Source organism: Nesoenas mayeri (genome assembly GCF_963082525.1).
Source record: "Nesoenas mayeri genome assembly, chromosome: 3".
Classification (NCBI taxonomy): domain Eukaryota; kingdom Metazoa; phylum Chordata; class Aves; order Columbiformes; family Columbidae; genus Nesoenas; species Nesoenas mayeri.
Genome location: NC_137544.1, coordinates 35,601,158 through 35,673,246, shown reverse-complemented (window position 1 = coordinate 35,673,246; position 72,089 = coordinate 35,601,158).

Below are 72,089 nucleotides of genomic sequence, written 5' to 3'. Positions count from 1 at the left end.
TGGTCAGGCCATGCAAACGGTCTGAAACCTGAAAACCAAAACCAAAACAGCAGCTGTGCTGCACTCCTGCTGCCTTCCCAGTTTAGATCCTGGTACCAGGACTGAAACCTTTTCATGATGCCAGGTACTTGTGCATCACAAACCACCACGCTGGCAGCAACGCCAGGGTCCTGATGCCCTTGAGATGTATTCGATAGGGGCCGATGCCTCCACTTTACTGTTTGGGTAGGTCTGGGAGGCAGAGGGTGCTGCTCCCTGGGTGTAAGTCAGGTCTGCCTGTAGCAGATGGGTGCTGCAGGTCCTGCAGCGCGGGGAGCTGCTGGGGAGCGGGATGCACATGTCCGTTGGATTCAGCTGCTGAATTAGTCCAGTTCTTCCCACAGATTAAATGTTCACTCCACTGCCCTACAATGCTGTCCTTGTCAGCAGAGGTATTTTCTGTTTGCTCTGTTTACAGGGGAGGTGCCTCTGTAATGAAGGCTAATTTCCTCAAAAGGCACTTCAAGGGAGTATAAAATATTAATTTACAATGCTCATGGCAATACTTTTTCACCAGGGTGCCTCAGGCTGACCCAAATTTGAAAAACATTGACTAAGACGCTGCAGTATGTAGCTCTTACTAGGCTCATTCATACACAGGTACTGGGCTTGGAAAGCTCACTCACAAGCGTGAATGTGCTTATTGTAATGATGAGTGAACGTGTATTCCCCTGTAAAAACAAACAAACAAACAAGCTGCTGGGACTGCTCATTTTTCCAGGCGCAGGAGCAGCCTCCTGCACAGTGCCTCTTTTGAAACCTGCTGGGCACGGGATGGGACTGCTGGCCAGCCTGGCCTGGAGAGGGGGATGTACTTGGCATCCCTGCCTGTGGAGCATCGCTTTCCTCCCATGTTACTGCCAAGAAAGGGAGGGGGACATGGCCTAAAGCTTCCTCCTGTTAACTTGCTCAGTTATAAAATACTTTAGGCAGTCTGACAAAGGCGGCTGCACCGCCCAAAGACAGAGATGGAAATCAGGGGATTGGAAACCATCGCAATTCAAATGCCTTTGCTTGTCCCTCAAAATCCAAGCCTGAACGGATGCTCTTATACTTCAAAGTGAGTGAATTCCAGTTTCTCTACTTAAATGTTGGGGGATTTTTTTGAGAAATGAATGCCACTTGAGTATCTGGAACATTACAAGTCCTCCTTCCCAAGCCGAGGAGGCGTATGATGGGGACAAAGCCAGCTGAGTGCTGTGCTTTAGTAGGTTGTTTTTAAGGAGAGAGAAATGTTTAGAACTGTGGAAGATGGAGGGCGAAAGCAAGATGTGAGAATGTGAATCACCTGAGCCACAGCACCGCATGGTGGAAAGCTGGAGGGCATGCTGATAGATTAAAGCAGGAGGGGAGAAATGGCTCAAGCCTTTAAGTTGTGTTCACCCTGCTAAAATGAGTCTGATCAGGGAAGGTGTAACTTCTAAAGATAAGTAACAATCTGTGGTTTGTCTCGGCTGCGGCAGCACATTTTTATTTTATTGTGTTAAAAAAAGAAAAACCCTTTTGCCCAGGAATGAAGTTAAATGTAGTTAAAATTAATCCTACAACCTCTAATAAATGTATCTGCAGTCCCTGGAAGGCAATAAATTAATAATGCTAAGTTGAGTTTTGTAAACCTGCTCTTGAGAAAACCCCATGAAACTTCTGCAGAGATTTTTGTAGCATGTTTGTGTGCACCTTGATCCCAAGTGTTTGTGTGGATCTGGTCATGCTTTCCTGAAACTGCCACCAAGCAGCTATATGTTTTTACTAGATTTCAGTGTATGTGGCCATATGCACTTAGGTAAAGTACAGGCTATAGCTGTGTACTGTGGTGTTTGAGCTGGTGTAGTTTTCCTGAAACCTCCTAAATGCCAATAGGATTGTGTCAGAAGCAGCTCTGCATGTGGGACTCTAGTCCACATGTAAGGTGCAGGAGCACAAAATCAAAATATGCACTTTGGAGGAGAAATACTATGACTTCAAAGGCCTGATAAAACATGACAAACAGACTCATCACCTACACTTACATAGCCTTTGGCTACTCAGAATGATTGTTTTTTTGCACGCGCAATTCCGCCATTTCATGTGGCTGCTATTTCATTAGGATGTGCAATGCCAGTACATGCCAGAAAATTTTCCTTTTGCATTGTTATGGGCAAAAAAACCCATGACCCCAATACACACCTAAATATTGTGTGCAAAACATGGGTATTCGCCAGGGTAAAAACATCTCTTAGCTTATCATAATGGCTTGGAGGGCACACAGTCCTGATTCTCAAGAGGATAGTATGCCTAAACATGCTTTGCCTTCTGCTGGACTTACGAGTGAACAACTATTCTGGATGGGCAACTCTCCTGATAATTGTGTCTTCCTGAAAATGGAGAAATCCATAACAGCCAATGCTTTTAAAAAATGAAATTATCACTATCTAACCTACACAGGCTTTCTTCTCTTTGGGTTCTGTCTTGCAGGGTGTAGAACAGAGTTGCTTCTAAAATCATGGCTAATGACCATGAATACGTTTTGGAGACATCTAGCTCATCTCTGTCAACATGCCTATCTGGTTACCTCTCTGCCATTTGAACAAAGGTAACAAGCAGTGCCTGGAATAGGGCAGGTGTTCCTGAGGGAGACAAACATGTCTCTACAATGATTTTCTCCCAGGGAGTGTGTTCCTTAGAGAAGTCAGGCGTGTGTTCTTCTGTCCATGGTGGCTGCATGGCTCTCATTTTAACTGTGACTCCTTTGCTCAGGTCATTCCCTCAATCCAAGACATCCATGGAGCTCCTACAGCACATTATGATGTGGAAAAGTAATTGCAAGAAAATAATTCTGTAATTGCAATAATTCTTAATTTAACTTTTTTTTTTTTTTGATCTTTTGTTATTGAGTAATATCTTTTGCTCTCACTTCTGCATTGCTGTTCTGTGCTTGCTTCCCTGGTGCCTTCTCATCCTGATTCTTGCAGCAGAAGTGGAGGAACCAGCACCACATGCTCTTCAGTCTATCAATGATCCGGCTGGTCCCTGGTGTTTGAGAGCCCCTGACGTAAGTTGGCTTGTTAGATGAGGTTCAGCAGGAGGTATGGAACGTCTCTGTGTAAACAAGAGTCCTGGGTGTCCTGTGAAATGCTCTTCAGAAATATTTCAAACCAAGTTCTCCACTAACAGTTCTTCCTGACAGGGGGAATTTGTCTTGTACAGACAGTTACTTGGACACCTCAAGAAGTGCAGGGTAAGAGTTAAATGAATTAAAAATTTAGCAGAATAACAAATGCTATTAAATCAGTGAAAAAATGCTCTGCAAGGTACATATTAAAAATGTCAGCATCAAAACTAGTAGAGGAGCTCTTCCCCAGCTTGAAGGATTCTCTTTGGTTTGTACCAGGTTGTTCACACTCTTTGCAAATCGGACTCTTGGCTTTGGTCTAAATGATGTGTTGGAGAACCATACACATCTCATGTTCCTCACCTCAGGCTTTCTTATTTAGGAAACAACAGATACATGATAGTTGTCTGCTTTGTAATCATGGTGTGAACTGTGACTTGACTGATTTATGTAAGTGGTGTTTATAAGTAACTCTATAAATGTCAGGCAGTGGCAGAAGTGAAACCAAGAGCTTGGACCTTCCTTCTTGCCAGCTGTGAAATACTCTCTTGCCGGTTTTATGGAACTGTAAAATTGAATTGCACTTTTCTTTTTTTTTAGATTGAGCTTTCTGACATGCTTCTCATTTCTTCCCAACCCTCTCTCACCATTAATGTCAAATATTTAAGGCAGGATTTTCTTGTCTGCCAAACTCGTTCAGTGCCAGTGCACACTGAAGTCACAGTCCCCTGCGGGGCCACACAGAGACATTCGTGATGTGCGCCAGATGCTTGGGGAGCAGCATCTGCTTTCTTGCAGCCACTGTGGGTCTTCACATATGCCACATTCCATAAAATTACTAAAAAATCACAGAAGTGACAAGAATGTGAAACAAACCAAATTTTGCCCAAAATCTAGACAGCTCCAGGTTTGTCTCCAGGGTCTTACAGATGCCACTTGTCACCTGCTGTTCTCTGACCCCAGGAAGAACATCTGTATTTTATATAAACTGAGAAAAGTGGTGTCTGTCTCGGATCAGACTGCTGCTATCACTTGTATGAAGACAGACCTTTAGGCAGCAGAGCCCCTGCAGGGCTGGACTGGTGGCCATCCTGAAGGTTATCTACCATGAAGAAAGAAAAAAGGGCTTCAGGTGCTGGTGAGGAACTCCTGGCAATCATTCTGTGAAAAGCATATATAGTATTGAATCAACACTGAGAATGATGCATTTGTTTTCTGGAGTTTTGTGGACAGTTGTCATATTTACTGCAGATCACTTGGTACATTACTTGCAGTTTAGTTTTCATGAGTGCACATTACTGACACACATGGAGTACTCTTTTAAACTGTGCTTTTTGACTGATCAAAGGGTAGTCTATATAAGCAGCACAAAGGTGTCCTACAGATATTCTCCACTGCCAAGAGCTCGCTCTTTGGACTCTGAAGACAACTGCATGGGAGTTTTCCTATGGGATGATGATCTTCCATCATCTCAGAAATGCCCTCTCACAGCAGTGGGAACAACCGTGAATGATGGGAAGCATCTAATGAAATTCTGTCCAACGCACCAGACATCTGAGCAAAAGCTGTTGGGGCTAATTGGAGACTTATCCTCTGGCTTTAGCTGGTCTTTGATGCAGTCATAGCAGCTACCTCTGTGCTTGAGGAGGCATGCAGGGAACACACAATGCAGATTTGGTAGCTGATCTTGACCCTAGCATTACTTGCTAGTGCTTTGTTGTGGAATGTTTGCTCTGCAATAGCAAGCAAAGGGCATGACCAGGTTAGGACCCATTGTACCAGGCACTGTGCAAACAGCCCTGTGTGAGTCCCTGCCCTGAGAGCTTCTCCGCATGGGGATTTCAATGAGCTTATTCTTTTCCTTTAGTTGTCTCTCAGTAAGTCAACTAGTTTACTTAAGGCAGGCTCTTGCTTTTCTAAGAAATGAGATACGCACTTCAAAAAGTTTGTTCCCAATGAGACAATTTTTGTGAAATGTTACTGAATTCTGTAAATTTGTTCACTTGCTAAGGCAGTCATGTCAAAATCTCAGCTTGCCTTCATGAATAACTGAACCCACTTGCTCTCTTAAAAATCTGTGTGCTTGATGTGGTACCTTTTTGTCACCGAGAACTGAAATCAGTCTCCTTTTTCTATAGCCCATGCAGAAACAGGTGCATTTCTCTCTCCTCCCATCTTGACTTGCAATCACTTCAGGACGTGAAATGAAACAACTGTGGAGTAACATGCAGCAACGTTAAATAATGACTTCAGAGCCAGAAGTTGCCAACGTGCTGAAGAAGCTTAGCCTGTACTTTGTACCTTTTGAAACTTAATTTCTCCAAAATGAGTGGGTGTCCTGACTGGGACTTTTGACTTCTATGTAGGTAATACCCCGTGGTGTCTTTTTTGTTTGTTTGTTTGGACTTTTGTTTTGTTTGTTTGTTGGTTTGGTTTGGTTTTTGTGTGTGTGTGTGTGTTTTTGTATGTTTGTTTTGGTTTTGTTTTGTTTTCTTGTAAAATAAGCTGCCTACCAGACAAATGCATCAGACTTAGGAATTTTCTTAACAAACAAAGATTATCTCCACCATGCAGGGCTACCACCACCAGTTGGCCATTGAATTCACCTCCCCAAATATGTGCTGTCATAAATCCACAATGTCTCAGCTCTAAACTGACAGCAGTAAATCATTAACCTAGGACACACTCTCAGTAAATGTGTATTACCTCCTGAACATATCAAATTGGAGTGTTTTGAAAAATCTCAATATACTAAACAGTTTACAGACAAAGTTGCTAGAAAAAAGGTGTAATGATGGCAAAATACTGTATATAATGAGGTCGAGGGAAGGGGAGCCTAATAACAGCCCTTTCTGTAATTCAATAGAATAGTTTGAAACTCAGCTGTAAGCCTATGACTATGGTGGTACCGCAAGAGTCATGTACTGTGGTTTTGGGGTAATCTATGTTTCCATTGTCACTCCCCTTTTTCAGAGTTTGTAGTTTGGCTGTAATTTACCCATCAAAAACTGGGGGAGTCCACATGTGGCTTAAACCTACAAAGGCGAAAATTTCAGAATTAGGGCTGGAAGTCCCCATTCTGCCTCCCTGCCAGGCTATTGCACTGTGCTAAGCTGCCCATGAGCAGGGCCGATGACCTGTGGGTGATCTCCTCCATGCAGCTCTTCATAGTACAATTGCTGGCTCATAAGCTATTTCTTTAATACATAATTCCATCCTTGTCCCCAAAGTATAATGTAGTGCACTGGCAAAAGTTTGGCTCACATCTCTAATGTTGTGACAAAAATTAGCGGACATTTTCCCTGAGAGCTTGGCAACAAATATAGGAACTTATTAAATAAGAACTTTATTTACTCTCTGAAAAGCATATAGATTTCTAAATGGATGCATTTGTTACGTATAGTTTAAACAACATGTCAAGAGAGACTAGAATGATAAATTTTTTTGAAAAGTATTTCAAATAATGCTCTTTTTGGTTGTGCAATAGACAGAAACATTCTTATTTGGAAAGGCTGGGATCAAACTTACTTTGCACCAATAATTTTAGATCCAGTTTTAACTAGTAGTAAAAGCAAAAATTTTCAAATCTGAAAAAAAAACCAACAAACCAACCACTGATTTCTTGGGAAGCAACTACACTAATCAGGGGTCTGACCAGTCCACTACAGAGAATGTTCTTCTGATACTGGTCTGAGCTGACTTTCCCAAAGACCAGTGATGGCTCATGGCTCAGACTCCTTCCTGCATAGTGTGGAACTGATATAATTTCTACTTTCTTCCTTGGCCAGATGAGAGTGGAAAGTGTGTAGGATGGGGAAGCCACCTGCTCTATCCTCTTGGGTCCAAAGAAGGTTTGCAATGCGGACTACAGCTTAATGTGTTTTTGTTTTGTTTTGTTTTGTTTTTTGCTATTTACTTCTACTTACCCTAAAACTTTCTGGACAGAATCCATCCTCAGCATCTATGGCCCTTGCAGACTCTGGCAAGAAGAGCCTGGAATAAGCCAACCTTAAGCTTATGCTATAAGCTCTTCTAGTTATGAAGGAGAGGTGGATTTCAGTGGAGTTATAGGAAGAAACCGGGTGTCACTTGATAGGAATATGGGACATGGGATTTCATACACTGCTTACAATGGGACCTAAGGCAGCCAGGGTTTTCAGGTAGGCCTGCCTAGGCTCTTACAGTGAACATATCAGAAAGTCCACTCTTTCCTCATGCCTGGACCACACTGCATCCCAGCAGCTGCCCCTGTTGACAACTGTGGTCTCATGATGCCCAGGACACTCCACCTGATTTTAGATACGGTGACCAGAACAATTCAAACACATCTCTGCTACCTCTTGGCACCCAGCTAGGGACTTCAAATAAATCAGAACATCCCCTGGTATGCAGGGAAAGAGGACAACCAAAGGAAACAGGGGCAGCCTGCTGTGCTGCACAGTTGAGGGTTTTAGGCAGCCTTGGGGACACTTCTGGTTATGGCTGGTCCTGGTCAGAAGCAGGAATGCTACAGGTAAGTAGCTCGGTCAATAGAGCGTTTGTGTGGTTTTGCAACAAAACCCGAGAAAGCAGATGGGGAAAGAAAGTGCCTTAGGTTAGCACATTTGAAAATGAATAGAGAAGGATCAACGATGGGAAAAAATGGTGCGGAAATGGGGGATTTAATAATAATTACATAATTCATTTTGTCTAAGCTTCATTTGAGGCATTTTATTCCATCTGAAACAGAACAAATTATTTTAAATGTACTTCAGCTTTTCTAAAAAATGAGGTCACTGTGGAAATTAAAAAAATGTGATTTCCAGAATAATATTATAATTATATTAAATCTTCTGACATTTCATAGTCTAAATATTTATCTGGAACTGTGTGGTAAATTTGTTTTGAAATAACAAATTTTTCTCATAGCGTGTGTGTCTGTGTGTGTGCATGCACATAAAGACCAGATAATCCCTTTTAATTTTTTCTTTGCTGCTTTGAATTATGTGATTGAAAAGGCAACTTAGCTAAGGTCTATCCAGTCACAGTTCAGTGACTTCTGTGCAAAACCAAGTCTTCTTCACTGGTTGTCTCATGCTCATAAGGAAGGAAGCATGCGCCAATGAAGCCATCTCTAGGCACTTCCTCTGCTCATCACCAAAAAGTGCAGAGTTAGCATATTGTCTGCAGAGTTAGCATTTATAGCCTTTTGCACCTCTGAGGGAAAGAGTCCTGGGAGGGTTACAAGTGAAAACTCTTTGGGAAGTTTCTTTGCAGTTCTGTCACTTTCTATTTACCTTGAAAGCCATAAAGTACAATTTGGTTTATACATCTGGGGGTAAAGCAAGAGCAAGTGTATGTTCCTCATTAATATCTTACAGCCTAAATTTCCTCCTTGTTTACTCCTCATATATTAATCCTATTTATTTTCTCATTAATCTTCAGTGGCCTTCCTTTTTGCTGTAGGATGCCTGCATGAAATAACCCTTTTCCTTCTGTGCTAAATCCAAGCTCTTTGATGCTGAAATTTAATTTTGTGTGTCAAATTGATTTTTTTCCCAGTGTGCCTTTCATTCATAAATCCTTGATTATCTGTTTTTAAGGAGGAAGAAAAAACAAAACCAAGCAACCAACCAAAAAACCAAAACCAAATCAACCAAACAAAAAAAAAACCCCACAACAACAGAAAAGCACATATAGGAAAAATGTATCTCTAATAGATAATCTGGCACTGCTGCTATAACAGAGTTAATCCTCACAGCCATTATTATGTCTTCAGATTTTTTCTCTGACATTTATTAACTTTTCATGAGAGGCATGGGGATTTCTTTCCCCAGAAGACACTTCCCGTCTTGCTTTACAGGCATCTGATTTTTGGCAATAATCTGCAAAAGGATGTCTGCTGTCAGAGCCCCACTGTCACAAAGACCACCTGAAGATTTTAGCTTCCTAGCAAGAAATCCTCGTGTCTGTGGAAGCATTTCCAGGGGACTACTGAAGGCTTTGACCCCCTCCTGTGTGGTGCTGTGGACCTGCTGTGGACTGTGCAGAAATCGTAGCAAACCCTGCGAGCACCTGGCACAGCCATTGGATCGCTCAGCTCCTCCTGGGGGCCCCAGCCTATTGTTGGGAATATCCAAACCTGCTGGAGCATGGTGGGAGGGTGAGGAGCTGAAGTGACAAAAGACCTTCATATAGGCTGTTCCTAGAGCTGGGGGTCTGCTCGGTGCTATTAGTGTGTAACTTTAAATCTATCAATCTGCATAATCCCTTTATTGGAGAAAATGGCGTGGGAAGGATTGGCAAGACTATTCTGCATTGTCCCCTTGCCCAAAGGCAGGATCAGCTGTCCTTAAACTCTTCCCTATTGTGCACTCACAGCCAGAGCAAACAAATATCTAACATATTTTCTTATAGCAATCCCTTCAAGTGGGGTGGGAGAAAGTTGGTTTGTGTTAACTCCTCCATCCCAAGCCCTCTGCCCTCCTTGGCTTGCTGGGCAGCTGCAAACAAATAATTGCCTACTGTCTCCTCACCAGGACCAGGCAAACAGACACCCATCATATTCCAAAGATGACAGATGGTTAGTGTTTTATGTCCCAAACTAATAGTAACCATTGTGTGCTGAGTATGGGTACAGGCATAGGATCAGTACACCTCATCAGGATCTGGCCAGGAGGTGAAGAGAAGGTCTTCTGTTTAAAAAGTTTGCACAGCAGACACAGAGAGAAGGGATCTGCAGAGTGAAGACTTCTTCAAGGCAGCAGATCAGTTTGCTCCATGAAATTTCAGTGCTTCTGAGCCTTTGAGATGGCTTGACACAGAAACCGGACAAGGCTGTTTTAAGGTACAAGCATTTTGCTTAAGGTACCTAGAAGGAAGTAATGGGAGAAGTGACATCAAACGTTGTTACCATGTTATTTTGTTTCCTGACGGCTCTGTCTCGTGTGTAGCTATCTGCTTGGCATGGCTGCAGCAACTGGCTACGAGGAGCGTGTGTGCAGCATTGCAGCACCTACCGCCTCGAGCTCGTTCTTGCCCAGGAGAAGAGGAGAAGATGATGTAAAATCCAGAAGCAGGGAATTGAGCAAGGGAGGTCAGGTCTGGGGAAGGCTGCAGGGATGAGACTTGGACTAACAACATCAAGGGGCTCGTTCCTTGTCTGGGTTTTTGTTCTTCCTTTCAGGCTCTGTTGGTGTGAAAATTGCCCTATCAGAGCTCAATTCTGCAGGCTCGCTTCATGTGTGCAGTTACTGGTGATGGATATGGAAAGTTTTCTTCCTGCACTGTATCCTGCTTTTGAAACTGCTTTCCTACCTCCCCTGTATGGCTTCCCGTATATTGTACTGTGTACCCCTTATTAAAACATTAGAGCCTCAGCTACATTCCCAGTTTAGTCCTGATCATCAGTACCCAAAAAACAGTGTGCTAAGTTCCCACATCTTCTTTTTTCTCCCACTCCTTTCACTCCTTTTTGTTTGAAATAATTTTTAGCCTCTTCTCGTCATCCCCATGCTGCCTGGCATAGCTCAATAACAAACCTTTGTCCTCCAGCTCTATTGCCATATCCCTCATAGTGTCTCCTGATGGTTTTGCTGTGCTAAGTATTCCACTCCTATTTATTTTTGGGGGCCACAGCTGTCCCGAAAAAAAAAATATTTTCTTTTTCCTTTTTTTTTTTTTTTTCTTTCCACTTTTGCACTGTTATTCTGTGTTTCAGGTTTTCTGTTGCTGAAAAAGGCTGTGGAGAAAGAAGAATTATTAGGAGCCTGTGAACTACAAATTCAGGCTGCTATGCTGAGGAGTGGGTGCAGTTTGTGGAGTGCTACTGAGACTTATCTGGGACATGCATTTCATGTTGCATTTAAACTCTCAGCTATGCCAGCAGCCCCAATCACCCAATGGGTTTTGTTTGCTTCCCCCTTATATGCTTGAGTAGCATTTGAAACCTTTCTTTTTTTGTTGTTTTTATTTTTCTTCTTTTTTTTGGTGTGTGTGTGTGTGTGTGTGCAGAATTAGTTCTGATATGCACAATGCACTTTTGATCTGTCATTCCCCTCACTGTCTTTGACTCTCAGAGATAATAACCAATCACCTATTAAAAAAAAAAAAATTAGAGCTACAGAGTCCTGTGACCTGACAGAGCAGGACTAAGGGGCGAAAACTGCTGGGAGGACATATCACTCCCACAAAAGCTCTTTTCAAGATCTGAGCACTCTTTGCAGATGATCCTGGCTTTACTAGAGGGAGCAGAAGACAGAGTCAAGGAATGGCCGTTGATATGAGTATAATTTTGAGAGCCTGAGCTGAGCAGTTGGGACCTGTGGTCTTGACCTGTTTCTAAGAGGCTTGATAGAGACTGTTGTCCAGTGTCCACTTTCCTTTGGCGTGGTTAATGGGTGGCAGCTCAGATTTTACCTGAACCGGCCCTGTTCCCAGTCCCTTTCCTCCTGTTAGCTTCTGGGGTTGGATTACACTTTCTCCACTTTTAACTCTGTGGAGACTTGTTCTCATCTTTGAGCTTTGGCTGCAAACAGTGCAGGTTATACATAAATTGTAATGAGAATCACAGAAGTTTGCTCAGGGCAATAAAAATACAAAATTCAATAGGTCATGAGACACTGAGAACCCTAACAAAAATCCTCTGGGAGTGGTACACTTGTCTGGAGTTTCTACCAATAAGGGATGGCTTAAATTCCCTATTCCTTTTCAAGCCAATTACTTGTCAAAATCTATTAACACTTTGCTGTACTTTGTGTCAGGTAGTCTGAGCACCAGGCTTTGTCACATCTGGAATTGCATGTGCTATCCAGAAAGCTCTTTTCTTTACAGTTAAAACCAAGCTGAAAATTTTGTTTAACCAGCTGAGTATACTGGAGAGTATGGTACAATCGTGGGGTTATACTGGTAAACTGATAATGGCAGTGGGTGGTATTATGTAGGAAAATGCGAAAATCAAATGGAGCATCACTGAGACCCGTAAGTATAAGCTGTGAGAAATCTGAAAGATAATAAGCACAAAACTGAAAGTTGCACTAGGGCAAATATTTGATTCTGTAAATCAAATTATACATGGTGGTAGAACTTTATGGAAACAAGAAGTTACAACAGCATGTTGATGAGAAATTAGAGTATCACTAAAAGCAATCTCCATTTTCTGAAAAACAAAGGAGAAGTAAATCTGTAGGGCCAAGCCAAATGGTTTACCATTGGCTTCAACGGGACATGAACTTGTTTATTGCTCTGTAATTGGTGCAATTAAAACCAGTCCTGGCAACAGTGCAGTGCCCTCGGCTTCCTCTCCACCAGTGCTGGGTGTCCAGCATTCCAGGGCACGATTACTTGCAGACTCCTGGTAATTTCAGTCCCTTCAAGATGCGCACAGTTTCTATTGTGAGAAAAAAAAAGTCTTCAAGCCGTCCCGCATTCCAGATCTCAGTGTCTTTGGTTCACAATTGAATTCTTTCTATTTAGCTGCCACAACAGTTTTCTAGCCCCTGGAGTACTATGCATTTAATTTTACCACTCTTGCTAACCAGGAGCTGGCAGAATCCACGGGATCCAAATACACGATCCAAAAACCTACTAAAAACAGTTGGTTTTGACTGTTGGTTACTAAGTAGGATCACTGATTGGACTGCAGCTCTTACTCGCAATGCTTGCACCATATAGAGTGCATAATCCCTTACATGGGATCAGAACATCTGGCATTTCTTCTGTGATGGTTGAGAAATAAAATTGAAGCAGGATGTGAATCTGTGGACTTTCTTCTGGCAATTTATTGGATCAGATACTGACCATCGTCCACTTCATGGATGGATATAAGAATGTTTGAATTTGGCTTATCATCTCAAAATCTGGATCTTTATCTAGGGGTTATGCAAATGTCTGAATCTTAACCATGCCCAAAAGGTCCTGTGTTATCCCTTTCCTTGTGATTTCAATGACTCTGAAATCCTGCTAAGAAGAGTGGCAGAAAAAAAAATTCAAGCAGATTTTATGTTTCCTCAGGATAGTCTCTTTAAACAGTAGCATTTCTAGGCTGAATTTTCCAGTGATGTGCTCCACTGCAGTACCTAAAGTTCCACATTCTGAGAAGCTGAAATAAAAAGCTGAAGACTGCTAGTATAGACATTATTTTTACCCGTTAAGTCATTATTTTTCCACATTAATCACAGGGCAAAGATATCGGGCTTCAATTCAGATTATGACAATATCTAATGTCTTTTCCACATACAACTTCAAACTAGGAGAATACTTCCTCTCTCGTTTTCACGGGAATTTTGTGAATTCCAGTATGTATATTTTTCCAGCTGTAGTATTTTATTTGCAATTGGAAATTGCCAATTGAAATATCACCTTTCCTATGGAAAAGTTGCTAATACTAAATCTTAGAAACATAAGTTTATTTCAAGTACTCAGGTTAGATAGTCTCTACGCATAAAGCAGTGTCCTGTAACACTCTGAAATCATTCTCCATAGGCATCAACACCTGGATCTTGGCTTGTTTACTCATATAAAAATCTGCTGCTACAAAGCTGAAGGATAGAGTGGGTTATATCTTTTAGTCTAAGGTCGTTTGAGGTAAACCCTTTGCTTATAAATCTGTTTTCTGACAAAAAATAGCATGGTTGTAGCAGCCACCTAGTTTCCTCGGGAATGACTGAATAAAAGCTACTGCTACATTATGGGATTGACCTTTTTTCCTCGGACCCAAAACTGCATCTGGGGGAGCGAGGGACAAGGGAAAATTATGAACTATATGCTATAATATAGACTACATACACTGTATGAGCTGTGCCTATTATAGCAAAAGTTTGTTACAAACTCACAGAGAGTAACCTTACAAAAATAAATATCCTATTTCATATTAAGCACCTTCCTTCTCCAGTGAATCTAAAAGCATGAGATTCTTGACATTTAGATTCTTCTGTGCTCCCATCATGGGTTTTTGTCCTTTTCCAGCTCCTCTTGTCCCACAACAGTGACTGAGCCTTGCCTTCTGTTCTTGCCTGAAGCCTCTGGCTAGGCTGACAGAGAAGTGATGTTTCCTTTCACTTACCAGGCTGCTTAGCTGGTCAGGCCTTGGCTCTCCTCTGCTTTGAAATCTAGCAAGTTTCAGAGGTTGGTTGGTGCAGCCCACCATAAGGAGGGGTATTACCCCCAGAAGCAGGAGTCTCAGGCCAAAAGCAGTTCAGTGCCTAAGCTGCTTGATGCAGAGATCCAGTCTGTCATGAAGGCAAAACAACCGTGTGTGCAATGCCACCAAGGAACTGCACCTCTGCCAAAGTGGTGGCAGCCCAGGCTGAGCTGAAACACGTGTCACCTCCTAAGCTAAACAATGATGAGGTGCTGCTGAATAAGACACACTGTGTGGTGATGACTGATAGTTTTAAGTATTGACAGGATCCTGGTAAGCATTAAAAAGTGACGGCCACAGTGAAGTTGAAGGACAGGCTTGGTTCAACCGGAGGAACTAGTCTGAGGGCTTGGTGGCTGCTTAGGAGGAGTGCGGTTTTCCTCTGGGTTCAAGTTGGGCTATTTGGTTGTATTCAGGAGAGCAGATGCTCTCACGTCTGCTCTGCCTTCATCTGAGAAGCAATAACTTTGAGAAGTTGAGGATTTTGGAGGTTGGGTGTCTTCTAGACGCTCAAATGCATTCCCAACAAAAGACACATTGACAAGCTCCACTGCCAAAGGTAGGAAAAATAATGTCAGATTTCCTATTTTATGGCTGTTTCAGCACACAAACACTTTCCATCTATGAGTTCTCCAGATGGCAAATATTTTTTGCTCATTCAGTGCAGCATGTATGTGCAGCATGTATATATATACAGCAGCTTTTATTCTTATTAGCCACATCTCTAAGTGTTCAAGCTTCAAATTTGCCAAGCATGAACAGCACAGACTCTCCAAATGCTCTTTTGTTTTTTTCTGAGGTTTTGCTGAGTGTGAATATACAGCAGAGAAAGCTCCCAACAGAATTTGCCCTCACCATCTATAGCTGCTATACTCAGCATCAAATTTAGTAAGTAATCATATCTACCAGTTTTCATTCCAAGTGACACACACACACACACACACACGGAATCCTGAACAGAGATGTTTTGGTAAACCTTTGAAGATTTTACATCACTTATTTTTCTCCCTCTCAGTTTCATCGTTGAAAAGCCATTTACCACAAAGGCCGCAATTTCACCAGTTGCCCTCTGCAAGGATAATCAACTTTTTTCCCCCCTCCTTTTACCTACGTAAGAAAAAGAAATACCCAAATGGGCCCTTTGCTTTGCCCATAAAGCTGGCCAGTCATATTTTGTTTATTAATCCTTGTGCTGTTACTGGCCTCTTTTAAAATATTTTGGAATTTTACAGGATCAGCAACTTGGATAAGATCTAATGAATTATATTGAATGCTAAGAATAAGATAATGTCTCATTTAAACAAACAAAGAAAACACTTTTTTAGGAACACTTTGTTGTAATATAAAGCATCTTTGCCTATTTTGGAATGAAAAGTAATCCTTAAATATAAGACATTAAAAACTAAAACTCCAAAATAAACTCACCCCTCCTATTGGAAAGAGTTTCTGTCTTTACTCAAGTTAGAAAATTTCGTAAGTTGTCTTCATTTTTTTGAAAAAGACATCCTAGAATGGCTGGCAAATCCGGTGATCAGGTGGAAAGAATTTCTGGATGTTCAGCCAGTCTGATCCAGTTTTTGACATTTTATACAAGAGAATAAAAGCTGTTTTCCCCCCATTACTTCAAGCTGTTATTACCAATCATTTCATGCAGATCTAGTTACATGCTCACAGAAAAGTCATCAATGTATTGGAAGAAGGCAAAGAGAGAAAACTGTTTCTGTTGATGCAAAACTTCTGGAGACGCAGTGTAGTCGATTTGCTATTTCATCGTACGTCTTGCCACGGGCTGCGCGGATTTGGTGGCCTGGCACATCAGCCCCATGAGAGTATAAAGCGCTAGTGAACACCAGTGCACTGTATACTCTAATACCTCCAGGTTACAAAGGGACAGAATCCCTCTGTATTTCTGGAGTGATGGGAGGATCCCAAGAACTGTCTGTGTTGGAGGCTGAGGAAAGCCTACATGGGAAGGAAAGGCAAAAGCATTCTATTTGAGCAGGGATGAAGGTGACATGCTCCTTGTTTTGCTGAAGGACTCTTGCCAGCTATGAGTCTGCAAAGGGAGTTTCTAGCTGACTTCAGTGGGAAGTGCATGGACCACTTAGGCCATGACCACAGCATGTATTTGAGACCAAAAGCCATGGCAGAAACACTGAATGATGTGCTGCCAAAGCCTTGCCATTACCTGCAGTACATCATGGTACTGCTCATTGCCACCACAGTGATATGGGGCCCAAGCCCCTCAAACATTAGCAGGCACTGCAGCACACTACTTCATGGCATTTTCAGTTATCTCCTTGAAGTCTGCAAAGTATCTTCCAATTAAGTGCAACATAACAACTATGAGAATTTAGGTTTAATTCTGACCTTGAGCTTCCTGACTGGTGTGACTCCAAAAATGTACACTGAGTATAGCAACCAAGTAATGACGTGTAGGATGTGATGTGCCAGTGGCACAATTTCTTTGCAAACACCTACATTAAAGCCTTAGAAAGCCAGAAACAGCAGTTTTCCAGTCCCCTTTCTCCCTGAGAGGGATTTAAGAAGAGAGCCCAGGACCTCTGGTTGCCTGTGTGGGAGCAGCCAGGAAGGGCTGGATAAACAGAAGTAATTACAGGGAATGAAAGTGACTGTGTGATTTTGTCTGACAAAGGGATACATTTGATTTCCTTTCTTTATACACACTTGTTGGTTTCTGTTTTGGCTGCAGCCTTGGTTTTCTGTTCCTTTAATTCATGCATTTTGCATTTGCTTCTTTGCTAATTTGATACTGTGTAACTAACTTTACCTCTGATTTTTGTTTTAGGAGGTTTGGGCTTGATTTTGAAAGGATGTTTATAGGGTTCAACATATTTGATGGTGTTTCCAAAACCATTAAGTGGTTTTGAAAGTCTGCTGAGGGCCTGATAGTCTTCAGTCACTCATATCCTAATGGAAATTTGGCCCTTCTATGACAAATGATGGCTATGTAATAAAAAGCAGCATGTCAGTCTTGATTAAATTATAAGATAAATTACATGGTCTGGAAAAAGGAGAACTTTAATTTTTCATCATTGACCTCTATTCTGGATTAAAATGTGCAAAGTCAGAGAGCCTTCATGCAAGGCTACCCTCATTATTCAGTTCAGTGACAAAGCAGTAGACTATTTAACAATAATCTGGCATCTCTCATACTAAAGCTTATCTGGTTTAGGGCAGAGAGCAAAGCAGAGGAGAATTTGTATCTGATTGCCTGCAAATGCAGAGGTAGACTGAAGTTAGTTTGGATGTTATACATGGAAGGAATTGTGGCTGCTTAACTTTTATGGGGATAAGGTGATCAAACTGCACTGCAGGGAAAAATATTCTGAACCTGTGCAGTCATCACGTGAGTGTGTCATAACTGCAAATGTGCTCCTGCTATAACACTGGTGGCCACAGGTAAAAATCCTCATTTCCATTCGGTTGTACTTTTGGAGTTGCTGTGGCTCGGCTGCTCAGTGGTGCTTGAAGTCGTTCCCTGCTCCCTCAAAATCTGCTAACACATTGGTTCAGGGCGTGTCCCCTTGCTCTGGGCTGGCTGGAAGGAGCTGGGCTGATCCCCCAGGTTTGGTCCCGGCAGCACAGCGCTTTGCACCCCTACCTAATTCACCTCACTGAACCGGATTGACCTGAAAGTTTGGCACCCAGGTGCCCCTGTGCCTTCTCTAACCGACGACGGGAAATAGGTGTCTACAAAGGCAATCTGATCCTTTCCAGGTGGGCAAGTGAGAGCAAGGAGAGGACACAGAAATGGAGGTTTCTGTGTGTCTCCCCTTTGGCTACAGAGAGCCTTGTTGTGCGTCTGGGACTAGAAATTTAACTTTTAAGTAGCTAAAATGATGTGAGATGAATTTAGACCCCTGATGTTTTTCATAAGTTTATAGTGGGACTGCATGGTCCCTAAAAAAGTTGTATTTGCTTACATGAGCAACGATTTGTGCTAATCAATACCTTAATTTCTGCTTCACAGCTGGTTCCTCTTTTGCTAACCTGCCATAAAGTATTTGGGTTTTTTTAGAGAAAAGTTGGACTTTTTTATTTGCTGTCCTCAAAGACCATTTTCAATTCTTAGCATACTTTGCCCATCCTCCCTGTCCCTTAATATTGAATTTAAGTACCCAGCTCTTGTGTGTCTCATGACATCTCCCTGCAGCTACTTGTATATCTATATATCCACCTCCAACCTTACTTAGACACTCAAATGACACTGGAGTTTTCATACTAACATCATGCTAAATAGAGATGTTTTCCTGAACTAGGATAGAGTGAAAAAGGAGAGTGTAATGGATGAACTGAGCATTCAATCCTATTAGGTAATAATTGGAAGAACAGTGCACATCTGGACTTGGGCTACCAGATTGCAACAACTGCATGGGTATGTTATCTTTCTTCCCCCTATGCTGCTTGGATTAGCCCTTGTCAGGCTCCTCGGGGAGCATCAAGGTGTATTTATGCTGGAGGAGAGAAGTTGTCTCTGCCTGTAAGGGCTCTGGGAGAAGAGGAACAGAGGAGATGGGCAGGTTGAGGTGGGAGTGTGGTTGTACTGCAGGCTGCAGCTGAGCAGCACTGGAAGCTGTGATCTGTGCTCCAGTCTGCAACATGTGTGTACGCACACTGATCTGCAATTTATTATGTTCATCTGTAACTAGTACGTGCCTATCTTTTCTTTCCAAGTACTCTACTCTGAAAGCACGGTACATGACAAATAAACCAGAAATCTTCATATATAGAAATAAAATCAGCTAAACAGTACCTCATTTGTGAGGAATAAATAACAGCTTGTCTTTTGCATTTTTTATTCCTGTAAAGGAATTTTGTCTTGAAAGTGGACAGATACAAGATATTGCAGTTCAGACAAGTGAAATAAATTGTAAAGTCAAGGGGCAATCTCAAGATCATGACAGCAAGTCACTTTATTTTGAATTGTGGGGACTTAACTCCTGTGGCCACATCAACCAGTGCACTGGTGGTGGCTTAGTGGAAGATGTAACCACAGTCCAAGTCATCCAGGATTTACAGATCAAAATTGCAGTTTATGTTGTCTCTGAACAATCAAAGCAGATGCTAAACACTATCATCTCCAGTGACTTCCACTGTAAGTTGAACTGAGCTGTCACCTACTGACCACAGTCTGGCCTATGGGGTGATTTAAGGTACGGAGCACATTGCAAGAGCGTAATCCAGTCAGCTGCAGCAGCCAGACCTGTAGCCCTACCTGTAGAGCTCCAAATCCAGCAGAAATCAAAGATGTTTTCCCAGACTGATGTCAGTTTGCAGAGGAAAAGCAAGGGACCCAGTAATTCCAGTTTTAAGAGACCATAATACTTTTTGAAGGACAGTGGCTATAACATCTATTGCATTGAATATCTTTTGATCACTTACTGTAATTTGATAGCTATTCCAGCAATAATCAGTGCGAGCAGGAGGACACATATAGTTTGACTGTCTTCAAGCTTGTTAATATTTTGTATTTGCTGCTGTCATAGTCCTTTAACTTTCGTTTAGCACATGTGTAGATGGTTCCTAGCATGAGGGTTACAGGCCAATCCTTGACTGTTATATTGAATTGAGACCCTGGCCAGGAGTTTGGGGCATTCCCGTGAAGTTTGTCATTCCCTTTCATATTTGTCACAATAGGTTTGTGTCAGGCCTTTGATTCACAAAATGGTATTGTGGAGCAGAGCTGAAACATGCAAGGGGTGCAGTTCCCAAGTGTGTAATAGGCACAGTGAGTATGGTGAGAAATACCACCCTGTGAGTTTTGCCAGAGCAGCCAGTGCTTGGCAGCTATTGCTGTTCACTGTGGTGGCATGCACAAAAATAGAAATGACAGTCATGTGGATAACCTGCATGGACTGACCTGGGATTTCCTCCACCAGCCTACAGATTCAGGAAGTTCTTGGATTATGTTAATATGATTATTCTAATATTGATTTTATTTGGCATAGGCATACTAGTAACACAAGTAGCTCAAATTTCTTCACTAGTTAGGAGTCCATTCAACGTCTGGTCAACAAGCATAGTGGAAAAATTATGCTTTGATACAGACTTCAGTTAAAATTCAGGGAGAATAAGGATCCAGGTGGAAATGCAAATTGGGTGAGGACCCTGGAGGCAGGACTGGTGTATAAAGCTAAGCTCAAACGGAAGCAGTTTTATCCTTCAGACAGAAAACTAGAGCACCATATTGTGTTTGCACAAATACCACTTTATACACTATCTAAAGAAAGAGAATACTATAGAAATAATTCTTCTGTATTCATTATGAAAACCATTCAAAAAGCAGTAACAGCACAGTGAGAAACAAGTACCACAGTTTCAGAGTCAGAATAACATAATTTGTAATTTGATAAACTCTGATCCAGAGCTTGAGCAGAAACAAGTCTCAGCAGATAAGTCAGCAAAAGGAGATGTTTTAAAATACTTTCATCATATATTAACAGTATAGGATGGGAAACACCGGAAGCAAAAAGGCCACAATAAATGAGATAAATATGTATGTCTGTAGGTGTGTCAACTAGGAAAAACATCATTGATCTTTTAAGTATAGTAAATAGTTTTTTGTTACAGTGTAAGGGTTGTATGAGACTGAAAAGACAGGACAGAACAGAACAGATTTTCATTATTTGTCCCATCCTGTCAATGTTGACTCAGATTCAGGCATGCTCCTCTAGCTTTTGTTAAAGGTTCCAGTTTTCCATACAGAAAAATATGAGATGGTCTCCTCCAGAAGTAGCTCCTTCCTTGAAGATTGAGATGCTTAGTCAGAGCACAACTGTTTTTGTTTCTCTTGGCATCCATTGACACTGATGGGATGGTGCCATCGGTGAGTCAGAAAGCTCACAAACATGTAGTTTAGAGTTAATGTGTATGTTGTTTAATGTATGTAATACTATAATTCGTTACACATTTTTTAAAAAAAGTTCTCACACTTTCTGTTGTCATCATGGGTGCAACAAAGATAATTAAATAACTTGGATGGGAGTTTGTATGTTTATGGTATGATGTCTTACAACACCCTGAAAAAGTCCCCATCTTCTGCAGGGCACAGGCTGCTTCTTCTACCCCACAGCAGAGCACTGTCGGGAAGAGATGGTTGCCCAAGGGCAGGACACTGCCTGTGCCAAAGAGACAGAAGGTGACCTAGAGAGCTCTTGCATGGTGCACTGGGGCTGGGGCCAGGCCCACAGCAGTAGACAGCAGTGGGAATGAAAGCTGGAGCACAAGATCCTGAGAATGTACCCCATAGATCCCACCCAGGGGACCAACAGCAGACCCTCCACAGCCAAACCAAACAGACCTTGGGACTGCAGATCGTCTTGACAACAGATGGATATACATGTTTGCCCTCAGTCTGAAGTCTGGTCACAGTCCTTGTCAAATCCCCAAAAATGCTGCCTGCTGCCAGCAAGGCGTTACTACTGTTTTATCTGGATCGAACCAAGAGTATCAGACTTTCATCCAGACACTGGGGGCCACTCTGGAGTTACACTGGAATTACACCAAAGTTACTGAGATCAGAGTCTGGCAGTGGGTGAACAGAAACAGAAATAGCTGCATATCATGAAAATGAGACAAAGGAATTTGTCATGAACTGTGAGGTGACAGGAAAAATAAGAAGGTTTATGAGAATAGATGGACTTAAAAATGTATTTTGGTCTTTTATGACTAGTATAATTTAATGAATAAAATATATGTTTATTTGTAGATACTATTTGAGTTGTCATATGTAATGAGAAAAGGGAGCCCATGCTTTCCAGATCAAAACATGTTATGAAGCAAGGATAAACACTAGATATTTTATGGAAGACTGTTATGACACCATTGTCTTTTCTTTCTTGAACATTTACAGAGTAAAAGAATGGCATGGTCCAGATGATAAAAAAAATCTATGTATCAGAGTAGAACCCATGGACTGCGTACGTTAGAGCCTTTGTACAGAGCCAGGACAAGGAATATACCATTTATATTTCTCCCAGGTAAATGCAAATGAAACTGCACATTGGCAAGGATTTCTCAGTTTAGATCTAGGCCTTTTACAGTAAGAAATCTCCCACCAAGCAGAAATAGAAAGGAAAGTAAAAATAGGGTTTACAGTTTATTTAAAAAAAAGAAGAAAAATTGCACAGAGAAGGATTAGAGAAAGCTCTCAAGAGCAGAGACAATTTTTGAAATTAGTCCAAAAATAAGAACAGATTAGATTGTATTACTCTGCCAAAGGGACAAGTTCATTTGTTGTTGGACAAAGGAGTCAATTCATTAAAAATGACTTAGGTGGATACTGATATTTTTGATATTTCACCCTTTACACTGGAGTCAAGATGGTGATTTTCTACTTGATTTAAAAATGAGAAAGCCACTTTTATGGCTGTATCAAAGATATATGAGAAGGTTAAATTAAAACATCAAACCAATACTCTTTTTCATTGCATTAGACTGCTTCAGCCAGATATCCAGAGGATGTTCAGTGACAGAGTTTGAGTAGGAATGGGTCCTGCCCAGATGTGGCTTTTCCTTCTGTGCTTTTGTGATTGCAAACCATTGTCCTTGCATTCAAAAGCAAAAGCGAGAGTATCATGAGAATGAGAGTCCTATGCTTTCTTTGAAAATCCTCTCTCTTCCAGAAAAACCCTCATGATAGATCAGAACAGCATGGATAAGCTAGGAAGTTATTGCAGTAGGAACTGAAGGCAATACAAAGTATATCCTGACTACCACCGCTGCAGGCTTCATCTTCACTTGCTTTTGGATGGCTATGCTGGCTCAGCCAGGAAAGCTGTTGGCTGGGGAGAGATGGCCTGTGGCATGCAGCTGGGAGGAGAACTGAGATCGGTGAGCACCAGGAATTGATAGATGTCTTTCTAGGGACCCTGCTGCTGGTCAAAGTCACTTCTGGGGCCTGTAAAGCTCTTTGTAAATGTCCAGCTGTGACATCTCCTGTCTTTTCGTATGGCCAGTGATTCTGTCAGGTGTGCCAAACCATGGCTTCTTTCCCCATTGTTATTAATGGCAAAAATGAGAAGGAATATCAGGTATTCTTTCTACATGTGAATGATGTCCTGTATGACACCTCTATGAATGACCTGGAGGAGTCTGCCACTTGATAAACCATATGATTCACAGGGGTAGGTTAGACTAAGCTGGATTTAACTGCAAACTCCCTGTATAGCAGCCACCTCTCTGCCTTGGACTTTGACTTTCTTGGGCACGACACAGAATATTTTTTAAGCCAGATCCCAAACAGGAACACCACCATGAGTCTGAATTGTAGGTACGCAAAACTAGCACTCGGTCACGACCTTGCTGTTAGGACACAGACATTTCAAAGGTCTGTGGTTTCACCATGTTGTCTTCATGTTGGAATTTGTTTGGGATATGAAGTCCAAGGAGCTAGAATCCCTGCCCAACTACAGATGATCAGCTGCCTCTTCTGATAAAAATTCTCAGAATGTGTCTACAGAAAAAAGCTTTCCATAAAAAGCAGGAGGCAGAAGTAGTGGCATTGATTTTGCCACAGGTCTTTCTCAGAAGTGTAAGTCATATTCAAGTGTATAAACATAAAAATAATGGACAAAATAAGATAATAGTAGAGTTAATAATAACCAAAGCAACCTACAGAATTTACTGGCATGTTTCCTGTTCACCTTCGTAAAACCTGAGAATCAGTACTACCACTTTTTTAGGATGTGTAGTGACATTCAGACATAGTTCTGTACTCTCATCTGACAAACATTTTGCCTTTATTTTTAGTTCATAGTAACTTATTAATATAAAATTACTCTCTTACAGAAGCAGTCCTTTGGCATGGCTTTTGCTAGTGCTAGCCCTTTATGTGAAGGCACCACCTAAATGGCTAATTTTAATTTTTTTTCCTTCACCTCTTACAGCTCGCTGCCCTCTTTGCTCTTAATGTCCTCTCCATTTGCTTCCTGAGTCTCTAGGGAGGAAGCCCATTCTTGTCTTTCTGCAATAGCATTCTATAATATGTTTTTGTCTGCAATTCTGTGTCCATTTAGAGGGCTTAATATCTATATAACTATGGATGCAAAAGCATGGGTATTTTTTTATAGCCTTTCCTCAGTTTGTAGTGCTGCCAGGCAGATAACTACTGAGCTCTATAAACTGACCACGTCATGCACCTGTAGGCAAAGAAGTATGAATAGTCTATGAAATGTGACGAAGTTAGTTGAAGTGGAATTGTTAAAAAAAGTTTGTGTAGCCATAGAGGGAAGGTCCAGTTTTCCTTCAGATTGGTGGGGGACAGAGGTTAAAGGTGAATGCAGAGTCTGTAAGGTTCTTCCAGGTTATGGGAAAATATAACGTGTTATTGCAGTTGAGCAATTTGAGGAGGGTAGTGAAAGGTGAGAAATAATTATATGAAGAAAATAATTTTGCAAGCAATCAGAATTGTCATAGCGAAATTCAGTCAAAGTGACAATTTCAAGAAGAAAAAAGAAAACAACAAATATCCTTTTCCAAATGTAAGGAGCAGATCAGCCATTGGAAAACTACCAATATGGTGAAAAAAAACACCTCTGATGGGCAAGAAGCTAAGGAATGAGAAAAAAATCTGTCTTATTTTCCAGTCAGCATTCTTAAATTTCTCTAATGAGCAGTATATATTTGCTGATCCAGATTGTCTGAATAAGGATAGCTTTTGGTTGCTAGAAAAAATGCCTTATGACACTTTGGCAGCAGGATCTGGGGCCAAAAGAATATCCCCTCTCAGTGATGCTAGAAAGGTTTATGTAGTTCAGTCATCAAAATGGACAGTCTACCTGGTGAAAGACCTGCAAGATCACAACTGAAACTCCAAGTTCTAACATGCCAAGTGGAGCTACTTCTCAGTTCCTTTGGGATTAGTCTCTCACATTGCAGAGATCATTCATCACTTCACAGGATCAGGCCCTAAGTGGTTCTGTGGTAGGCAAAACTATAACTGAAAATGTTTCTCCTGCTTGATGAAAAATAAATGCCACCCTGCTGAGAGCAGCTACAGCCTTGGAGTCAGCAGCAGTCAGAAAGAATTAATTACCTTTATAGCCCTCTCGGTGCATCAAGCATCCTAGGAAGTCCTAGGGATTAGTTTAGAGCAGAAGCTGCTCTAAGAGGTACTGGCATTTTCTCTTTCTCAGCTCTACCCATTACACCAAAACCCAAGAAGAGCCATTAATTTTACATCTGGAAAATATTATTCTGGCTGTTCATGCGATCTGCAATGATGTTTTGTGCCTAAGTAGATGAAGGAGCTGGACTGAAGTATTCAGAAGAAAAAATGGATTGTATTAGGTAAACTGTGCCCAAAAGTTTTGTGTTCTATCCATTAATTGCTAAGTAATAATAACATCTGTGGTAAGGATGTATTATTTTTCCCAGTTTCCAGTGGCAGAACTCAGATTTTTTCCTCATTCTCAGTGCTAACTTCTGCAATTCAGAATCTTAGATACTGCACAGAAAAATGAATTCTCAGGTCTTATGGATCTACGTTTCCCAGTATGACAGTTGCAGTCTAGAGTGGCTTTGTCATATGTGCTAACAGGAAGATGGCAAATGTCTAAATGAAAACTTTGTCCTCTTCACAGTCTACCAGGTTGAAGAGTACTCACTCATTCCAGTGAGAGCCTCTAGCACATCAGATCAATGGCTTTTTATTTATTTATTTATTTATTTTTAGATATAGTCTTTCTTCTGTTGAACCAGACTGTTGCTTTGGGACAACAGGGTTTCCATCTCTTGTATGATAAGCCATGCTTCTTCAAACAGTTTTGATAATTCAGGGGTACTGGAAGAATAAAGATCAGAATAAAGATCAAACTTTCTGTGTCATTTCTTAAGAGACTTTAGTAGCACTATTTCATGAATTCTGTGGAGTACAGGTTGCAGAACAAGAGCGTGTGGTCCAGAGATGTTTTAGTTAATGGGGGAATATTAGGCTTTTGGATTATTTGTCCCAGTGAAGAATTCAGGGCATGCAGTACAGCTCCCAGACGAGCTGGTGTGATGGGCTTGTGTTATCCAGAACATCATAAGAAATTATGAGAATCATTTCTCTTGTCTTAGGAATACGTCAATAAGTAGTTAAATGGGATGGCTGAAGAGCTGGAAGAAAGTGAGCCTGTTGGGACATCTGAGTCTAAAATAACCATCAGCTATTAAATTGCTGCTTCATGCATATTTTGAGGCAGGGATAAGTTTAATATACCTGGTAGCTGTACGGTGATCCAACTGGCTGTCACTTGAAGCCTTTTATGTAGCTGGCATCAGGTGAAGCTGGTATTATTCCAGGTAAAGTGAGATTGTAAACACTCAATAGTGAGCACTGCTCCATATTTTCTTCTTTGACATCTTTTGTCCCTCATGTATATTCTCAATCTGTAATTTTGGCTTGTGTGGGTGTCTTTCAGCTCACTGGGTTTCTCTAAATTAATCATGTTGCTAGTTGGTCTAAAGTCAAAGACCTTCATTATTCCGCACTCTGTGTATGATCTAATGCTGCTTAGCTCTTTAAATTGTGTGTTGTGGTTTAAAGTGATCAAGCTGCATAATTACTTTCTCTGGCTTCCTTCAGTCTTTAAAAAATAACATTATTTATTTATATTTGCCAAGCAAGTGAGGTGTGGTGAGGACTTAGTGAGACAGAGAAGGCTGAGTCAGTCTTAGACACTTAAAAGTAACATAAACAATTGTTATGTAAAGTGGGTTTTTTCAAATCAGGCCTTTGCCTCTGTGCTCAGAGACAGTAGGTGCTGAAAGAACTTTTCATTTCCATTTTACATCAAAATAATCTCACTGAAGCAACTACAGAGTGCTATTAATACTTTTCCTTTAATTCCTTTTCTACCCCACGTTAAATCCATAACGGTTACATAATTCTCCGCGTGAAGTATGTTCCCACCTCTCACCAGATTGGTATGATACGTGTGAATTGGTGAGAAGACTGGTAAATTCTCATTTGCTTTGTGCATGGAGATACTGTTTTACCTATAATATTTTTCCTCTGAATACTTAGACCTTTGGGAAGAGCCTTCTTTATATCTCTGTGCATTGCAATTGCTTGTTATTTCTTAAACTGATGTTATTGGAAATCAAAGGTGGGGAAAAAAGAAAAAACATTTAGAGATGTGAGTAAAGATTTAGTTCAATGGGACTGACTTTCCCTGGCTTCCTTATTGAATCCTCATGGAAGGTATTGCTAGGAAGCTAAGGGAAGGAAGGTCTGACTTAAAATGAATTGTTATTTTATGTAGAAGTTGGAGCTGCACAATACAATTTTGAGATCCTCTGGTGCTCCTGCCCTTTATTTCTGAAATGTTTAAGTAGAAATTATCGTAGTAACTGAAAATGAATGATTACTAAAGTGGGACTAGCTAAGAGGTAGCAGACCAAGTACAGATAGAGGCTATATTATTTTTCACATATGCCAAGTGAACTTCATTCCTGAGTTTGACATATCTATTATTCCAGACCTGAGATACTCTTTATAGAAAAAGCTGTAATTCCATAAGCAGTACTATTTAAATCAAGATTATTTTTGCTTTTTTGTATTTGATCCAAGATCTGAGAAGAAGAGAGGGGGAAAGACTTCCAGAAACTCAAATGCCAAGTTGCGATTATTTTATTTCTCCTTAAAAAGGATGCCAGGTTCTTCCATCACACAACCTTTCTGTACTGCATTTTCTACACTATTGCTTGCAACCTCTATAAGTTATGGCAGAGATCCAAATGACTTCAGTAAGAGCAGGCCCAAGAGGGAGAGGGTGGAGTGGAAGATTAAAAGTTCAACAAGAAGCAATTAAAATAAGATTGAATCATAGTAATTTAAAATAGTTCTTTAACATAACCGTGTTGTCTTAAATGAATCACTGTGAGTAATAATCCATTGATTTCTAGGCTCACTTCTTATTCCCTGCCTTTTATGTCTTAAAATCTGATATATAAAGCACACAAGAAGTTTCGGCGGAATAGTGCCACTGAGAGAATTTGATGATAAATGAGGGGAAAGACTATGTCCACGCCGTAGAAAGAGGACCCTGCAATAGATTCTGAAACAGACAACAAAATATATTGTTTATCTTGCCTCGAGTATTAACTGCACCATTCCCCTTCTAACACCTCCAGAGGCCAGTTCAGTGGCTGTCCATGTTTTTCACAAAAGGCAAGGTTCATGTGAGACTCTTGCATCTACCATCTGCTGCCTTCCTTCATCCTCCATGGATAGATTAAGTGCCTTTGCAAAAATAACCTAAACTGTCTGTTAAACATAAGGGAGATTAAAAGCTGTATCACAGAAGAAATATAGGAGGAAAATTTGGACTTGTAAGTCTCATACATGTGTTTAATAGCATTAAGCATTACATCTGTTACATACATATACTATATTCTGCAAGTATATAAAGAAGTCTCTTTAAAAAAAAAAAAAAAAAAAAGATATTATGACTTTTCTGTTTTGTCCCTTGTAAAAGGACAAACAACTCTGTTTTGGAAGAAAGCACTTTCAATGACCGAGCTGGCTCTGCCAAGCTCTTGTTGTTCAGTGCATTGGTTGTGGGTCAGTGGACTGCACTGTGGCAGCACCTCTTGCCGTGGGCTGTGTGTGCTGCTCACTGGGATGGAGTGCTTTCCTTCAGGGGTAAATTGCTTGAGATGCCTTTTGTTCATTTATGTAACAACTTTTTTTCCAGGGAAGATGCAGGGAAAACTTGAAAGAATATCTTAACGTGTTTGGTAATGCTTTCTTATTTTAGTGACTGGCACCATATTCAGGTGACATGTAATATGAATCTAAAATAAGACCTTCTGATACTTCAGTGAGACCCCAACATCTTTATGATTGTCTAGAAAGTAAAATATTGGCATGTATTCAACCAGAGATCTGATCATTTCTCTCTTGAACTTTGATGCTATGGCGGGCAAGTTGAATGTGCCTTATGAACCCACAGTTGTGTTCCTACAGGGATTGCTGGTTGCCATGCTTGGCTCTCATGCATTGACTGCCTAAAGGAAAGCTGCTTTTTCCTGACACATCTTGGGTTTTGACCAGCTAAATTAGTAAAGTTGGATTCATCCTTATTCCTGGAAGCGATATATCAAATGAAAGGTGGACAAGCTTTGGGTTTAGACTGATTTGGGGATGGAATAAGGCTATACATCCCTATAGCTCCTAGTGCTGTGATGTTGTGGCCTGCCCAAGCATTGCCAGTGTGACTGCAGAGCTGACGTTCATATACAATGACGCGGGAGATGGTGATGGTTGTGGCCATATCCCATTGATGTGATCTAGGGCAGATTTTAGTAGGGGATAGAGAGCTCCCCGAAATCTTTCAGTATCAATTACTTTGAGAATCAGTTACAGGATTGGTTACAGCTGGGTTGAAGGGAGGAGAAGAGAGGAAAATGAGAGCATTGATGAGCCTCATGTGTATTTCTTTCAGATCAGCAGATGTAAAATATGTTATTAAGCTGTGAAAGGTCTGATACTAGCACTGGGTCAGAGAGAGGCAGAAAGAAAAATTAATTGCAGAACACAAAGAAGCTGAGAACCTGCCCAATCTGACTTGCTATAGGCTGAGAGTAGGGGTTCTCTTCCAAGTCTCATCCTTCCCAACCTCATTTGAAGTGCTATGCAAGAATTAGAGACATGAAATCTACCTCTGATGGTGCCAGGTGTGAGCAGATGTTAGTATCTGCTGCTTGTGTGATCAGAGGCTGAAGTTTATCATAGTAACATTCACTAAAGATTATCATGGTAAAAGGTTGTGGTAAAACGTTTGCTCAATTTAGACTGTGCTGGGCCTGCTTCTAAGAAGGAATTAAAATTAGAAACCTGTGAAAGTAGTCAGTACTCAGTCAGCCTTTTCTTCTTTTAAATATTCCTGCCCAAAGTTTATTTTAGTCTCTTTGCATTTTTGCACACATGAATCTAAATAACATTTAGAGAGTGTTTTTCTTATCAAATGTTTTGGCTAGTGTCTTGAACTGCATTGTCAATCTGAGTTCTGCTTGAAACTCTTGGTATAAAGAGGGTCTTTGAATTGGGGTAGACAAGTAATACATACCATGTTGTCTGATCTTGTAAGTGACCTTTCATCAAAATGTAATTAAGAGCCTACTAATAGTAAGTCAGTAAAGCTGTTTCTACTTAGAGGCAAAAGAAGACATAGTGGGACAGTCAACCTTTCCCATTATAGGACATCAAACCTTCTCCCAAAGTTAATTTGAAGGCCTATGGGATCTGACAGATGGGGATCCCTATTATCAATTTGCTTATTATTACTCAAGTGTATTTCAAATTTTAAACATTAAATATTAAAAAAGGTGGTAACAATCAACAGAAATTTGTAAAGACAATAGAATTTAGCATTAATCTTCCAAATATATGCCTTAATCATAAATAATAGAGAAAATTAAAGCCATTTTAAAAAAATTTCTGCATCAGAAGACTATTTTTTGCATGATCTGGACTCATCTATGATTTCATTTTATTAATAATCTTAACTTTTTCTTAGAATCTGGACATGCAGTTAGTTGTTATTTCCTAGACTTACTCCATCATTCTACTGAGTACTTTTTTTTTTTTTATGTCAAGAAACCTGCTCTGAGATGATTTATATTATGCAATTTAAATATCAATTTGATTAGTACGCTAGAATTGTCACTGCTAATGCTAACTCCAAACACATCTTTTTTTTACATCTTTTCCATCTATTTTTTAGAGTTTCCAGTGTTATTCTTCCTGTTGTTTTGGCTCTTGGTGAGGAAAAATAAATTAATCTCTTTTTCTAAAGCAAGTTTTAGGGAATCCCATAGTATATTTGGCAAGATTTTAGGGGATTTGATTTTATCCATGGATTTCTTGATCTCTTCACTTATAAACTCACCAAATTTGAAGTCTTAAATCCTTGGAAATGAGATTTTCCAGAAAATGTCAATACTAATAGAGAGTGAAACTGGTGCTAGAACAAATTTGAAATTCTGTTAGTACCAGCAACTATTATCTATGCTGCTAGGAGTGAGAAAATTAAGAACATATCAGTCCTAGAGAATTATTCTTGAAGCAATTTGAAAAGTATATACTTGTTCTCTGCCAGATACCAGTGATGCCAAATCTGATCTGGTAAAACCAATATTTTCAGATTTTGATACCTAGAATTGGGTTTGATTTTTCGGAGGTTAAGAGTCCTGTGGTTTCTAGTGGCTTTACACTGTAAACAGAAGTATTTATAAGTCTCTACAAGATTATCGCGCCATTAAGGGTGAGATATAATAGTAAATGCTATCATTTGATTATATTCCTTTGAACTGTCATTCATGCTGGCTGAACATCTATAAACTCATTTTGGTAGATTCTTGCAAAGGGCTGGAGTTTGGTGCAGTTTTGCTAGTCAGAGCTTGCATCTAGGGCAACATCTGTTCATTTTCAAACCTCACAACATTCCTCCTCATATCATTTGATGTAGCAATGGAGAAAAGGGTTTTTTTTGTTTATTTCAGCAATTGCTGCATCTGTAACCTTAACAGTACAGGCTAAACAAAAAAAAAATCAGAGTAAAACCCACAGTGGCTGTGCTCAGCAGAGGTCTTTGGAGAAGATTGAGGCCACCTACTTGAGGTGATGGAAGCAAATGAATGGGGAATGTAGTACTTGGATCTGGAGGACCACTCAGACTGCTGCAAAGTTTCTTGAACCCCACTACCTCTGGTGACTGTACTTCACAGCCCTGCATTCAAAGGTGTCTCAGGCATTTTATTTCTCTATAAGTCCCTAGAAATCTCTTGATTAGGCAACTCAGCCAGAAGGGATGGTGTTTTAAATGTTTGGTTTCCAAGATTATGGATGACTTTTCCATAAGACAAGTTGCTAGGTTAAAAAAATTAAAGGCAAAAATGAAACAAAAACCTTCAAAATTTAAGTAAACAGAATTCAGGTTTGTCCTTTTCCAGTGGACATCATAGCCTCTATGCAGCAGAGGCTATGGTTTGTATTGCATTTTAACCTCCTGGTAGAATAAGCCTCAGCTTCATGACTGAGCTCTGGCTGATCATTTAAAAACGAGAAAAGAAAACATATCAGTCAAGAGTAGCATAATCACTAGGAAGATCTGTTGGAAGATAGGTGATACTGATTTGAATCTCCTCAGGCTGGCATAATTTGAAGCCAGTGTTTCCATTTAATGCCTGGCTGAATGCTCTAACAACCATGATGCAGAAAAGGCAGTGGTTGCCATCTCTACTGCTCCTGGTCATGGTTCTGTATCAGCTGTGATGCACAGGATGGTCCAAGTCTCAGGTGCATGAATTTTCATATGGATCTGATTCTGGCTCCAGGGAGTTCAGATACTGTCAGAATATCTGCCGTTTTCTTCCTGATGTCCCTAGGTAGCACTCTCCATGTCAAGGTATTTGTGAATATCCTTCAGACAGCACGGGGATCTTGTTTGCTTTTGTACAGAATGAGTCCCATGTTTTAAGTACTGCAGTAAGCTTTTGTTTTAGTGGGTTTGAATCTTGTCTCTTGGCATATGTTTAACTTTCACAAAAGTGACCCTTCTGTATAAGGTAACAACTTTGACATGCCCCTTCTGGTAGTTGTCACTCCCAGTAAAATGAAGGTGCTAAGGCACATCTAATTCTGTCTGTATTAGTGGTGAAAGTTGCCTTGTTAAGGTTTGAATATATACATACATATATATATATATATATATATATATATATATTTTTTTTTTTACACCAGGAGCTTTGATGTTTGGTGAGGGGTGTGTGTTTTGTTTCAAGAAAAAGTTTTTTTCCACTGAAAAGTGGGGTAATCTTCTACATTCTCTGAGGCAAATGTTTTGTTCAAGGAGTTTACATGCTCTTCTGTCTCTCTCTGAGCTGGAAGGTGCTGGTAGAGAAATTGTTGTTTGTTCTTTAGGAAGTCTGCAGTTTTCTTTTTGTTTTTGTTTGCTGAAACAATGAAAGTCTGAGTAAGAGTCCTAGGCCAGCAAATCTGTGCAGGCAAAATCCATGAGCCAGGACATACAAGCTGACTTGCATATTCCCTAGAATCTGTACCGGTTTGTCAGCAATGTGCACGGGTCACTTGGTTTCTGACTAAGCTGTAGAAGCATTTAGATAGGGAGTATGAATGCAGAAGCTCAGGGATGTTATTCAAACAGTGAATCTATATGGGTAAGAAAAATTAAATTAATTGCTGAGTGTACTTCATGTATGGTTCTGCAGTCCAGGTTACAACCTGCTGTTATGTTATTTGTGCTATCTATATAAATGCTAGCACAGTAAGGGAAAACATACAGACAGGTTAAAAACAGCACCTGGGAATTTACAGTAAGAGCTTTTTTTGTTATTTTAGAGGGTCTTATTTTTGTGATTAAAAAAATGCACATTCTTAAAACTTCTACGTTGCTCTGACTTGCTGCTTTCTACTTTCAGTATTTCCTGAAGCTTCAACCAAGGTATGTTGCAGTTCTAAAAATGAAACGTGACATTGTCATGCCTATGCATGATTTATTGAGGATAAGGAATAGACTTTTAGAAGCAGTAATTGGAACAAAAAATGTAAATAAATAATATTCATTTACTATGAATGAATAACTTGACAAACAGAAATAACTGTTGTTGTGGCAGTAACATAGCTCTGTAACCTGTTGGAAATACAGCCAAGCTGTGGAGTCTTTGTGAACTTCCTTGTGTAGAGCCTTCAAGCACAGGTTAACTCTGTGCCTTTTCCAATTCATGGCTGAATTACTTCATGCAATGGAATTGTTTTGCATGCAGCTTGACAAATATGACTGTTTTTTAGCCATTTCTATGAGAACCTAACAACATGACCTGACATCTGTCAATGTGAGAACGATATGGCAGTTCAAGGAACTTAACAATTGCCTACAAGTCATATATGTTGTGTTAGCAAAGGATTAGCTTACATAGAAAAGCAGAATGGCCAAGCATAGCACTCTTTACGGTCTAGTTTCATGGTTGTGGTTTGTTTTTTGTTGTTGTGTTTTATTTATTTATTTATTTGGTTGGTTGGTTTTTTTATATATATATTTGAATCCCAGCTTCTCTATTTGATAATATTTTCCCCCCTCCTTTCTCTGTCTCTGACAATAAATGGAGTGGATTTGTTTCATACCATACAATTGGAGGATAGGAACAATGGGTTCATCTACTGAGATGACGAAATAATGGGGCATCCTCCTTCCAAGAGGAGAATTCTCATGCATATGGACTGTCAGGTTAGCCTGTCTGCATTTCACATGGGGGCATGTTCTTCTGGTATTAAGAGTTTGTGCTACAGAAGTATTAGTTTGTGCTCAGACTCTTCTGTGACATGAACAAAGTGACTTCTTTGATGGGAAGATGGACTCAGTAAGTGGATAGACTGTAACAGAACCTCCGTATGGGATTACTAACCCTGAGACAGCAAAGTCATAAACAGGTATTCCTCTGCCTTAACTGGGTCTAGAAGTCAAGTATGGTAGAAGAGGGCTCTGTCACCCACCATTAGTTTGACTGTTCCTTTGTATCTTGTTTTGTTTATTTTCATAGTGTTGGATGACGTAAATGTTTTTTCATTCTGCGAGCAGTGTTATAGCCTTTACGAGCACATGTAGTTCCATACAGTGATTTATGAGGGTAATGATGACAGCAACAATTGTGAGACATAACCTTATTATTTATTTTTTTTTCCGTGATAGGTTTCAGCACCAGTAATGTGGAGCTCAGAGAAGCAGGAGAACTCAGAGGAGAGAATTGTGAGCTATGGACCACAAAACTGTGAGCTGTAAGGACCTGTGCAGCTGAATTCATGCTGTCAGTAGGGATACTTTCCACAGACTTTGGAGGGTGTTGTAGCTTAGTGATGTTATTTCTGTTTGTTCTCTGAGAATTTAACATCCATTTTCCTTAGTATTAGAGTTTATGAAGCTAGGTGAGCCTAGGCTGTTCTATGGCCCCATATTTCTGAAGTCATACCATAAAGAAGGTGTGGAAAAAATATCAGGTAATGCAGATACGAAAATCAAAGAGTTGTTTTCCAGCAGCTCTTGAGAGCTTAAGAATAAGCAAGAGAAAACAGATGTGAAAAACTCTGCAGACTTCCACCTCTCCACTGACATCAGGAAAGATTTGCCCTTGGGACTTTATCCTGTTGAGGAACAAATGTCACTACTCCAGGATCATGATGGTGCCAACTTTCTGTTCAGCTTAGCTAAACAGGATTTTTTTTTTTTTTAAAGGTATGTGTAGGGTATTTATCGTAAAGTATTTGTAGCTTCCTTCCTTGAAGCTTATTTTAGCCCATGACTCAGGTGCTATAAACGCTGGTACTTGTTGCAGAGCTCCAGCATAATCTATCTGCTCCACCAACATATATTTAAGTTGCCTTAAAGAATAGCTTGCTGCTGCCATGGAAAGCTAATTGCCCCATCCAGTTCAGGCTGTAGAAAGTAGGGAAAACAAGCAACACTGATGCAAAATTTTGCTTGCTCCTCTGGCAATAGACTGGGATTTAGGAATGATACTGCAACTACTTTCCTTGAAATAAGAACAATACTTGGTTCACCTGAGAAATACTTCGCTCCTGTGGTAGGAAATAGGTCTCCTGAGGGGATTCTCACCCATCAGTGAGTAAAGAAACATGCAAATGCAAAGATCTAGGAGACTTTGTATGTGTTTCTTTCTATTTATTCCTCTTTTGCAGTGGATTTATGTCCTCTACAGAAGATACATCTCAGAGCCACAGGAAGCTGTTTTCTCAGAAGTGTTGTAGTGACAATATAGAATAGCTTTATCTCAGACTGAAGAATTGGTCCTTTCTAGCACACTGCTGCTCTCTCTCCTTTGGCACTTTCTGAGGCAGTGACCTGAATAAAAATCTTCAGCCGGCTGATGAGAGAAGGGGTAATGTCTTGCTAGCTTAGGTCTCATGCTCGTGAAGGAGAAACCATCAGAGGACCTCCACCAGCCAGAGCCTTGAGTGCTGTCATGGAGAATTCCCTCAAGTCTTACCATCATATAGGACACTGATGGGTTTTCTCAGGCAAGATTAGGAAATGAGGAAAGGAATCACGCTAGTGTTGAAGAGTTAATGGTGTTGAGCCTTATGTGCCAGCTTCTCCTCTTGGAACATGACAAGCAACACCTTTTATTGTGGTTTGCTTTGCAGATTTGATCAAGGAACTGAGACCTGATGGCAGCAGCAGGAGGAAGTAGGGACTGTGGTCACATGTGACCTCTGAGAAAACTAAGTATAGTAGCCATAGAACTTATGTCCCTATCATAGTAGTAATGCTGTTTAATAGAATTTAAAGATGTATTGGAGATGACATTTTGCCCCTGAACATCTAACACAGTCATTTCATTAGTGTGACTTCTTGCTGCCTGCTGATGCAGTGCTGCTACGTTATTACCTAAGCATTTTACCTCACAGGGCTATTGCTTTCTACACGTGACTGTTCTCCTTAACGTCTAGGTTTCTGAATTATTATTGTATTTTAAAGCTGAATGACAGCACGTGCAAGATTTCTTTCTGTACATGTGTTTCTTTGCCTTTTTGTTTGCTAGTCATCTTGTTGCCAAGGGGATGCCTTAACATTATGCTGCTTTGCCAGTGCATGATTCTCTGATTGATTCATTGGGAAACTGCGAGCTCAAGTTGCCGTATCATTTGCTCAACTAACAATCACAGTCTAAAAATAATCTGGTTTCCTGATAGATTGAGGTCACCCTTTGGAGTGGTTGCCTCTTTGCACCTGGATAGAAAGTGCTTGGAGAGACATTCCAAGTAAAAATTAACAGTAATTGAACAACAGAGTTTCCATTTCAGCACAGCAGATAGAGTTACTACAACAGACATCAGAGCTCATTAGCAAAATAATAGGCCTTGACATCCTCTGTCACAAGACTGTGGAATTGCTCTGCAGTGAGCTGTGCCAGCCTAGGCTCAGTTGGGAGGGAGAGCTGCCAGCACACCTGAAGGAGTTTGCTTCTTGCCAGGTGTGCTTGAGGAAGGATTCTTGCTGGCAGATGCTCTTGCAGAGCTGTGCTGAATTTTTGCATCCTGTGGTCCATTGCTCTTTCGCCTCCCAGGCTGTTTAACCTGTATTTTTTCTGGCTGTGATAAGTCTGCAAGGCAAGTTGTTGGCCGTCTGCAACTGTTCTCTAGCAGGGACCCTGAAGATAGATCATATTGGCAAAATCTAGTGTAACAAGGAATTAGTTTTATCCAATTAATGAATTCAAACAAATAGAGATTTTTTTTTTTTTTTTTTTTTTCTTCCCTACAAAGCCCCCTGTTAACAGTTTAGTTAACTGACACTGGCTTAGAGGATATACAGAGAGTGACCTCACTTTGGCTGCCACTAACAGATCATGAAATGTGATACAAGCTTATCTTAACCATCAAGACAAAGTGTTTGCCTCTTACACTGTATATTTTCCACTCACATGGAGTCCATAGTAATAGCAACAGGCCCTTATGCTACTTTCCCACTGTTTATTTTCCTTTGCTTGATAACAGCACTAGTATTTCATGCTACGAGCTCCTGAGGAAAAGCTGAGTGGGAAATTTATCCTTTCTCTTTGAATAGTGCCTTCTGTTTCACATCTAACAATTAGAAGCTACCGAAATCAGGACTGTTAAATAGTTTGACAGTGAGTGTGAAGGAATGAAGTGCTGAGGAGCCTGAATGGAAACGAAAGCAAGGCAGGCAGCAATGCAACAGCAGCAATAGCAAAGAACCTTGTATTCTACATTGCATGATGCCAAATATGCCTTCTCTGCAAAAATCCATGATGTCTGAGGCTTGTCAGAGTTTGCCATCAACAGTTACTTGTTTCCAAGAATGAGATTTTTTATGTTCTTTTGTTTAAATGTTTAATAATAGATAAAATATGTTTTCCTGCCTCAAGTAGCTTTTGTTGCTGAGACACTCTTTGCTGTAAGTTAGGAAACTTAACTGGTTGAATGGGTTTTGGTCATGATTTCAAATATTCAAGCTCTGTTTTTATTGGTATTGAAATTTTTACTATGTATGTAGGGCTTTTTTATGTGTTTCTGTATACGAAAAAAAGAAAAAATAAGGTTTAGGAACATAAAACTCCAGGAACTCAATGAACAGTTAAATTGCACAAGGCAACATTTCCTAGCATATTTAGAGGATGAACTTTTATGAAGAGGATGCTTTTATGAAATTCTAATAAGAAAGTGCTCTCTTTGAGGTGTGTAGGGCATCAATTATACAAAAAAAAAAAAAAAAAAGGACTTGATCACTTTTGAAAATAATCATGCAGTAATTACTAGTACAACAGATTTAACCTTCATGTCCCAACAGCATCAGCTGAAAATTGAGCATGGTTAACCATTGTGGGAACTTTGAAATGTATGTGACACATGCAGTCTATAAGCAATTTCTGGAAAAGTATATATTACCATTTCCTAGAATAATTGTAGAATTTGTCTTGTATGCATGATAGAGTTACCACACTGAGCAGAAACTGCTCTTTTGATCTCAGTTAACTTCTGCCACACTGGATCTGGGTATCAGACCAAGTGATCCTGTGTTCAAGGCCTGCTGTTAAAGGGGTTTGCTGTCATGTTATGTTTGCACCTCCTGCTTGCAGGTCACAGCCCCAGGTCTACTCTATTGTGGGACCTTTTTTGATGAGATCCTAGAATAACAGTGTAAAACAAGCTTTGCTTCCATTTACCTGAAATTATACACTGTGCAAGCCAGTATTGTCAGTCAAGACTTTTAGCAGCAGTATTTAAAACTGAGCTCTGTAGGCAGAGAAGTGCTATAGACTTCTGTTTGCACTGGCAAGACTTGCTGGCTATTTCCTTGCTGGGAAGGGGAGAAATGGCAGCATTTGATAGGCATGTCATTTTTGATCCTCTGCTTTGACTACAGGGTGATATGTAGTGTAGGGGTGCTACTGAATGTGCTGGCATTACTGTGATGTTTCTTTAGTTCCTTACTGATGTTGTAGCAGTCAAAGTCTTCATGCAACAGGCTTTAAATCTTTTTTAACATCATTTTATAATGACTGTGTGCTTTTTGATCAGTTGTATGCTGTGACAAAACTGCAATTTTTGCATTATTTGACAAAACCATGATATGTTGACCCAGCAGCTTAGGATATGCTGTGTGAAGAGAAGTGATTGAATTAATACAAGATTTTAAAAATATGCACAGAACACTTCACAGCAGTGCTGGAGAGATAACCTTTGTCACCTGTGCACACTTCCAACCTGAACAGCTAATTCCTTGCCCTGAGATTGAATGATTTTAGAGATCATATAAAAACTAACAACCTGAAGGTTCGTGACATTGATACGGTGACTGTTCAAAAACCCAGATAGTCTCTACATGAAGCTTTTTGCTTTTCAACTTGTGGTACCTGTGATGGTATTCTTGGCTGAGCAATGCTGATACGCATCAACACAACTTTACCTTTCCTTGGAGATTTTTCTTTTCCCAGTCTGTCTTTCCCTACCTAGCTGTAGCTTTCCATTGATGTTGACTACCAGGACATGGTAATAAAGTACTATATTCCAATGGACATGAAAACAATGTCCAGAGCATTATATTCTGTTCTACCAGATCTCTTCTAATTTTGGTCTCAAAAGCAGATGTATCTTTTACATAGAAAATAAAATTACTTGTCTCAGCACCCCTTTCCTTATAAGTTCTCTGTTATTTTTCCATGTAGCTAATTAAAAATTCAAAAGGAATGTAATCGCTCTAAAGCTTTATTTTGAAGAATTTCAGACTACACGGTAATCTATTCTTAACCAAATACTTTAAGCTGCCTTAGAAAGCAATCTGCATATGCAAATATTGCAATACGACTCTAGTGTGTGCTTTTGTAGTCATGTGCACTGCAGATAATGCAATGATTATATAATTCATCTATAGTACCATTCTCTAAATTCAGTTTCATGCAAATAAGACACTATGTTTTCCACATCTGGTTACTTTGCAACCTGAAGTATTTAATTTGATTATGTCTAGATTTTAATTGGTGTATCTAGTAATGAAAACTATGCATACTTATCCACTGCAGGATAAGCTGATATATGAGTTAAAAGTGTTGGTACATGCTAGAGTAATTGTTTTGATGTTGCTTCTGTTATTAATACATATTGAAACTGTTGATAAAATGTACTCAATGGTTGAAGAGCTAAACAAGAGGTGTTTACTGGAATCTGACAAATGCAAGAAAAACATTAACAGAGCATGGATTTGGATAATTTTTCAGTTTTGGTTTTCTTCCTTTCATTTCAAAGTAATTTTCCATGTATATTTGCTTTTTGCTTGCAGATGATTTCCAATATAACAATGTCATGAATTGGGTTGTTGTTGGATATATGATATCTTCTGACTCGGTTGCCTTCAGAGGACAGTTTATAATTTCTATATTATACAATTTTACTGAAGCTTAACACAGATAAAACCATATTCTACACTGACCCTTGCAGGTATTTTACTTAATTTTCTTCATATCTATAGAAGACCACTATTCATGATCGTGTTCAGCCTGAAGACACACTACAGAGCCTGGCATTCCCACTGTAACAGTAACGTGTAGTCTGAACTAGAACATATCCTTACAGAAATCTATATAAACATCTGATAAATATGTATACTTCTTGTTAAATATGTGGTCTGTCCTTTGAATTCACTAGAGCAGACTGATTATGTATTTCTCAGCTTAAGACATGGTTTAAAAATGCTACAGTGAATCTGCTGCCAGATGTTTCATTTCTGCTTCATAAAGCAAACGCTTCATGTATAACTAATGATACCTAAGGTGGACTGAAAATAAAGGAAGAAGGTAGAAAGAATGGAAAACCTATTATCATTCTTTTCAATGATATTAAATTGTGTTTTGACCTTGTTAGAAGTATTAGAACCTATGTAGAACCCATATGTGCAGGGAAGCAGAAATAAACAGGATGGGGATTTGGGAGGTCGGAATCTGTGGATACTTGAACTACCGACAACCAAACTCTGTAACCATGGTCAGCAAAGCCAATTTACAGCTTTTTAGCAGGAAAGTGAAAGCGAAAGGTGGCAGCATGGAAAAGAGGATCTGGGAAGCCATAAGGAGATGAGAAAGATAGGCTAGAGTATACAGCAGCTGGAAGAAGGAAGAAACTTCAGAAAGGTGGGAGAGGAGAGAGTTCCCTTATTAATATCACACCCTCACCAGATCTAACAGTGGAGCCTGGCAGTCAGAACTGATTTGATCTCCGATAGTCTCTTCTCCCTTTAGCTGACAATGATCCCCCTTGCTGCCCATTAACAACAAAGGTGTTGCAGTTAGAAGAGGTGACTTCGGGACTTGATATTGCTGAGAGAACTAAGTAACAGCCCTTCCCTTGGTACTGTTATCTCTGAGATCTGAGATTGTCCAGAGTCTAGCTCAACACTAAGAAATACTTTCCATTTTGGGTAGAAGTCAATCATCAGGAATCATCTGAAATTTGAATATTTGATTTTCCTTCTGTTAGAAAAAATGCTGAAGGGAACTGAAGTAGCTACTGCAGGAAGCCTTTTAGGACTTCTCTCTGTGAGGTACAGTCAGAGAAGTAGGTTGCAGTGCTTGCAGACCTGAAGGAAATAAAGTCAACTAGTGATTTGGGGTGACGAATATCAGTGCTATAGAGAGGAATTATGTAATAACGAGTAGTGTGTCAAAGCAAAAACACATCAAACAGCAGAGATGCAATGTTGGTGGTAAACATAAACTTGGCAAGAGTGAAGAAGAGAGATAACAACTACCATAAACTGAAAGTCAAAGACTGCTTACTCACAGACACATTAGCATGGCAGACCACAGCAGGTGATGTCTGAGGTCTTCTGATATCCCAGCCAGGGCTCTGTGTTGTGTTTTGAGGATATTCAAAGAGCTAGACTTTACATTACTGAACTCAGAGGGGTCACAGTTTGCAGTATTTTAGAGCACTTGCTCAAAATATTGGAAACATAGGAAATCATGTAATCAGTTTTACAAGGTAGATGCTAATTATTATCACCTGTATCTCATTCATAGTATAATATTGCATACAGTGAAAGGGTTCCACGATCTATGGGGAAATGAAAGAGTCTTGGTCTCTCAAATACCATTATGCTGAACTGGCACCTTTGAAAGAATGCAGTGCCACTTCTATGGTGTTTTTTGCACCTACATTCAATTCTTGGTGATGTCTCTTCATCTTCTTCTGGGATTCATCGAGCTTTCAGAGGCAGGAGAGAAAATGGCTCATTTGCAAATGTACTCAAAAATTTCTCTGTTGGAGTTTAATCAACTCCTCCTTTCCAGTGCCATCCCCAAAAAGTCAGTAGAAGGTCCAACCCAGTCCTTTCAATGCTAGAATGAAGTGGAAAACAACATAAAGACGAGAACAAGTAGCCAATAACAAAATAAATGAAAAAGAGTGTGTATGTTTTTCTAAGAACAACAGCATATCATGGCAGCTACATTATTAAAATTACTTTTTTTTTTTCTCTTTTTTTCTGGAGAGGTTAACACAACAGACTATTAATTTGGGGGATTCTGCACAGACCAAGATAGCACATTTTAGTGCCCCCCCTCTCCACTGCAGCATGCAGGGAATAGAGGTTTGCTGAGGAAACAGCCTAATTATCATGTCAGTGATTTCTATTTAATATAATTTACTGAGTTTTACTAGGAAAAAAGAAGGCTACTAAGGAACACACCCCAGAATGAGTAAATTCTCAAAAGTAGGTCAGCCAAGTTTATATGTTATGCTTTGACTGGTGCAGAAAACAAGCACAACGCTCTCTTAGTAGAGATGCAAACGCAGAATTCTGGAACCTAAAGCCCCTTCAGGCTTTGGTTTTGGGATTTACCCAGAACTGTGACTACTTTTGTTGGATGTGCATTCTTTTCATTTATATGTAAATAGTCTTTTCCTGACACCTTTTACAGAAGAAATTCCAGTGCATACCTTTTAAATAAAACAGAAAAACAAAACAATATGTATTGCATATGGGATGAATAATTTATTCAGGACTATTCAGGCTTTTGGTCACACAATGAGGGTGATTCCTACATCTTGCATGATGATTTTTCAGTCTCTGATTCCCACTTTGCTTGTATTCAGCTTTTATTTTGGTTGAATTGTTAGTTCCAAACTGTAATTTGATTAGCATCCAAATGACTATATTTAAATGCCTCTGTCATCTAGGAATGAAAGTAAAACTAGTCTCCGTTTATTGTTCTTTCTTGAAAAATTCTGTCAATGGTGCCTTGTCTTTTGTTTGGCACCACATCAATCGTACCCTCATTTTACAATGTATTGAGCCTGTTTGTTTACAATAACCCATCAGCAGCAGTCAAGGCTGTGAATGAATTTTTGTATCTTTACATTGATATGGGACTAAAAAGACAAAATGAAGAAGGCTGCAGCATGAGAGCTGCTCATTCAGTCAAAATAGCCTATATGGACCGGCTGCCAACATGCTGTCACTTCGACTATATTCATGCCAATGAAACTGCTGTTTTCTTACAAATCTCATTAAAATGCTGAATTCAAAGGCCATAGAATTTTTGGTAAATAAAGGCCCAGATCCAGTTTATGTGGCTGGAAGAGATCTTTTTCTGCAAGCAGACTGCTAGTAAAAGGTGAATGTGGTATTTGTAAACAGAACATTCAAATGTTTGGACTCTTTTAAAGAATGTATAGCAGAAGTTATGGACAAAGAAGACTTGGCTAATATATTATAGATGATTTTCCTAATGCAGCTGAAAATCAAAGACTCTAAGTTTCTGCAATATAAGAAGTAATGCCTTTACAAAGAAAAAAAAACTTGTTTAAAGCTAGGAAGCTATGAAAAGTCAGAGCATTACAAGAATCTTCTGGGATCTGCAGTGCTCAACATCTTAGTAACTGGTTTCAATAGTAGTGAAGTGTCAAAATTTGCTGATGACCCCAAATGATTTATAATAGCAAAGGCTGAGTGAAGAGAGTCACAGAAACACCTTCTGATATCAAAAATTGAAAGAACAGCTGGAGTTTGATCCAGTTAAATTTAAAACAAGATGAAGGGAGAAGAAAACACCTAAATCCTGAGTGCTCTGTGCTGTCCTCTAGGTCAGTCAATATTGGTCTCTGGGAATAGGATCTTGGGCCAGAAATAGTCCACAAAAGCATTACTTCATTGCTTCTCAGGGTAGTGGGGGAAAAACTAACAAAGCTAGAAGAATAAGGAGTCAGAGTAAAAAATGTTATATTAAGTAGTCTTTCTTCTACTTACGTGTGTTTAGGTGTTTTTGTTTGTTTGCTTGTTTGTTTGTTTTGGTTTGTTTTTGGTTTGTTTTTGTTTTATTTTGTTTTGTTTTTCTTTTTGAGATGTCTAGTTCAAAAAGATTGCTATGGCTGGGAAAAAAAAGAGGGAAACAAGGGTGGCCCAAGACTAGAAGTCTTTAGACTGGAGAGAGATGACATAAGGCCATACAGGTGTAAGGACTATGTAGAAGATGAACCAGGAACAACTGTTCAGGTTCTTACTCACTAGAGGAGCACTGAGAGAACTTGACAGACAGGAACACTGAATATACATTCACTCTCTAGAGCTCCTTATCATGGGATGTTGTAGATATCACTTCATGTCACAAGTTCAATCAAGAAAATTTATGAAAGAAAATTTATCTTGGCAGTTAAATTCAAGGACACCAGGAAGCTTCTGTGACAGAAAGCACTTGAGGCTGAAAGACAGTTCTGGAGGAGTGGATGTGCCTTCCGCCTCCTCAGTGTCTTTCTCAGACACCTGTACTTTGTCCTTGTTAAGTACAGGGCCCTTGAGTCTGTTCTGGTATATGTGTAAGTAAAGATGAAGAATGACAGTTATTTCTTTGCTTAAGAATTTGCATTTTTATAGCTGTCATTGTATCTTGTGATATAGCAGAACAACAAAATCTTTGCCAATATGCCTTATTCTTACAACTAAAAGCATATGTATTTCTTTCTTGTATGGCAACCAGAATGTACTTCACCATATGCGGATGTCCCAGAGAGGAGAAGTGAAGCAGCTGAGGAGGGGAACAGAAGACTTTTAAAATGGTCTTTTTATCTTCATAAAAATACTGTTTTTCTTAAAAAAAAACAAAATAAAAGAAAAACTAAACCACAGCAAAAAACCCCAACAACCTCCCCCCCCAAAAAAAACCAGACACACACACACACACACACACACACACACACACACACACACATATATATATATAAACGGAGTAAGGAAATTGTTTTTTTATGTATTTTACAGATGTTTCCCAGAATACTCTTTTATATACTCTGATGACCATTCATGCCTTTCAGGTCCAATAAATTTAATTTTGTTTGGTTTTTAAGAATGTGGGGAAATGAGAAAAGTGATAAATTAATGTTACAAACCTGATGTCCCAGCTCGTACCTTTCTGTTCTGTTCGACTAGTCTGAAATGCTGTTGATAGCAAGGGAAACTCAAGGAGAACATTCTTTATAAAGAAGAACATCTTCATTCTTCCAGAGATAGCTCATATGAATAATCTGCATTAGAACTGTTACCTATTGACTTATGCAATAGCTAGCTTGTCCTCTCGATGCTTACAAAAAAGTGGCCAGACCTGTGGTGAACAATGACCTGCAAAGGCATCTCAATTTAATGCATAGTTGCTGTTGTAAAATATTGTCGTTCTTTTACTGATCTTGTTCAACCATAAAACAGGATTTTTGAATTGCTTAAGTCTGTTCAAATCAACTACTAGTAAGTTATCACATTCCCATGTGACACAAGGAAAAAACTCCATAATTTTCAGAAAACACCTTATTTAATCCAAAGCTCACTGAACTGACATGCGTGGGATATATACCTTATATAAACACAAGAGATATGTGACTCTAGAGTTTGTCTGGCATAGGGATCCAGAAATCTATTTCCATGTTAAAACTAGATGGTGACAATGCAAAAGTGTATGTTGCCAGCTCATCAGGTCACAAGTCCAAAAGGGTGTACTCCATCTAATCTGGTCCTATTTCTTTGTCTTCTTTGTTTTGTGCATTGCCCTACTCTTCTTCATGGTAGTTTCTTCTGCTAATGGCCTGTTGAAACATCTGGCTTCTGGATTTCCAGAGTTTATTGATTAGATACAGTCTGATAATTTCCAGTCATCACAGAAAATCATGAACTTGCACCTCAGTGGCAGAGGTTAGAACAGATTTTCAGTTGAATGTAAGATGTGTATCCAGATGCTCAGATGAGTGTCTTGGGAGCACTTATCTACAGCTTCAAATTTCGCCACATTAGTCTTGCCCATGTGTTACCTCATGCACACTAAAAATGCACAGCTCATTAATGTTGATGTATTTTGCTCTAGAGCTCAATAATTTCAAATCCACTTCCGTTCTGAACAACCAAGCCAAACTTTGTATTTTGCATCCGATTCCTGAACCTGGTAGAAGTTTGTTTTCTTTCTGTCAAGTGTTTATTAACCAGCTACTGTCAGATTCAAATTACTTATCAGATGAAGAAAATAGCCCCCCAAACTCTGGGAAAGTCCATATTATAATCCAAAGACTTCTGATTCTTGGTAAGGAAGGTATTTCTTAACACTAATGATTTAGTTGATTTTTTTTTTTTAATCAGTATGTTTTCAAAGTGTCCCTCTTTTGTAAGAAAGCACTTTATTTCATATTGCTTTCCTTATTAAAGTTTGTTACAGAGATGACATCCTTGAAGAGTGTTGTGGGGCTGTTATCAGCTAAAGACTAGAATCAAGGAAACAACCTGAATGCAAAATAGCTAATTTTTTCTGTGTGTGTTGTGTTCTTTTCTATGAAGCATGAAAATGGTCATCCTTAGGCATCAGGTAATCTGCAATAATAGTTATCCAGCACTTCTCAAGCTTATCCTCATCAGAACTGGCAGTTTCAACTTCAGTGTACAGAGAAACATCCCACTGACTCCAAGTTGTCAAAATAACCTTTCTTGTAGCTAATATACACCAGTGTTAATGTAACTTTTTCTTTGGACATATATCTACAACAAGAGAACAAAAAACCTATGAGGTTGTTTGCCTTCTGCCAATTGCATTTTAGACTGATCTAATTAACTACTTCTGAAACAGCTTTATACGGATTGCATGTTTAATCAGTGTGATGAATATTAAAAAAAAGTGACTTAAGAAAGAAATTGTTAGCTGAGTTTGGAGAACAATCCAGTGTCATAACATCAGTGTTAAAGAACTAAAAAAAAATTGTATGACTTACTAAGCTTTTCTTTCCCAAAAAAGAATAAATGAGAACAAACTGCCTTAAAGTACCAGCACAATTTTAAATAACCAGTGGTTAGTTTGCAGTGGATAACTTGTCACTGTAGGATATAATGATGTAATTGATTTTATCTATGGTGGGGTCTTTGTTGTTGATTGTTTTTTCGTGGTTTTTTCGTGGGTTTGGTTTTTTTTTTTTTTTGTTTTGTTGTCGTTGTTGTTTTCCCAGATTACAGATTCATTAGAAATTAATTAGGATTTAGGGGGAGAAGATCCTCCAGATATAGGCTACTTATTTAAAACATTTTTTTCCCTAAAAATCTTATAAACAGAAAAACAAAGCAGAAATGTTCATATTATTCTTAAATGATCAATTAACTTCTTTAGTGTTTTTCGTAAACTTCTAACACATTGGTGTCCTTTGAAGAAAAAGAGACTCCAGACAACATGTGATATATTTGCATTTGAAAACAGTTGTTTTGTATTATATGTGATCTCGTTATGAAAGTCAGGACAACTTTGTTCAGTTTTTTGGAAACTTTAAATGTACTTAAGTGGTGACACAGTATCAACATACCAAAAAGTAAGTAAATTTCACAAAAGAAAAGGCTTTGTCAGAATTCATAGTAGCTCCCTCCTCATAAGGAAAGTCTTCACCCATTTTAAATGAGACAAAAATGCAACCTTTAACTGGTCAAAGAGCAGTGGAAGTACCAAAGCCTGGTTTCCTATAGGTTTGAGTCCTGCTCTATAGACTGCCAAGTTTACATACGCTCCTGTTTGGTTTGCAAAGGTCAGCACATCTGATTGCTCTCATAGAGTTAAATGCCCATTGATGGCAATCGATAGGCACATGGTAGCATCTTTTTATTTCACAAAACAATTATTGCCTTATCCCTAGTCCAGGCAGTTAAGTGAACATTTTTACCCTATCTAGGCTGATTTTTTTTTTAATTTGATGGACTTTAAAGTTATTGTTAGCACTGATGAACACACAGCACACTTGCCTACAGTATTTCTGTAAGAAACCAGACCCTCCTCATCCTGCCCCTCAAAAGGTGTGATCTAAATGAAATGCTCAGACATCTACAACATAGACCAATGTTTCTCTTTTCTAATGTAACTTTAAAAATTTTAAAATTAGAAGGTGATATTTTGCACTGTCAGAACTGCATTTTAATATTCAGGTAACGTCTTTAACATTGTATATTACCTATTTCAAAAGTTTGAAAAATTCTAATAACTTTTTCATCCTGTTCTTTTGCATGACAGATTTACTACTTTACTTAATTCTTAGAATTGATGTACTGATGAAAGTGAAATGTTAAAAGACTTGGAAGAATTTGTAAACTGTCAATTTTATAACTCAGTCTTTCAGAGGAAAGTGAGCCTAATTATTTACTCATTCCTTGGAGCTGTAGAAGGTCACCATGAACAAATGTAATACATGCTAGGTGTCTTTCCATCAAAAGATAAAGGGATTTGCTATATCATTAATCATTAGTCTTAAGAAGTAAATTTTTTTTTTTTATTTTTTTTTATTTTTTGGTTAGTGTAAGGAAGCAAAAAAGATCAAAAGTACAATTTCAAGGGAGGCAAAAGAAAGTATTTGTGAGATACCTTAATGCCTTAACATCATTCAAAGAGATACTCACTTTCTAGGACAATGCAAGTTTCCAGGGTTGTCTCTGAAGCTGCCTTTGTCAGTACACTTGAACGTGATGAAAAATATCTTTTATGCTTGTCTTCTCATCTGAAAAGAAAGTACCATGATGACAGAGGGAGGTGTGGGCATCAGGAGTGTGCACAGCTGTCAGCTGAGTGAGGAGACAAGAGTCTCTGCTCAACACAGCAAATATTAAAAATATTTTTTACATTACACCAAGGCAATGCATTACAACAGCATATGTGTTATGCTGCACTGATGTAGCTGCAAAGTAAGCTAGATTTCAATTCAAACAAAATAATGTTAGAGTAAAAGAGTGCTTCCATCTTGATATAAGAAAGGGTTTTTTTTTATAGTGAGAAAAATCAATCACTGGAACAACACCAAGGGGCTCAGCTAGGCCCCCGTTCCTATGGAAGGCTGAATCAGGTGATCTTCTGAGGTACCTTCCAACCTGCGCTCTCCTATGATTCTATGATTCCCCAGCACGTTTTTGGTCTGCTAAATACAGAAGTAAGAACAGGTGTTATCTGGTGCTACTGGTGACTTCCATGTCAAAAGTGGAAAGTATTGTTAGAAAAAGAAATTGGTGAGGAGTGTTGTTGGCTATAGCTGATAGGATATATGTCTTCTGTATCTTTATCAAGGCCTGATTAGAGCCCACAGACTTAGCCATATGAGGAGACAGAAAAAGGAAAATATATTAGCAGTCTAAGTAGGAAAATTTGTTCTTCTCAAATAACAATATGTAAATCAACCTATCATGTAAATAACTTATGACTTTGGAGGAAAAGTAGAGTTATTATGACTTAACCAGCTTCCAGTTGAGTAAAAGTAATTAATTGTGTGTATGGTTTTAACCCCTGGCAAATGGAGGTAAAAGGCTTAACAACTTCAGTTTAAGTAAATTTATTTTATTTCATGATTATGGTAGGTTGTGTGTGTTCTTGATTCATTACCATCTGTAACAGTAATGCATAGTAATTTGTTAAGACATGGTAATAAATATGTTCACGTGATTAAAAGCAATAACCATTGCTAAATATATTGCTTTTTTATCACTTTGGTATCATGAATGCTTCTAGTTTGCTATGACTATGTAATATTTTTCTGTGTAGATCAGTAAAGCTCTCACAGTGCAGTGATTGTCTAAAGAGGTTATAAACTCTTCATTCTTGGTGGTCTTTTAAAAACAGGATAGATAAACATCTGTCAGGGACGATGTGAGACAAGCTGATACTGTGTGTGGACAGGGAATGGACTAGGCAATCTCTTGAGATCTCTTCCAGTTCAAGGAGTCTATGATTTTAGTTTAACTAACTCAATGAAATGCCACACAGGGATTTGTGCTAATTTTATTAAGTTGGCTTTTAAACAAGTTAACAGATGTTTACACTTAGAGATACAACCATTTAAGGCTTAGAGCGTAGAATCTATTCCAGTAATTCACTGTCCTTATGATTAGAAAACCTTTCCCTAAATCTAACTGAAACATATTATAAATCCATGCTACTTTTTGTATAACTTATGCTACTTTTACCCTGTCCACCACAAGCACTGACATCCACCTTTGTTGTAGGTTATTTTCACACAGTCTTGTGCTATCTTTTCCTCTTTGTTTATGATTTTTGTTCCTTTTTCCATAGGTTTAGCATCTTGTATTTTTGAGTTGGAGTTTTTTTACCCTTCTGAATATTTTTCTTTTTTTTTTTTTTTTCATCCAGAAACTTTCCAGTTAAACTGCATCCATTTTCAGACTGTGGCTTCCCAAGCTACATTGCTCATTAGGCTAAGTCTTTATCAATGCTGATAAAGCAGAATAATATTTCAATGGGCAGCACTCTTGGTTAAACATACAAATAATTTTAAGCTTGTTTTCAGATGCATCTGAAGAATCTGGAAGGAGATTGCATGTAGATAACTAAGAGTTTGAAATCACATTCTTCAATTAATTTCCTGCAAGTTTGTCATACATAAAATAGTTTTATGTCTGCTTTTTAGATTTAGGTGAGACCAAGGATTTTGTGAGACTTGACTCTTGAATATGTTGATATGTTCCTCAAGTTTTTATTTTTTTTTAATTAAAAGGATGCTTCTGCAAATTGTAAGGGGATTGTTTTTTGTTGCGGCCTACTTTTACAGATTAAAGCAATGTTGTTTTTCACTACCCAAGGATTATTTGGACCAGACATATGTCCATTTATATAGCCTTTAAATATGACTAATATTAATATGGCACAAGTAACACCAGGTGATTACTCATCACATAGACGGAATTGTATGAACAGATAATTTCAATTATGAATATATATGAACAGGAATTTTAAATAGTCAACTCTATAACCCCTACAAGACTTTGGGGCTTTGGATTTATTCATGCTCTCATATTTCCCCTTTCTGGTGATATAATTGCTTTTCTTAAGGTTTCTTATTGTGTGTACGGAAGGTTTTAAGCTTATTATAGGGTGGACAATGTGTGGTTTTGGTGAAGTGAAGCTGTAGAATGGTCTAAAATTCTGCTATACGGTTATGTGCTGTGCTGGAGGACTAGATTTGATAGCCCAGATGAGATTAGTAGAAGTCAGGATCTCATGATTATTATTTGTAGTGCTGTAGCACCTTCTCTACTGGCACTGCAGGAACAACAAATGGTCCCAGTCATGAATTAAAGAATTATAAACCATAGTAGTGAAAAGGTCGTGTAATCCCGATTAAGCAGAATCAACTGTTTCTAAATTCCTCTGTATTGTATGGTGCTAGGCAGTAGAGTGTTTTCCAAACACTCAAAATGTAAATGTTAATCTACTTTTAGTGCTCCCTTTTTTGAATCTGTTCTTAAAATACTTCGGTGTTTGTTTCTTTTCTGTCTTTCTCTTTTTGGCTGAACAATGTGAAGACTTCTGTGATAGGGCTTTTACTTATGAGATTTCCTCTTTTGTCTGCCTTTAAACCCTGACCTCACAGGTCAATCTCTAAAAGATATCTGAGCTCAAGTGGAATTCAATTAATTTAGTGGGCAGCTGGAAACATGGACATGCAAGGACTGTATATTGGTGGAAGTTTTGATCTGACACGGCTTCTGTATTTCTATTTATTTATTTATTTATCATGATCCCACCCTGGCTATTCATTCCTGTCTTAGGCTTGCCTACTCTGTTGTGCTGGAATTTTTATTTAATCTCTTTCATTCCAAAGAGCATTCAGCTCACTAAAGCAGTAGGAAAGATTTTCAGCAGAGGATTACAGGCTCAGGAGATGTCTGTGGGGGTGTGTATACTGTGCATATGTGTGTGTGTTGGTGAGAAAGAGGGAAGAGGAAGTGACCAAAATAAGGAAGCTCCCTTATGTCTCCTCACATAGAAAGTACTATGTTTTTGTGATTTTGGTTTCTCTCTCTAGTTGCCACTTCTCAGAGTCTCTGCTTGCCTGTCTATCTCAGTGAGTGGCAAATGCAGTCCTTAAAAAGTCATAGTGTTTTTAAAGTTTCACTCTAATCTCAGGCATCAGTTAACCTTTTTGAGCTTCTTTTCATGAAGTCAATTATTAGAAACAACTGGAACTGCTTTAAAAAAGCTTTATGATCATGATGATTAGCTAGTTCCATGGTTTGTATTTCTTTCCACAGAACCACTGAAGGAAATCTGGAAATGGATAGTTTAAAACACCACTGTCTGTATCAGTAGTTTCTTTTAATATTTTTTAAAATATAAATTTTAAAGATTTCTTTTTAATGGAATTTGTCCCCTCCTACTACACACTTTTTAATTTTAGCCTAAGCTTGGTTAGTTGAAATGAAGAATGATATGATAATAGATTAAAGTTTTCGATTAGCTTAAATTGATTAGGTTTTCTATAGAAGATCTGTACTGGAATCAAGGCTGGAATAATTTCTCCTCCTGCTTTAGCCATTGTTTCTATGAAAAAGTATTATAGCTATAAACCTAAGGATCTCAGGCATCCATTTTTCCTTGTTTTGCTTACTATACCTATTGATGGAATCTTTTGAAAGCTCATGTAGACAGGGAATGACTTTGTATGCAACTTGATTATCCCTGTACAGAGAAGTGTGAAGGATTACGTTAGTTGAAGGAATAGACAAAAAATGTTGAGAAGGTTTGATATAGGCCACTTTCCCATACCAAGTCCAGTACCTTGTTATGCCTAAATTCTGGTAGACACACATGTCCAACCTAAGATGTAGACTCTGCAGTGTCTCTAGGCAAACCTGTTCTCAGTAATTGGGGAGACATATACAACTCATGGCCAGAAGTTGTTACTCTAATGGGCTTTAAAGAATGCCATTGGGTAAATAATCTCTCAGTACATACTGTTGCAAATCCAAAGGGAACAGGTAAGGTTGGGTACCAAATGTCTGCTTCAGTGACAGGAAAAATGCTGTGAGGATACATGTGCACACAGCAAATACACAGCATTTCATTTCACTGCCTTATGAAAATAAACTTCTGAGTGGATGTATTTTTAAGAATGCTTCTCTGAGAATGGACCCCTTTTTCAGTAGAGATATGTAGGGCATACATGTATCCCATGTGGGACATGCCCTTTGCTATAAGTTTTAACATAGGACGGGAACATGGAAACAGCCAGTCTGGTGGCAGAACTTAAACTTATTATTTTCTTGGTTTGTTTTACCCATAGTCTTGTCTCATTGGGGAGAAAATGGAAGTCCAAAAAGGATGCATAAATAGGTTCACAAGAAGAGGAAAAACACTGGGGATATAACTAGAGTGGTAGACCTAAATGGGAAGACAGAGGTGAGGGGCTAGGAAGAGGTACTGCAAGGAAACAGAAAAAAAAAAAAAAAATAGTGACTGCAAAAGCACTGTAATATGACAGGAACTCTGAAGGGAAACTTGTATGAGAAGGTCATGACAGTGAGGGCGCTAGTGAGCAGCCCAAAGTGCTCAGTCTACTGTGAGAGGCCATCTCAGTGTCTCCACTCTTCCTAGAATATATTGGTGCTTTGCAGAGCCTTGGTTGGGCTGCCCACCTCTGCCCTCATTATGCTTCTGCATCTTCATCTCTTTGTGGCAGCCCTTCCCACCTCCTCCCACAAAGCTACCCCTTGTAATTGTATTTCTCCCTTTCCCTGAGGGCTGTGAGATGGCTAGCATGGTGCCATGTGTCCCCACCATCATCTGTTCCAGGCTCAGGAAGGGGGCAAAGGGACCACTGTTGAGTTATTGCATCTGAGACTGCCAGATTGGCTGCATATCAGAGAAATCACATTGTGTATCTCCTGGATTTGCCTTTGAGACTAGGAATGTGATTTTATTTAATGAGTGAATGCCAAGTTGTTCATTCAGTGATCAGGAAAGTGTCTGCTGTTAAACTCAAAACATCTTTAGGCAAACATTACCATGGATCCCAATTTCTTTATGAAATGCTTCTGTCAGATCCAGTAAACTACTTAATTTCCTTCCGGTTTCTTTTGCTATTCTGCTGTTGTTGACAAACTCAGCCTTTTTTTACTCAGCTCCAGTCAATGAACAGTGTGGCTGTTGTACTTTTCTAAAGCAGTCATTCACACCAATGGAGCTGCTGTGAAGTCTTTGGTTTGGATGTCAATCTGACTGTGTCTCACCAGCTGTACCTGCTCTGAGGGGCACCTATTATGGCTTACAATTTAAACAAATGATTTCTCAGTTATGCCCTGTAATTTCTTCAGGATCCATCACAGAAAGACATGCATGCTGGCCTGGAGCAAAGTATGACTAATAGTAACTTATTCTACTCTAAGCTGCAGGGTCAAGACAAGCTATTGAAAGACCAAGATTAGTTCTTTTCATTGAAGATGGTCTTGTTGAAATACAACATTGTTAGATATTGTCAAGCTACATTTTAGAGCACTGACCACTGGTTGTGGTTAGAATGAAAAGATATGAGACCATTTCTAAACCTTTTGAGACACTGAGGGAAATACATGGCTGAGGCAAAATCTTCTTAAAGAATCTGTCATTGTTTAATGTTGACAAATTAAACAAAACAAAACAAAATGAGACCCCACAACAACAACAAAAAAACCCACCAAAATCCAACAATTGTGATTGTTCTCTTTATCATTCAGCTATAACTCAAGTATATTAGGAATACAAAGAGATGGAAATCTTACGATGCAATCTTGACTTTGATTTCAACCCACCCAAACTGGGGTAACAGAATTTTAAATCCAGTCATACCAAGTTTTATCTGTCGTTGACAGAAGATCTTTCAGATCTGAAAAGGCAGACAGTCTCCCCTGACTAAAAGTAGAATATCTAGTGCTTTAGGCAAGTGTCTGAAATCAGATAAGATGAATCTAGAACTTGATGTCAAAAGATGTTTCAGAGGAAATATTTCAACCACTGTTTTCTACCAGAAAAACAAAACAAAACAAAACAACAAAACTGGTTAAAAAGAATAATAATAAAAAAGCTATATATAAAGCTTTTAACTTATGGCAAACCAATCAAGTATGCAATTTGGCCTTTAGTTATCTTCAATTTGAAGACGGATGTGGAAACAGAGCCAAACCCACAGTGTCTGACCTATTCCTCTGGCTCCCAGATTGTGGTTCCTTACTGCCATGTTGAGGAGAAAAACCAACCTGCTGCTATGCAACTTATGTAAATGTTGTAGGATTTCTGTTTTGTAGCTGGCAAACAGATGATGATTTTATTGAAACAAAATAGCGTGTCTTATTTGGTTTTGATGCTCATATGCTGCTTAAAATGGTTCTTAGCTGAAAATGACAAACATTTTATCACTGAGGAACCCTCACCCTGAATTCAATGGGTAGCATGTCCCTGTCAGAAACATCAATACTGGGCGTTTGATTTGTGATTAGCTATGAGACTATCCTTTGCTTTTTTCTAGGTTGACAGATTTTGGACGTTTGACTCTTTTTTGTGTGATAGTCTTAATGCTTTTTTCTGGTATTCAGAAGATGTTAATAAATTTCTTATCCACTGTCAGGCTATTGAAATCATTGTTCGTGAATTATCCCGAATTATTGAATAGAAAATTAACAGCTGTTTGCTCACAATTTTTAGCCAGAAGTCTTCTTAGTATAAAATGTTTTTACCCTCTCAGTAAGAAGTCCTTTTCTGATTTAATGATAAAAATGAATACTCACTCTAGGATCTCTCCAATAATTATTATTAAAAGTAGCATTTTATAAATATTGTGATGTTGGAAGGAATTCAGCAACAGGAATTTGATTCTGAGTTTAGTTTTAAGGTAAATTATGATACCACATGTAATGTGTGATAATAGCAATGTATCAAAAATTACAGTAGTGACTGACATTGTCACTGTGTATGTAGGTACATATAAGCTTATTAATGAATATGTGCATGTATATGCATTTCAAAAGTATTAAGATGTTAATATAGATATTTGATATTGCGTTTTCTGTGTGTGTATATATATATATATGGAGATTTTTTTTTTCTGCTTGGACAATGTCAAGTATTAAAATTTCCTAGGTCAGGCTCATCCAGCTGCATAGCACTGATGGCTATTTTCTCTTCCTGTTTTCTTTTTCTGACCATCCCTAGCAGATATGTTTCAAAGAGGAAGATCACAGATCCCTCTTCTCATTTTCCATGTTTGCAAATAAATTTATCCTCTGAACACAGCGAGGTCTGCTGTATCTTGGGCCAACAGTGATGAAGATGAGCATTATTCACAAAGCAATTGCAAGGTATAGAGCAAAGGCAGGCAGTGTTGTAAATGACAACTAATCGTTTGATCCTATTTCATCCTGGTTTGAGAAGTCTCAACTTTGTGGCGTGTTTGTGCAAGGTTGTCTGTCTGAGATAGCCCAAGGAGTTTCTGCTTCTTTGTTTGTCTGCCTCAGCTCTTTGGTTCCCTTCTGTGCATGGATGTGGATGAGGTAATAGCTAGTTCTGCTTTTTTGTTTCCCTTTCTCTCTTGTCTATGTTTACAGTAAACTGCCTGTATTGCAATTGCAGTGAACATGCTGCACGGTCTAAATGATGTGAAGGAGAGAGTCACTTCCTTTGGTGCAGTTTTTTTTTTTTCTTGGAGAGGTTTTTCAGATGAAGTTGAGCAAGACCCCAACGGAGCTTTTATTTCTATTGAAGCGGGAAAAGATAAAAGCATTTTTCTCAATGCATGTGGAAGACTCCCACAAAAATCACGGCTTCATGAGGGGTGACTGCTGTTTCCCCACTGCTGCAGCAAAAAACCAGCTGCAGGCTGGGGGGTAGGTAGGAGAGTGTAGGAAAGGATTCCTCATCTGTAAATATTCTACAAATACCGGTGAATTTAACGGTCTAATGCAAGGCTCCCCACCATTTCATAGCACACACTGCATCCTCTGAGAGGGCTCATCTCGCAGATGTGATTCTCTTCGATCTGTGAGGACACCAACTTTCACTTCCTCCAAAAAGTTACATTAATATGTCTTTCTCTGGTGGTCTGTATACATTGAGAAAAATATTAGGAAACCTGATCTCTCTTTTAATGCAATTTAGCAGTTGGAAATGAAGAGATCCAGCATCCTATAAGCAAGCAATTATTTGTGAACCACAGGCAAGTGCTCCACAGACCACAGGGCTGGAACTTAATTAATGCATTTCCCAAATGTTGTATAGCCAATGCTCACTGCTCCTGCCAGCGCAGGGTCTGAATGACTCTTCTCGTTACTCTATCACATCGCACTTAGTTATTACAGGAAGCTCAAGTAGAAATTTCTCTAATTAAGGCTGCTTGGCAATTCCCATTATAAAGCTTGTTTTCAATACCTTATAACTTCTCCAAAGTTTAATTTGTTTGTAGTTTTCTGCACTAAATGTTTGACCTCTTTTTAGGGAAATGACAGAAAGGGGGAAGAGGGGAAGGAATTACAGTGAGTAATAAATATGGGCTGAAAAAAGGCTGAAACTTCTGTAAGAGTTTGTCTATTTTTTTCTTATAAAAATATTGATTTTTTTTACCTGGCCCATATGAAAGAAAGGACAGTAGAGGGTGTTTGTGGCATGGCAAGTGATTCATGTGGTTGTTCCTTTATAAATGTACCCATGTTTGCACCTTTGGAAAATCTGTTTGCAGATGGTCAGACTTGTGACATCTGACAGTTAATTTCTCCAATGATGATGTTGTGTGCACTGTGTGTACTCCTAGCCCTTGCCAGCACTCACGCCTCATCAGCAGAGCCAGGCTGAACACGTCCCTTCTGAAGGTGGTGTGGGACCCACTGATCCTCACCATGGCCAGGACCCACTGCGACATTAGATACAGGACCTAAACCTCTTGATTCAAGGACATGTGAATAGAAAAGAGGAGAATGAGATGACACTGTTGGGGAGAAAGGAGCCTTGTGAGGGAGAGAAGATGGGATGGCTTTTGTGACGTGGTTGAGAGTTCTGATCCACACTTCTATTTTGTTGATTATTTGTTTGTTCTTTGGTTTTTTTTTTTTTTTAATGTTTGACTAATAACTGGTTTGGCTTTGTGTGGGGTTTTTTTGTTTTGTTTTGTTTTGTTTGTTTTGGGTTTTTGTTTACTTTTGTTTGTTTGTTTGTTTGTTGTTTTGTGTGTGTGTGTGGTTGTTTTGTTTTGTTTTTGTTTTTTCTTTTCAGAATACATATTATGTGGATATCCATGGAAATAAGCCCTTATAAAACTTTTTCTGTCTTCAGAACAGGTTTCTGATAATACCATGTAAATAATCCACAAGACTACATATTTAAACACTTAAATATTTATATCTATTTTCATTAAGTGTTCTTCCATAGAGAACAGTGCATCCTGTACATTAAATAAACAGAGACTCTCTGGGGGGAAATAAGTGTATGATACTTGAATGAAACATTGTCTTGGCATGGAGCAGAGAGAAGAAAAATTTAAGGTTTCCTGTGTAAACTAATTTGGACACTTTTTAAATTTTGAAAGCTTAACTGTGCTACCCCAGTACTGTATTAAATTAAAGTTGTTTGTATTTCTTATTTAAACTAATCTGGAAATTGTTTCTCTGAGTCTTTTCACATATGTGTGTGCTCAAACATACATGTGTTTATGTAAAGTGTATTTATTAGGTATGCATAGAAATATGTGAAGAGATATATGTTGGGCTAGAACTCTCTCATTTCTTATCTGTCTCATGACACTTTCAAAATGACAGTTTCCTGTTTACTTGTTAATTCATCATTATAAAATCCAAGTGCTATTAGTGTTCTCAGTATTCCTGGTGCGTATCTGGACTTTTAAGCATATCCTTTATTTTGATAAAATGAGACAACATTAGTTATATCACTTTGATGTAATTTTAACAAAGAAAATGCAGAATGTTTTTTATAAAAAAACAATTCTCCATCATCTGAATGGTAATTACTGGGGACATTCACTGAAGATTTTGGAAACACAGTGTTTAAGCTTTTTGTGTATTCCTGTTATTTTAAAATATTGTACTTAAAAGTAGATTTGTATGTCTCTGGTGTTATCACTGGCTCTGCAAGGTGACAGGACAGACAGTGAGCTACACTGAACAATGGAGAAAAAAATTGATTTCCTTAGTGTGGTAAAGCTTAAAACCAATGTTGTCTCTCTACCACCCAGTGCCCTTTCCCAGCTGATTCTGAGATCAGCTCAGATCTGCCAAGTCAGTTTTCTCTGAAGTTCACTGAGGTTGTGGGACAACAATAATGATGAAATTAGATGTGGGCATTTCAGTTCTGTTCTCTCTGGATCTTCAGAAAAGTGCAGGTTTGGACAGCTTGACCTTGTTGTAATTCACACAGAGCTAGTCTTGGAAATTCCTGTTTTCTGCCATTGGAACAAACACAGTTCCTATCCTGGAGGAGTCTCTGGCCATTCCCAGACATTGTTTATGGCAAGAGTTCAGGAGGATGTGAGCCAACTCTCTTAGCTATTTGTACCATTTATCTCCCTGTCCTCCACCCAATCTTGGCTTTTTCCACTGTTATGAGAAAAAGAGATTTTATAGCCGTCTCTACAGCAGTCTCTCTACTGCTGTCCCCAGCATGCGAGGTCTTCTCCATACAATATGAGAAGTCAGCCCTAAGAGGGCTTTCAGATATGTGGTGGGTGACCAGTTTTGCATTTTTTTCCACCTCTTTGCTTTCCTCTGAGTGTGTGCACTGCCCACAGACTGCAATGGATCCTCAGCTGAAGCATGTACATTGGCGCAGGAATTGATCCCGCTTGCACAGCTGGTTGTCCCTTCTCTGAAACTTTCTTACCATTAAAATGATTGGGTTTGATCAGGGCTTTGATACTTGACCAGTTGCTTTTACTTACAAAATCTCTGTCTTTTTCAAAAACTTCCCATATAGATTATGGTTAGTCTTCAAAAAGCTTGTTTACATTTGTACAGCTGAAGATTGGCCATTTTAACTGCATTTTGCTGAGATACATTTGAAAGCATAATAAAACTTCATTTTCAGAAAAAAAAAAAAAGTTTAACTAGTTGTTTAATAGTAACTTCTGTAGACGGTTGGGAGAGTAATTTCTATTCTTACCCCTCATCCTCCTTACAAAACTATTGATCTTTTTCACACTCCATTTTGTGTTACCTTCATATTTTATGCCATAAATTTGTTGTCCAGAGATGTTACTAAGTATCTGGGTATTCCTGGATGCTGGATGCTCTTCATGTATTTGTTACAAGGGGAAGTCAGATCTCTGCTAATCCATTTGAACACTTCTTTTTGACATTAACCACACTGTGTTCCTTGATGAAAGGATATGTTTCATGGATCCAGCTGGAAATCTTCTTCTTCTTTGGTCAATGCCAAGTCCTCAGCTGCACATCATGTCCTTGTGTGTGAGTTGTAAGGTAAGAACTTGGAGAAACTGAATCTGTCCTACTGTGGTACCTTGAAAGCAATTATTGCTTCAGATGATGATGCAATCTATCATTTACAGATCATGTATTTTCATCTTTGGCTGACAGTGTTGCCTCTGTGGTGGTCATCCAAATTGGATACAGGCATGAGGCATCTTGATTCCTTCTTGGGAATCATGCCACAATCTGTACTAATGCTTTTCCTGTGGGCCGATTTCCCACAAATGGATAATGGATAAATTCTCTGTATGGTTTTGTTAATGTTGTGATAAAATTCTTTAACTGTGGAAAACTGTTCTATAAGAACAATTTATTGAAAATTTTAAGAAATACTTCTCTATATAGTGTTTTAAATTTACGAATAGATCAAAGACAGAAAATAACATGTTAAAAAATTGGAAAAAAAAAAAAAAATTCCTGTTCCTGTACTGAAACAGTGGAAATAGAGCAATAAGGAGTGCAAGGGTAATAAAGTCACAGTAAAGAAAATTAATTAAAAATAAAAGCTAAAACTGTTAACAAACAAACAAATCAACCAAAACAACATAATCCTCTTCAATCAAATGGAGAAAAACTTTTGTGCATTTCTGTGAAATCAATAGCATGAGACTGTGATGGATAAACATCAAAAATCCTTTCATTCTGAGTACAAAAGGTTTGCATTAAGACATGCAAAAAGAAACAGTTTTTTGGTCACAGTTTGTGCCATAACCAGGCAAGTTATGAGCCTGATTCTCTTGTCTTGGATCCCAGTACTAATAGTACTCATGTTTAAATATCTCTGCATCCTGATTAACTGGACTGGTTTTAAAGCACGTGCAGTAGATGGGTTTAAGTATGAAGACTGAACAAAACTAATTGATGGCTTATTTTTCTTAAGCCCTCATGCACTTCCTTAAAGTACATTTTGTCCATTTAATCAGCCAACTGTTAACATTACACTTCTTCAAATAACTTTATTTTTTCATTCACTCTTCTGAAATGATTTTCCTGTATCTTTAACTGTATTGTCTAAGTTACTGAGGTCAGATTCCTCTGGAAGAACAAGGAGGTTTTGATGCTTCATGTAAAGATTTGCAGCAAAGCCTGTCCATGTGAAGTTACTTGATATTATATACAAGATCATTCACTGATAGCAGGAATGCTTATACTGTATTTTGCCAGCAGGCAAATCCATAGCTATTTAAAGCTCTGCAAAACAAACCTAAAGCCTACAGTTTTAACTGAGCCTAAACATGTTTAATTAGAAATTAAAGAAGCACCAGTGCTTTTCTCTTGCTTGAGAATATGGAGAAAGCAAAGAATGCTGGTGGCAAGTCTGAACACTATTGGTAAAACCAAGCTGGAAATCTAAACGCGTGGTGAATTCTTACATTTAAAAGGCTTTCTCAAAAAACAGATATATTTTCAGGGAAAAAATCCTTTTGAAAGAACTAAATATATATAATATATATATATATATATATTTTTTTTTTTTTATTTTTTTTTCCTTTTGGATAAAGAAAATAAAGGTTGGCTTGTAAAAAACAAAAAATACTCAGGGTGTGCTATTTAAATATTTTTCTTTTCCCTCACTTCACAAATAAGTAAATATGGAATAGTTTGCCTAAAAGTGCAAGTGTTGGATCTTAATCCATTCTACGTGTTTAAGCTGCGTATCTTATGTGATATTTTCTGGTTGTTTTGGTGCTTATATCAAAAACACTCTGCTTAGTGCAGAAAATCATGAGGTTTACTTTGACATTAGAAAGTTTTAAATAGTACCCTAGTACTCTATCTGTCATGTAAGAAACTTCTGCAAATACTAGCCTATAAATAGACTTTACGAAAATAATCGAAGTATGAACTCAGTATAGCGTGGGTGGATATACTGTGGTGTTATCAGAGATCTGAGTCACTCAGGCCTTCAAGAGGGAGATGACTGAGGCTCTGTGTGCAAAGGGGAACAAATTAGCAAGAGAAAAATATTTGAGAGGTAAAAAGAAACAAAACAAAACACACAGTTGTTAGTGCCCTAGTGGTATATTTGAAATGATTGACAAATTATGAAGGTATTATGGCTATTTGCGAAGAAACAGATGATGACAACACCCTAGAATAATGTATGGGAATAAATTGTTTACTAAGCTCTGATCTCAGACTCTGAGAGTAGAAGCACCTTGGACTTGGTGTTACCTGTAGTGCTATCCAAAGTTTGAAATCATGAATGTCTAGCTGTAGAACGGTCTTTCTAGAAACATGTTTGAAATCATCTTATAATTTATTGAAAAGTACAACCAGAGCAGAGGCCACAAGCCAATTTCATGAGTGAAGGATCAGAGGCAGATTAAAGTCCTCTTGGGGGAAGGGAGATGAGGGCATGAAAGGAGGTTTCATACATAAGATCTGGTTACTGTTCGGTTCCTGGATGCAAGGACTGGGTCTTGAACTAAAAGTTTAAGGAACCTCTGGGACTCCTTATTAGGGAGTGGGATCTTCAGGAGGAGTAAGAGAAGAGTTCATAGGGGATCATGGGCTTCTTCTAGGTGCAGCTTTTCCTAGATGTAAGCTAAGGTGTGAGCTATGAAACAGTGGCTCAAGGGAACATAATGATGGTTTCCTGTTGTGAACAGGAATTCCAACCCATTATTGTGCTGCAAAGGAAAGTATAAGTTCTAGGGTATTCAGAAACCAGATACCAGGGCAAAAACAAACAAACAAAAATGTAGGCACATCTTAGTACTGGAAAGTCTTGGTCAAATAGGATGTGTAGACTCTTGGACAACAGAGAACGTAATTTCATAGGAGACTAGAATAGGAAATTCAGATCTTTAGTTTACATTAATGGAAAAATTTATGCCATTTCTGCAGCCACCTGAGTATTAATGAAGGAAGAAAGTTCTTCTGTCTTCTGCAGTATATTCATCTTCCTGTTTGGTTCTTGGTGTTGTACTCCTCATATCTAGGCTGGCCACCTTCATCAGGTACAGTGATCAACTTATCTTACTTGAAAGATATTTACAGGTATGATTTCTCTAAGTTACTAAAGATTTATATGTATTTCAAATTTTTCTTCCCAACTTCTTCTTCTTCTTATTATTATTATTATTATTACTACTACTACTATTACTACTATTATTATTACTACTATTATTATTATTTCATAACTATTATGTTGACTATTCTTTGGTCTGCAGATGTAAGAATAAAATTAACAGCTTTTTGTTCCCCAAATTTTTGCTGTTGATTTTTTATTTCCCATCCAGTTTAGCAATATGTCTGATACTGCATTCAAACAATATATTAAAATTAATGTGAAGTATTTAACTGATAATATACTTAGAAGTTTAAGAGTCCCTACTAAATTAAGAAAAGTATGTGATTTCTCTGGTTTTTACCATAGGATGCTTTTCACATGCAAACCAGAGCTTCCTTAATTACTTCGGCTATTAGAGAGGATCAGGCAACACATAATGTTGTCCTGCAACAGCTTCGTGAATTCTGTATATATGCGTCTTTCTCATCATTATCCAAGTCATCCTGTACTTTTTTTATTATTTTTATTTTTATGTATTTTAATAGGAGTTTGTCTCTTTTCACAAGAGCATTGACTTGGTTTGTTCCAGGATGGCTGCCTTTCAGTGGTGCTACCGTACCATTCAATAGGGGAATAATGCTGTTTGGGTCTCCTAATTGTTACAACTGATCTTCTTTCAGCTCCCTACACACCTGCCAGATATCTCATTGAGCACTGAGTGTCAAAGGTACCTGAGATATTTGCATAGGGATGGCAGGTAAGAGAGAGGAGCTTACAGGAGACCAGGGTACTTCTTGATTGGCAGCTGGAGGCCAGATGGGATCATGCAGGCACTGGATACCTGCGCTTTGTTGATTGAAGTCCAGTGGCACATTTTACTTAAACTTTAGTACAGTCATGACTATATTAAATCTGCTGGAACACTTCTCATTCACAGCAGTGTCACTGGTGCACCACTCATGGTGTTGAACATTGTTGTTTACTTCTAATTTTTTTTTGTGTTTGTGTCACAATAAGCAACAAAATATTTTGCAGTGGTGAGATGCCAGTTTTTAGCACCTGGATTTGTGGATTTAGTATTAGCTAAAGCAAGGTAAATAGTACACTGGGAAAATGAATACTGAGAAACACATTTATTGATTGTTTTCACAGAATTGTATTGTACAATTATCTATCTATCCTTTTGCCATTAGGGAATCAATTCCAAATTGTGTGTTGTCTTTATAGTAAAGTACTCCAGTAAAACTGCCATAGTGTTTTCTCGTTTCTGGACTGAACTCTCTGAGGCAAAAGCATGGGTTTAATCTGGGGGCCATCAGATGCTATTTTTTAAGAGACTTTTTGTTTATCTATGATAATTTACTGCAAGGGAAATTTCAGTGGTACAAGGCAAGCAGGAAAACAAAGAGTTTGGCTCAAATTTCCCTCACACTCATTGAACAGGGACTGTGCTGCCTATATAAATCAGATCTGTCATCTAAAAGAAGCGTGGAGGGCTTTAAAAGGCTCGAAATACATGGGCAGCTTAATGTCCCTGCATCATTCCACAGCCCTGTGGCCTAAGGGGACCAAACCTGGCCCCTTCCACTGTTCTCTAACCTAGCTATAGTCTTGCTCTGTTCCTTTGCACATGTGAGGGGACAGAGACATGCCTTTTCTTCTGTTTGAGTCTTCCCTCTTTACCCCTGCCTGGAAACTCTGCCAAGCAAGGACAGGGCCACTGGACACTTAAGATTCAAATTTAACCAGACATTGGGTGACAGTGGGCACTGCTACTCTTTAGAAAAACAGGGAGTTCTTTGAAAAGCAAACTTAGTGAAATCTTGTTTCTTACAGCTTTAGATGCTGTGATTTAACCTCAATGTCTTCAGCTCCTGTTTCTGTTGTCCTTTTTTAATACTTCTTCCACCACTCTCTCCAGGAACCGCATTCCAGCAATACTCCCAGTTTTTCTGTGTTCTTTACTTTTGTCCCCTGTTTGGCATGCTATCTAAAAACTACACAAGCACTGACCAGCCAGCCAAGCACAGTTTGGTGTAAGAAAAAATAATTTGGGATACTTACCTCTTTGTCAGCATTTCTTTAACAGACAATTTCTGGGGAGTTCACGTCACACTCCTTGAGATTTCATTAGCACCTTTAAAACCTGATGTCCCTTGAAAAAAAGCAAAAAACATCTTGAAATATTAAACTTCTCTATATATTTGTAATTCTGATTTGGACTGGTGTTTGTCAAGATTTATTTACCAATCACTAATACTTGTTGCCTTGGGAAAAGTCTTGAGCATTGCCAAAGAATTAAGGAAGTAGAGTGTTATTATTCTACAGAAACCCGCTTTGTTATCTCTTTGCTAACAAAATGACTTCTTTTTCTGTTTTTCCTTTGAAAACTCTGTGTGTGACCTGTTGTTCAAATAGAGGTTAATTAAAATTTTAAGAGCTTTCTGTGTTTTTGTGTGGATGAGTATCTACTTGACCACTGGGATATATTGATATCCAGTTCCAAGCCTTATTACATAAAAAAACTTAGAGGTTTGGGGGATTTTTTGTTTGTTTGTTTTGTTTTGTTTTGTTTTGTTTTGTTTTGTTTTGTTTTGTTTTGAAATGGTCCCCTAATGCAGCAAAGCTTTGTTTCTGTTTTTGTCTACAGTACAACTGCATATTGACCTGAAGGCATAAGTATTTTTTTAAAGTTGTGTATTACATTAAATTCTTCAGTACTTTGGCCACAGTGTTAGTGCCTTGCCACATGAAAAATTACGTGCTTTAAAATTATTATAGGGAAAAGATCTTCTATTTTACACTTCATTTGGCTTTCTCTTCTGTAGGTCAGATATTCTGAAAAAAAGTATCAGAAGATTTCCACTTGATATTTTGATATAGATTTACTGGCTATATTATATTTAACATTTTCAGAATATTTTTGCTGCCACCATAAAATTTAAGATTCATAGAGTAAAAGGGCAAAAGGAATCATTCCATCATCTTCCCTGACCTGTGCATGCCTTATATTTAATTCAGTTACTAATATATTGAGCCAAGTGTCATGAACTTGATTAAATGATGTCACCCAGAAAAGCTTTCATCTGGTGGCTCTTGTTACATATTTCATGGGATTTAGAGAAATTAATCCCCCCAGTCTTCTCTTTCCAAAGACCCATGTGTACTGTAATTACAGAACATGGAACTCTTTACACTATCTTTGAAATAAGCTAGACATTATAATTCTGACTGCAAGGCATTTGCCCCCATATTTGCATCCAGTCATTTTTGTGGATCTCTATTGCATTTTCCAATACTTTTAAAAATCCCGTTTACAGTAGGGGTAGAAGAAACAGATAGTATATTCCAGAATGCATTTTAAAATGTTCTATGTACAGATAGTGTCATGTTTTCTTTCTTCTTTCTCACTGCTGTCCTTTTCTACATCCTTCTTGCCTTAGCAAGAGAAAATATTTTTTTTTTTTTTTTTTTTTCCAGATCTCTTGCTGTAACTAAACCCTTTGTGGTCATCTCTTGTGTTGACTCCTGATTCTGTAAGTGCAAGGTGATTTACTGTTACCTGTAAAAAATCATGGCAACTGGGGGAGGTCCAAGATGACTAGAAGAAAATGAATGTTACACTCATCTTTCAGAAAGTTAAAGAGAATTTGGGAACTATATGTGGGTGAACCTTATCCCAATCCATGGAAATATAATGAAGTGTGTACTTTTTGAATTCATTCCGAGCATACTTTATCCTTTTGCCTACTTTGATCAACAGTCATGTATCAATAGCCTACTTTGATCAATAGCCTTTTCTTAGCATGTTAATCTGTGTTTATCTGAGTTTCTTCAGGTTTGAGTTATGTTACGGTTATTCATACGATTTGGTGTGCATGTACATATGTGCATGTGTGTAAATATATGTATTTGTCTGTTCATTCCATCTTTCTGGAATAAATTACAGCCAGAGATATTTAAAGCTGAGATTTCAGGCCAAGACTAATCTTCAAAGCTTAGGAAGATCAGATGGTGTTTTTCTGATCAGATGAAATACACAGCTCAAGTTAAATTATTTATATTATTGCCATTAGCACAGGATCTCAGGACCATCTATACTTAGTGTTTCCTACTTGAACCATTCAGTGACCCTCTTTGCATTGTTGAAAAAATCGGAAACTTTGTTTTTCCTAAGTAATAAAATTAACCTCTTACCTTTTTCAGCATTCAGGTAAGCAGAGTTTTTTGGGAGGAGGGAAGCTCTTGCCTACACTATTATCCTTCCTCTCTCTGCCTAGGAACCAGATTTCATGAGAGAAACACACCACCGCGGCTGCTCTTCCTGCTCAGCAGTACTTGTCAGCCTCTTCCCTTAACACTGGTTGTGTCCTTACATAAAAATGACTGACTTTTATTTGTTTGTTTGTTTGTTTGTTTTTGTTGTTTGTTTGTTGTGGCTTTTTTGTTTTGTTTTGTTTTGTTGTTTTTCCTTTCCCATTGGTACTGCCACCAATTTTTTTCAAGCTGGAGATTACTTCCCATTTGATAAATATTTTTAAATACTTAAATATAATTGTTGGTACAAGGTAGTCCTATTCAAACACTTACCATAGTGAAAGAAAATGCGGAGAAGTGAAAACAGAAAATCTTAGCTGTAAATTGAGAGTTGGAGGCCGTAAAAAAGACATTTCTTTTCTTCCCCCTAATTATGTAGGTACAATCATGAAAAATAGGAAACATCAGTCTTCTCTTTTTTTTTTGCCCTTCTTCCAAGCTTTTGGCCTGACCTTCATTGCAATAAAATATGGAGAGTTAGCTATGTATCTGTTTTGACCCCAACCCATTTACTAACATATGCTCTGATCTTAAAGGGAGAATTGCTCATCAAATAAAGCAGTAAAGATTGCTGGTAAAACAGTTGCTAAATTATCTCTTGAAATTATCAGGACTAAGCTGTGTAGAAAGTACTTACGGGAGCAAGGCAAATGATAACTTTATTTGAACAACCCTTTCAGAGTTCTCTAGGAACCTTTGTCATTCTTTTTTTTCTTTTTTTTTTTTTTTTTGGTGTTGTTTTGTTTTGTTTTTCTTAGAAGTAATTTCTTGTCTGCTCTAAGTAGAGGTTATTCAGTGTCACAGATGAATTTGGCAAGGTGTAAGTCAATGCTACAATTTCAGTGACACTTTCAACTAGTCATCCTCTTTTGAAGTTCCCGTCTAGCCAGTTAACTGAAAATATTTTGAAGTTTCTATCTTGCTTTTCTTCTCATTTTAATTGTTCTTCTCAGTTATAGTGCTGTGACATACCTCGAGCAGTGGGTACCTACTGCAAACAAACCTCCAAAAACTACTGAAAATGTAAGTGCTGCTAAAACCACTGGATAATATACTCAGTTGTACTGATGTGTGGCTGCAACCTGTAGTGCTTCCAGTTGCTAAATTCATTCATCTGGAGCTGACTCAGACACCTTCTCATGCCACCTTGCAGACAGACCCTAGAATTCAGTTTTGCTTAGAACATGCCATTTGGTTGACTTTTCAGAAAGCTCCATATGTCAGGAATCTTGAGTGTTTTGAGAACCTGCTTTTACTTGTCACTTGTGTTCCAGTAAATGTCAGCATAATTGAAATCCCCATGATCGATGTCTGGGCTTTTTTATGAGTCTTCTTTCTTCATGCATAAATGCTTCCTGTTCTGCCTTCTAATCCTGCCCTGGAGATGCATAACAGTTCCTTACGACTGTTGTTTTTTCACTATTTTCACTCTCATCTCAGTCCAAACTCTTTCAGCTGTGGTAAGCAGACTGTATTTGTAGATTTTCCCTCTAAGATAATGTCCTTCTTCACGTGAGTTTGTATATAAATGTACATCCTGCTATTTGAATGCTAACATTGCCAGTTCCTTGGTTTATTGGTACTGAGATGTGGTAGTAATGATGCCCCACTTCATTCTTTATAGTAAATACGTAAGAATAAAAAGGGAAAACTATCCTGGATTTCCGTGTGTCTTTTTATGATTCTGTTTGGTAAGTGGGGTGAAAAAGTAAGTGAGTCTTAATAAAAAGACTTCCTTATTTACACATGAGGATCTCTTAGAAATCTGTGATGGAAGATATTGTCTCAGAAACTTAAATAATTTCTTGTCCAGTCTCATGTTAAGATTGATGTGACACTTCTCTGACTTTTGGAAGTTTTTGCAAGGCTGGTTATTCTACATTTTTTGTATGATATATTATGGTGATTTCTCAAGTCTCACTTTTTGTTGTTCTTTTGGATATCCTTTCCTATTTCACCATTTCTAGGGAGTCTTGTCTCATAGTCTTTCATAGCTTCACATATCATCTTTCACTGACAAGAAACCACATCTCCTGTTAGATTTGGCAGATTGCACATGTGAACTAATTGTCTACTTTAAATGGGGGAATTATGTAACCTTTTCTACTTATTTTCCTCTATCAGGAGCAGATACCAGGTTATCCAGAAGCACAAACACTGAGTCATCATAAACCAAACCATTGTCATTTTTTACCCTACCCCTTCTGCTATAACTTTATTGCCACCTTTTTTTCACTTTGAGAAAAAAACAAAAACCACACATCCAAACCTAAACAATAGCTTCTCTGTTTCTTTAAAATGCTCATTGAGCCTGTGTTCACGTCACAAATACTTTCTGGAGTTGCCACCTCTGATACCACCCTTCTTCCAGTGGTCCAAAACAGAGACACTAGAGCAGTGAGCCATGCAACATCATGCCTGGGTTTGGTTCCCCCACATACACATTGCTTATTCTATTAAGATTCAGCTTCTTGTTACCATCTTCATGGATTTCTGCAGGTTTCACTGCCACTCCCAGTTGTCATTTCTTATGGTAGTTGTTTCACTTCTTTCATAGCACTTGCTGTCCTTTGGATCAGAAACCTCTGTCCGGTGCCTGTCTCTCTTGTGGTAATGGAACAACCAGCACCTTCACGATACGGCAAGTCACTGCTCTCTTGCTACAGAAATCTTTCTTGAAGGCTTGCTATTCTGTAGCAGACCTAAACAGTAACTTTTATCACAATGCTTTCACAAGGAAGGTACATCGGGGAAAAAAAGGCCAGGTGAACTGTCCTCTAGGACATGTATTTGGTTATATCTCTCTTTTGGATGGCAATCTAGTAGTGGTGGGAATGCCTTTATTGTTGTCTTCTGTATATAGTTGTGTATTCCTTTAGTCACTAAGGTTTAACTTAAGGTGATGGGTGGGTTTTTTTTTTTCCACCCCCCCCCAGGAATCAGAGGTCATCAGATATTAAAGTGAAAGTAATACGATAGCTAGAATACATTTTGGGAAAAGTGGATATGATACAGACTATAATTTTAGAGGTATTAGACCGTGAGACAATTTAAATTTTTCCAGGACTATTTATTGATACTATTCTGCCCTTCCCCCTTCCCCCGAGGCTCATATCTGTGCAACACTTATTAGGTTTATTAGAGTAATTAAGATCTTTCTGCTTCTTTTAAATTAAATATAGAACTTCAGATGTTTCCCTCAGTGTAGTAGTTACGTATTTTATATAAATATAAAACCATACACTTAATTTCAACTTGAAAGTAAAAGTACCAATGGGAAATAACATAAGACATTCAATTTTGTTAAATACAGTTCTAGCACTCCTGGGGGTAAATTAACTTAAATATAGTTATAGAATGAGGGAAAATGTAGAAAACAGTAGTCCCAAAATAAGCAAAGCAGCAGCAGAGACTAAAGCTGCAGATGTGACTTTGCAGTATAGTACAGCTCCTAATGAGACAAGGTGATATTGGCTTGCCAATACCACATTATTCGAGCAGGAAACAATGATCTGATGTGCTGACTTCAGCTTTTTCTGTCCTGGAGATAAGGAGCTGTGTCACTGAGTAGCAAGAAAAGTAAGCAGCATGGAGGGGGTGTGGGGAAGGGCGCTTCTAAAGAAAGCTTGAAGACAGCAAAGTATGTAAAAATTGGCAAGTTTGACAACAGGCAGTAAAGTCTCAGATACTGGAATCCTGAAAAGGCCAACA